This window comes from Cervus elaphus, chromosome 29, assembly GCF_910594005.1.
Source record: "Cervus elaphus chromosome 29, mCerEla1.1, whole genome shotgun sequence".
NCBI lineage: Eukaryota > Metazoa > Chordata > Mammalia > Artiodactyla > Cervidae > Cervus > Cervus elaphus.
In genome coordinates, this window is record NC_057843.1 from 265,928 (window position 1) to 336,602 (window position 70,675).

Below are 70,675 nucleotides of genomic sequence, written 5' to 3' on the forward strand. Positions count from 1 at the left end.
CACTAGAGGCCACAAACTCAGGGTCCCTCTCACATACCTAGAGCTGAGAGAAGCCTCCTCTTGAGGTGCTTGTGGTAAGGTGGTATTCCTCTGGAGTCGAAGCCAGGGACTAACCTCTCATCTCGAGTTGACTTCTGGTCCACGGAGCTCTTTCGTGTTGCTACAGTGACCTCAGGATCCCTCGAGCCTTGAAACAGTGTTCTTGAGCTTTCTCTGGAGTGCCATCAAGGAAATCAAGGCTCCTTTCCTGTGTGATGTGCAACACGGCATTGCTCTGCACGCAGTGCAGGGGAATCGGGCCTCATCTCGCGGCGAGGGGGAAGTCTCATGGTTTTTCTCGAGTTGCAGCGGGAACCTGGGGTATATTCTTGAGTTGCGAAGGGGATGGCCCTTCCACACACCTGTTTGTTCAGCGACGTCAGGACTCCTGCCTAGTTGCGAGGGACAACTCGGGATTCTCCTCGAGGCTTGGCAGGGCAATTGGGACGCCTCTCCAGCTGAGGCGGGAGACCAAGGGTCCCTTTCCACGTGCCACAGGAATCCTGGGACTCCTATCAAGTTTCACGAGGAGTCAGACATCGTCTCTTTTGGAGGCACTGATCTCCGCGTTCCTCTGGAATTTTCCAAGGATGTGAGGCCTCCGGTCGCGTTGAGGTGGGGAACTAGGTCTTTCTCTTTGGTATCCACAGGGGATTCAGACATACTTTCGTCTTGGGAGATGCAAGACGAGCCTGCATTCTAGTCACTGCAGGGATATCCGGCCTTATTTCGAGTCAGGGCATCGCGGTTTCCATTCCACTTGAGGCCGCAAACTCCGGGTCCCTCGCACTTACCTAGAGCTGAGAGAAGCCTCCTCTTGAGGTGCTTGTGGTAAGGTGGTATTGCTCTGGAGTCGAAGCCAGGGAGTAACGTCTCATCTCGAGTTGATTTGTGGTACTCGGAGCTCTTTCGTGTTGCTACAGTGACCTCAGGATCCCTCTAGCCTTGAAACAGTGTTCTTGGGATTTCTCTGGAGTGTCATCAAGGAAATCAAGGCTCCTTTCCTGTGTGTTGTGCAACACGACATTGCTCTACACGCAGTGCAGGGGAATCGGGCCTCTTCTCCCGGCGAGGAGGAAGTCTCATGGTTTTCCTCGAGTTGCGGCGGGAACCTGGGGTATATTCACGAGTTGCGAAGGGGATGGCCCCTCCACACACGTGTTTGTTCAGCGATTTCAGGACTCATGCCTAGATGCGAGGGACAACTCGGGATTCTCCTCGAGGCTTGGCAGGGCAATTGGGACGCCTCTCCAGCTGAGGCGGGAGACCAAGTGTCCCTTTCCACGTGCCACAGGAATCCTGGGACTCCTATCAAGTTTCACGAGGAGTCAGGCATCGTCTCTTTTGGAGGCACTGATCTCCGCGTCCCTCTGGAATTTTCCAAGGATGTGAGGCCTCCGGTCGCGATGAGGTGGGGAACTAGGTCTTTCTCTGTGGTCTCCACAGGGGATTCAGACATACTTTCGTCTTGGGAGATGCAAGACGAGCCTGCATTCAAGTCACTGCAGGTATATCCGGCCTTATTTCGAGTCAGGGCATCGCGGTTTCCATTCCACTTGAGACCGCAAACTCCGGGTCCCTCGCACTTACCTAGAGCTGAGAGAAGCCTCCTCTTGAGGTGCTTGTGGTAAGGTGAAATTGCTCTGGAGTCGAAGCCAGGGAGTAACGTCTCATCTCGAGTTGATTTGTGGTTCTCGGAGCTCTTTCGTGTTGCTACAGTGACCTCAGGATCCCTCTAGCCTTGAAATAGTGTTCTTGGGATTTCTCTGGAGTGTCATCAAGGAAATCAAGGCTCCTTTCCTGTGTGTTGTGCAACACGACATTGCTCTACACGCAGTGCAGGGGAATCGGGCCTCTTCTCCCGGCGAGGAGGAAGTCTCATGGTTTTCCTCGAGTTGCGGCGGGAACCTGGGGTATATTCTCGAGTTACGACGGGGATGGCCCTTCCACACACGTGTTTGTTCAGCGACGTCAGGAGTCGTGCCTAGTTGCGAGGGACAACTCGGGATTCTCCTCGAGGCTTGGCAGGGCAATTGGGACGCCTCTCCAGCTGAGGCTGGAGACCAAGGGTCCCTTTCCACGTGCCACAGGAATCCTGGGACTCCTATCGAGTTTCACGAGGAGTCAGGAATAGTCTCCTTTGGAGGCACTGATCTCCGCGTCCCTCTGGAGTTTTCAAAGGATGTGAGGCCTCCGGTCGCGATGAGGTGGGGAACTAGGTCTTTCTCTGTGGTCTCCACAGGGGATTCAGACATCCTTTCGTCTTGGGAGATGCAAGACGAGCCTGCATTCAAGTCACTGCAGACATATCTGGCCTTATTTCGAGTCAGGGCATCGCGGTGTCCATCCCACTTGAGGCCGCATACTCAGGGTCCCTCTCACATACCTAGAGCTGAGAGAAGCCTCCTCTTGAGGTGCTTGTGGTAAGGTGGTATTCCTCTGGAGTCAAAGCCAGGGACTAACCTCTCATCTCGAGTTGATTTGTGATCCAAGAAGCTCTTTCGTGTTGCAAAAGTGACCTCAGGATGCCTCTAGCCTTGAAACAGTGTTCTAGGGGTTTCTCTGGAGTGCCATCAAGGAAATCAAGGCTCCTTTCCTGTGTGATGTTCAACACGGCATTGCTCTGCACGCAGTGCAGGGGAATCGGGCCTCATCTCGCGGCGAGGGGGAAGTCTCATGGTTTTTCTCGAGTTGCGGCGGAAACCTGGGGTATATTCTCGAGTTCCGACGGGGATGGCCCTTCCACACACGTGTTTGTTCAGCGACGTCAGGACTCCTGCCTAGTTGCGAGGGACAACTCGGGATTCTCCTCGAGGCTTGGCAGGGCAATTGGGACGCCTCTCCAGCTGAGGCGGAAGACCAAGGGTCCCGTTCCACGAGCCACAGGAATCCTGGGACTCCTATCAAGTTTCACGAGGAGTCAGGCATCGTCTCCTTTGGAGGCACTGATCTCCGCGTCCCTCTGGAGTTTTCAAAGGATGTGAGGCCTCCGGTCGCGATGAGGTGGGGAACTAGTTCTTTCTCTGATGTCCCCACAGGGGATTCAGACATTCTTTCGTCTTGGGAGATGCAAGACGAGCATGCATTCAAGTCACTATAGGCATATCCGGCCTTATTTCGAGTCAGGGCATCGCGGTGTCCATTCCGCTTGAGGCCGCAAACTCAGGGTCCCTCTCACATACCTAGAGCTGAGAGAAGCCTCCTCTTGAGGTGCTTGTGGTAAGGTGGTATTCCTCTGGAGTCGAAGCCAGGGACTAACCTCTCATCTCGAGTTGACTTTTGGTCCACGGAGCTCTTTCGTGTTGCTACAGTGACCTCAGGATCCCTCTAGCCTTGAAACAGTGTTCTTGGGGTTTCTCTGGAGTGCCATCAAGGAAATCAAGGCTCCTTTCCTGTGTGATGTGCAACACGGCATTGCTCTGCACGCAGTGCAGGGGAATCCGGCCTCATCTCGCGGCGAGGGGGAAGTCTCTTGGTTTTTCTCGAGTTGCGGCGGGAACCTGGGGTATATACTCGAGTTACGACGGGGATGGCCCTTCCACACACGTGTTGGTTCAGCGACGTCAGGACTCGTGCCTAGTTGCGAGGGAAAACTCGGGATTCTCCTCGAGGCTTGGCAGTGCAATTGGGACGCCTCTCCAGCTGAGGCGGGAGACCAAGGGTCCCTTTCCACATGCCACAGGAATCCTGGGACTCCTATCAAGTTTCACGAGGAGTCAGGCATCGTCTCCTTTGGAGGCACTGATCTCCGCGTCCCTCTGGAGTTTATCAAGGATGTGAGGCCTACGCTCGCGATGAGGAGGGGAACTAGGTCTTTCTCTGTGGTCTCCACAGGGGATTCAGACGTCCTTTCTTCTTGGGAGATGCAAGACGAGCCTGCATTCAAGTCACTGCAGGCATATCCGGCCTTATTTCATGTCAGAGCATCGCGGTGTCCATTCCACTTGAGGCCGTAAACTCAGGGTCCCTCTCACATACCTAGAGCTGAGAGAAGCCTCCTCTTGAGGTGCTTCTGGTAAGGTGGTATCCCTCTGGATTCGAATCCAGGCCCTAACCTCTCATCTCGAGTTGATTTATGGTCCATGGAGCTCTTTCGTGTTGCTACAGTGACCTCAGGATCCCTCTAGCCTTGAAACAGTGTTCTTCGGGTTTCTCTGGAGTGCCATCAAGGAAATCAAGGATCCTTTCCTGTGTGATGTGCAACACGGCATTGCTCTGCACGCAGTGCAGGGGAATCGGGCCTCATCTCGCGGCGAGGGGGAAGTCTCATGGTTTTTCTCGAGTTGCGGCGGGAACCTGGGGTATATTCTCGAGTTACGACGCGGATGGCCCTTCCACACACGTGTTTGTTCAGCGACGTCAGGACTCCTGCCTAGTTGCGAGGGACAACTCGGGATTCTCCTCGAGGCTTGGCAGGGCAATTGGGACGCCTCTCCAGGTGAGGCGGGAGACCAAGGGTCCCTTTCCACGTGCCACAGGAATCCTGGGACTCCTATCAAGTTTCACGAGGAGTCAGGCATCGTCTCCTTTGGAGGCACTGATCTCTGCGTCCCTCTGGAGTTTATCAAGGATGTGAGGTCTCCGGTCGCGATGAGGTGGATAACTAGGTCTTTCTCTGTGGTCTCCACAGGGGATTCAGACATCCTTTCGTCTTGGGAGATGCAAGACGAGCCTGCATTCAATTCACTGTAGGCATATCCGGCCTTATTTCTAGTCAGGGTATCGCGGTGTCCATTCCACTTGAGGCCGCAAACTCAGGGTCCCTCTCACATACCTAGAGGTGAGAGAAGCCTCCTCTTGAGGTGCTTGTGGTAAGGTGGTATTCCTCTGGATTCGAAGCCAGGGACTAACCTCTCATCTCGAGTTGATTTTTGGTCCACGGAGCTCTTTCGTGTTGCTACAGTGACCTCAGGATCCCTCTAGCCTTGAAAGAGTGTCCTTGGGGTTTCTCTGGAGTGCCATCAAGGAAATCAAGGCTCCTTTCCTGTGTGATGTGCAACACGGCATTGCTCTGCACGCAGTGCAGGGGAATCGGGCCTCATCTCGCGTCGAGGGGGAAGTCTCATGGTTTTTCTCGAGTTGCGGCGGGAACCTCGGGTATATTCTCGAGTTACGATGGGGATGGCACTTTCACACACGTGTTTGTTCAGCGACGTCAGGACTCCTGCCTAGTTGCGAGGGACAACTCGGGATTCTCCTCGAGGCTTGGCAGGGCAATTGGGACGCCTCTCCAGCTGAGGCGGGAGACCAAGCGTCCCTTTCCACGTGCCACAGGAATCCTGGGACTCCTATCAAGTTTCACGAGGAGTCAGGCATCGTCTCCTTTGGAGGCACTGATCTCCGCGTCGCTCTGGAGTTTTCAAAGGATGTGAGGCCTCCGGTCGCGATGAGGTGGGGAACTAGGTCTTTCTCTTTGGTCTCCACAGGGGATTCAGACATCCTTTCGTCTTGGGAGATGCAAGACGAGCCTGCATTCAAGTCACTGCAGGCATATCCGGCCTTATTTCGAGTCAGGGCATCGCGGTGTCCATTCCACTTGAGGCTGCAAACTCAGGTTCCCTCTCACATACCTAGAGCTGAGAGAAACCTCCTCTTGAGGTGCTTGTGGTAAGGTGGTATTCCTCTGGAGTCGAATCCAGGGACTAACCTCTCATCTCGATTTGATTTTTGGTCCACGGAGCTCTTTCGTGTTGCTACAGTGACCTCAGGATCCCTCTAGCCTTGAAACAGTGTTCTTGGGATTTCTCTGGAGTGCCATCAAGGAAATCAAGGCTCCTTTCCTGTGTGATGTGCAACACGGCATTGCTCTGCACGCAGTGCAGGGGAATCGGGCCTCATCTCGCGGCGATGCGGAAGTCTCATGGTTTTTCTCGAGTTGCGGCGGGAACCTGGGGTATATTCTCGAGTTACGACGGGGATGGCCCTTCCACACACCTGTTTGTTCAGCAACGTCAGGACTCCTGCCTAGTTGCGAGGGACAACTCGGGATTCTCCTCGAGGCTTGGCAGGGCAATTGGGACGCCTCTCCAGCTGAGGCGGGAGATCAAGGGTCCCTTTCCACCAGCCACAGGAATCCTGGGACTCCTATCAAGTTTCTCGAGGAGTCAGGCATCGTCTCCTTTGGAGGCACTGATCTCCGCGTCCCTCTGGAGTTTTCAAAGGATGTGAGGCCTCCGGTCGCGATGAGGTGGGGAACTAGGTCTTTCTCTGTGGTCTCCACAGGGGATTCAGACATCCTTTCGTCTTGGGAGATGCAAGACGAGCCTGCATTCAAGTCACTGCAGGCATATCCGGCCTTATTTCGAGTCAGGGCATCGCGGTGTCCATTCCACTTGAGGCCGCAAATTCAGGGTCCCTCTCACATACCTAGAGCTGAGGGAAGCCTCCTCTTGAGGTGCTTGTCGTAAGGTGGTATTTCCCTGGAGTCGAAGCAAGGGACTAACCTCTCATCTCGAGTTTTTTTTTGGTCCACGGAGCTCTTTCGTGTTGCAAAAGTGACCTCATGATCCCTCTAGCCTTGAAACAGTGTTCTTGGGGTTTCTCTGGAGTGCCATCAAGGAAATCAAGGCTCCTATCCTGTGTGATGTGCAACACGGCATTGCTCTGCACGCAGTGCAGGGGAATCGGGCCTCATCTCGTGTCGAGGGGGAAGTCTCATAGTTTTTCTCGAATTGCGGCGGGAACCTGGGGTATATTCTCGAGTTACGACGGGGATGGCCCTTCCACACACGTGTTTGTTCAGCGACGTCAGGACTCCTGCCTAGTTGCGAGGGACAACTCGGGATTCTCCTCGAGGCTTGGCAGGGCAATTGGGTCGCCGCTCAAGCTGAGGCGGGAGACCAAGGGTCCCTTTCCACGTGCCACAGGAATCCTGGGACTCCTATCAATTTCACGAGGAGTCAGGCATCGTCTCCTTTGGAGGCACAGATCTCCGCGTCCCTCTGGAGTTTTCAAAGGATGTGAGGCCTCCGGTCGCGATGAGGTGGGGAACTAGGTCTTTTTCTGTGGTCTCCACAGGGGATTCAGACATCCTTTCGTCTTCGAGATGCAAGACGAGCATGCATTCAAGTCACTGCAGGCCTATCCGGCCTTATTTCGAGTCAGGGTCTCGCGGTGTCCATTCCACTTGAGGCCGCAAACTCAGGGTCCCTCTCACATACCTAGAGCTGAGAGAAGCCTCCTCTTGAGGTGCTTGTGGTAAGGTGGTATTCCTCTGGAGTCGAAGCCAGGGACTAACCTCTCATCTTGATTTGATTTTTGGTCCACGGAGCTCTTTCATGATGCTACAGTGACCTGAGGATCCCTCTAGCCTTGAAACAGTGTTCTTGGGGTTTCTCTGGTGTGCCATCAAGGAAATCAAGGCTCCTTTCCTGTGTGATGTGCAACACGGCATTGCTCTGCACACAGTGCAGGGGAATCCGGCCTCATCTCGTGGCGAGGGGGAAGTCTCATGGTTTTTCTCGAATTGCGGCGGAAACCTGGGGTATATTCTCGAGTTACGACGGGGATGGCCCTTCCACACACGTGTTTGTTCAGCGACGTCAGGACTCCTGCCTAGTTGCGAGGGACAACTCGGGATTCTCCTCGAGGCTTGGCAGGGCAATTGGGACGCCTCTCCAGCTGAGGCGGGAGACCAAGGGTCCCTTTCCAAGTGCCACAGGCATCCTGGGACTCCTATCAATTTCACGAGGAGTCAGGCATCGTCTCCTTTGGAGGCACTGATCTCCGCGTCCCTCTGAAGTTTTCAAAGGATGTGAGGCCTCCAGTCGCGATGAGGTGGGGAACTAGGTCTTTGTCTGTGGTCTCCACAGGGTATTCAGAAATCCTTTCGTCTTGGGAGATGCAAGACGAGCCTGCATTCAAGTCACTGCAGGCCTATCCGGCCTTATTTCGAGTCAGGGCATCGCGGTGTCCATTCCACTTGAGGCCGCAAATCAGTGTCCCTCTCACATACCTAGAGCTGAGAGAAGCCTCCTCTTGAGGTGCCTGTGGTAAGGTGGTATTCCTCTGGAGTCGAAGCCAGGGACTAACCTCTCATCTCGAGTTGACTTCTGGTCCACGGAGCGCTTTCGTGTTGCTACAGTGACCTAAGGATCCCTCTAGCCTTGAAACAGTGTTCTTGGGGTTTCTCTGGAGTGCCATCAAGGAAATCAAGGCTCCTTTCCTGTGTGATGTGCAACACGCCATTGCTCTGCACGCAGTGCAGGGGAATCGGGCCTCATCTCGCGGCGAAGGGGATGTCTCATGGTTTTTCTCGAGTTTCGGCGGGAACCTGGGGTATATTCCCGAGTTACGACGGTGATGGCCCTTCCACACACGTGTTTGTTCAGCGACGTCAGGACTCCTGCCTAGTTGCGAGGGACAGCTCGGGATTCTCCTCGAGGCTTGGCAGGGCAATTGGGACGCCTCTCCAGCTGAGGCGGGAGACCAAGAGTCCCTTTCCACGTGCCTTAGGAATCCTGGGACTCCTATCAATTTCACGAGGAGTCAGGCATCGTCTCCTTTGGAGGCACTGATCTCCGCGTCCCTCTGGAGTTTTCAAAGGATGTGAGGCCTCCGGTCGCGATGATGTGGGGAACTAGGTCTTTCTCTGTGGTCTCCACAGGGGATTCAGACATCCTTTCGTCTTGGGAGATGCAAGACGAGCCTGCATTCAAGTCACTACAGGCCTATCCGGCCTTATTTCGAGTTAGGGCATCGCGGTGTCCATTCCACTTGACGCCCCAAAGTCAGGGTCCCTCTCACATACCTAGAGCTGAGAGAAGCCTCCTCTTGAGGTGCTTGTGGTAAGGTGGTATTCCTCTGGAGTCGAAGCCAGGGACTAACCTCTCATCTTGATTTGATTTTTGGTCCACGGAGCTCTTTCATGATGCTACAGTGACCTGAGGATCCCTCTAGCCTTGAAACAGTGTTCTTGGGGTTTCTCTGGTGTGCCATCAAGGAAATCAAGGCTCCTTTCCTGTGTGATGTGCAACACGGCATTGCTCTGCACACAGTGCAGGGGAATCCGGCCTCATCTCGTGGCGAGGGGGAAGTCTCATGGTTTTTCTCGAATTGCGGCGGAAACCTGGGGTATATTCTCGAGTTACGACGGGGATGGCCCTTCCACACACGTGTTTGTTCAGCGACGTCAGGACTCCTGCCTAGTTGCGAGGGACAACTCGGGATTCTCCTCGAGGCTTGGCAGGGCAATTGGGACGCCTCTCCAGCTGAGGCGGGAGACCAAGGGTCCCTTTCCAAGTGCCACAGGCATCCTGGGACTCCTATCAATTTCACGAGGAGTCAGGCATCGTCTCCTTTGGAGGCACTGATCTCCGCGTCCCTCTGAAGTTTTCAAAGGATGTGAGGCCTCCAGTCGCGATGAGGTGGGGAACTAGGTCTTTGTCTGTGGTCTCCACAGGGTATTCAGAAATCCTTTCGTCTTGGGAGATGCAAGACGAGCCTGCATTCAAGTCACTGCAGGCCTATCCGGCCTTATTTCGAGTCAGGGCATCGCGGTGTCCATTCCACTTGAGGCCGCAAATCAGTGTCCCTCTCACATACCTAGAGCTGAGAGAAGCCTCCTCTTGAGGTGCCTGTGGTAAGGTGGTATTCCTCTGGAGTCGAAGCCAGGGACTAACCTCTCATCTCGAGTTGACTTCTGGTCCACGGAGCGCTTTCGTGTTGCTACAGTGACCTAAGGATCCCTCTAGCCTTGAAACAGTGTTCTTGGGGTTTCTCTGGAGTGCCATCAAGGAAATCAAGGCTCCTTTCCTGTGTGATGTGCAACACGCCATTGCTCTGCACGCAGTGCAGGGGAATCGGGCCTCATCTCGCGGCGAAGGGGATGTCTCATGGTTTTTCTCGAGTTTCGGCGGGAACCTGGGGTATATTCCCGAGTTACGACGGTGATGGCCCTTCCACACACGTGTTTGTTCAGCGACGTCAGGACTCCTGCCTAGTTGCGAGGGACAGCTCGGGATTCTCCTCGAGGCTTGGCAGGGCAATTGGGACGCCTCTCCAGCTGAGGCGGGAGACCAAGAGTCCCTTTCCACGTGCCTTAGGAATCCTGGGACTCCTATCAATTTCACGAGGAGTCAGGCATCGTCTCCTTTGGAGGCACTGATCTCCGCGTCCCTCTGGAGTTTTCAAAGGATGTGAGGCCTCCGGTCGCGATGATGTGGGGAACTAGGTCTTTCTCTGTGGTCTCCACAGGGGATTCAGACATCCTTTCGTCTTGGGAGATGCAAGACGAGCCTGCATTCAAGTCACTGCAGGGATATCCGGCCTTATTTCGAGTCAGGGCATCGCGGTGTCCATTCCACTTGAGGCCGCAAACTCTGGGTCCCTCGCACTTACCTAGAGCTGAGAGAAGCCTCCTCTTGAGGTGCTTGTGGTAAGGTGGTATTCCTCTGGAGTCGAAGCCAGGGACTAACGTCTCATCTCGAGTTGATTTGTGGTCCACGGAGCTGTTTCGTGTTGCTACAGTGACCTCAGGATCCCTCTAGCCTTGAAACAGTGTTCTTGGGATTTCTCTGGAGTGTCATCAAGGAAATCAAGGCTCCTTTCCTGTGTGTTGTGCAACACGACATTGCTCTACACGCAGTGCAGGGGAATCGGGCCTCTTCTCCCAGCGAGGGGGAAGTCTCATGGTTTTTCTCGAGTTGCGGCGGGAACCTGGGGTATATTCTCGAGTTACGACGGGGATGGCCCCTCCACACACGTGTTTGTTCAGCGATTTCTGGACTCATGCCTAGATGCGAGGGACAACTCGGGATTCTCCTCGAGGCTTGGCAGGGCAATTGGCACGCCTCTCCAGCTGAGGCGGGAGACCAAGGGTCCCTTTCCACGTGCCACAGGAATCCTGGGACTCCTATCAAGTTTCACGAGGAGTCAGGCATCGTCTCCTTTGGAGGCACTGATCTCCGCGTCCCTCTGGAGTTTTCAAAGGATGTGAGGCCTCCGGTCGTGATAAGGTGGGAACTAGGTCTTTCTCTGTGGTCTCCACAGGGGATTCAGACATCCTTTCGTCTTTGGAGATGCAAGACGAGCCTGCATTCAAGTCACTGCAGGGATATCCGGCCTTATTTCGAGTCAGGGCATCGCGGTGTCCATTCCACTAGAGGCCACAAACTCAGGGTCCCTCTCACATACCTAGAGCTGAGAGAAGCCTCCTCTTGAGGTGCTTGTGGTAAGGTGGTATTCCTCTGGAGTCGAAGCCAGGGACTAACCTCTCATCTCGAGTTGACTTCTGGTCCACGGAGCTCTTTCGTGTTGCTACAGTGACCTCAGGATCCCTCGAGCCTTGAAACAGTGTTCTTGAGCTTTCTCTGGAGTGCCATCAAGGAAATCAAGGCTCCTTTCCTGTGTGATGTGCAACACGGCATTGCTCTGCACGCAGTGCAGGGGAATCGGGCCTCATCTCGCGGCGAGGGGGAAGTCTCATGGTTTTTCTCGAGTTGCAGCGGGAACCTGGGGTATATTCTTGAGTTGCGAAGGGGATGGCCCTTCCACACACCTGTTTGTTCAGCGACGTCAGGACTCCTGCCTAGTTGCGAGGGACAACTCGGGATTCTCCTCGAGGCTTGGCAGGGCAATTGGGACGCCTCTCCAGCTGAGGCGGGAGACCAAGGGTCCCTTTCCACGTGCCACAGGAATCCTGGGACTCCTATCAAGTTTCACGAGGAGTCAGACATCGTCTCTTTTGGAGGCACTGATCTCCGCGTTCCTCTGGAATTTTCCAAGGATGTGAGGCCTCCGGTCGCGTTGAGGTGGGGAACTAGGTCTTTCTCTTTGGTATCCACAGGGGATTCAGACATACTTTCGTCTTGGGAGATGCAAGACGAGCCTGCATTCTAGTCACTGCAGGGATATCCGGCCTTATTTCGAGTCAGGGCATCGCGGTTTCCATTCCACTTGAGGCCGCAAACTCCGGGTCCCTCGCACTTACCTAGAGCTGAGAGAAGCCTCCTCTTGAGGTGCTTGTGGTAAGGTGGTATTGCTCTGGAGTCGAAGCCAGGGAGTAACGTCTCATCTCGAGTTGATTTGTGGTACTCGGAGCTCTTTCGTGTTGCTACAGTGACCTCAGGATCCCTCTAGCCTTGAAACAGTGTTCTTGGGATTTCTCTGGAGTGTCATCAAGGAAATCAAGGCTCCTTTCCTGTGTGTTGTGCAACACGACATTGCTCTACACGCAGTGCAGGGGAATCGGGCCTCTTCTCCCGGCGAGGAGGAAGTCTCATGGTTTTCCTCGAGTTGCGGCGGGAACCTGGGGTATATTCACGAGTTGCGAAGGGGATGGCCCCTCCACACACGTGTTTGTTCAGCGATTTCAGGACTCATGCCTAGATGCGAGGGACAACTCGGGATTCTCCTCGAGGCTTGGCAGGGCAATTGGGACGCCTCTCCAGCTGAGGCGGGAGACCAAGTGTCCCTTTCCACGTGCCACAGGAATCCTGGGACTCCTATCAAGTTTCACGAGGAGTCAGGCATCGTCTCTTTTGGAGGCACTGATCTCCGCGTCCCTCTGGAATTTTCCAAGGATGTCAGGCCTCCGGTCGCGATGAGGTGGGGAACTAGGTCTTTCTCTGTGGTCTCCACAGGGGATTCAGACATACTTTCGTCTTGGGAGATGCAAGACGAGCCTGCATTCAAGTCACTGCAGGTATATCCGGCCTTATTTCGAGTCAGGGCATCGCGGTTTCCATTCCACTTGAGACCGCAAACTCCGGGTCCCTCGCACTTACCTAGAGCTGAGAGAAGCCTCCTCTTGAGGTGCTTGTGGTAAGGTGAAATTGCTCTGGAGTCGAAGCCAGGGAGTAACGTCTCATCTCGAGTTGATTTGTGGTTCTCGGAGCTCTTTCGTGTTGCTACAGTGACCTCAGGATCCCTCTAGCCTTGAAATAGTGTTCTTGGGATTTCTCTGGAGTGTCATCAAGGAAATCAAGGCTCCTTTCCTGTGTGTTGTGCAACACGACATTGCTCTACACGCAGTGCAGGGGAATCGGGCCTCTTCTCCCGGCGAGGAGGAAGTCTCATGGTTTTCCTCGAGTTGCGGCGGGAACCTGGGGTATATTCACGAGTTGCGAAGGGGATGGCCCCTCCACACACGTGTTTTTTCAGCGATTTCAGGACTCATGCCTAGATGCGAGGGACAACTCGGGATTCTCCTCGAGGCTTGGCAGGGCAATTGGGACGCCTCTCCAGCTGAGGCGGGAGACCAAGTGTCCCTTTCCACGTGCCACAGGAATCCTGGGACTCCTATCAAGTTTCACGAGGAGTCAGGCATCGTCTCCTTTGGAGGCACTGATCTCCGCGTCCCTCTGGAATTTTGCAAGGATGTGAGGCCTACGGTCGCGATGAGGTGGGGAACTAGGTCTTTCTCTGTGGTCTCCACAGGGTATTCAGACAATCTTTCGTCTTGGGAGATGAAAGACGAGCCTGCATTCAAGTCACTGCAGGCATATCCGGCCTTATTTCGAGTCAGGGCATCGCGGTGTCCATTCCACTTGAGGCCACAAACTCAGGGTCCCTCTCACATACCTAGAGCTGAGAGAAGCCTCCTCTTGAGGTGCTTGTGGTAAGGTGGTATTCCTCTGGAGTAGAATCCAGGGACTAACCTCTCATCTCGTGTTGACTTTTGGTCCAAGGAGCTCTTTCGTGTTGCTACAGTGACCTCAGGATCCCTCTACCCTTGAAACAGTGTTCTTGGGCTTTCTCTGGAGTGCCATCAAGGAAATCAAGGCTCCTTTCCTGTGTGATTTGCAACACGGCATTGCTCTGCACACAGTGCAGGGGAATCGGTCCTCATCTCGCGGCGAGGGGGAAGTCTCTTGGTTTTTCTCGAGTTGCGGCGGGAACCTGGGGTATATTCTCGAGTTACGACGGGGATGGCCCTTCCACACACGTGTTTGTTCAGCGACGTCAGGAGTCGTGCCTAGTTGCGAGGGACAACTCGGGATTCTCCTCGAGGCTTGGCAGGGCAATTGGGACGCCTCTCCAGCTGAGGCTGGAGACCAAGGGTCCCTTTCCACGTGCCACAGGAATCCTGGGACTCCTATCGAGTTTCACGAGGAGTCAGGAATAGTCTCCTTTGGAGGCACTGATCTCCGCGTCCCTCTGGAGTTTTCAAAGGATGTGAGGCCTCCGGTCGCGATGAGGTGGGGAACTAGGTCTTTCTCTGTGGTCTCCACAGGGGATTCAGACATCCTTTCGTCTTGGGAGATGCAAGACGAGCCTGCATTCAAGTCACTGCAGACATATCTGGCCTTATTTCGAGTCAGGGCATCGCGGTGTCCATCCCACTTGAGGCCGCATACTCAGGGTCCCTCTCACATACCTAGAGCTGAGAGAAGCCTCCTCTTGAGGTGCTTGTGGTAAGGTGGTATTCCTCTGGAGTCAAAGCCAGGGACTAACCTCTCATCTCGAGTTGATTTGTGATCCAAGAAGCTCTTTCGTGTTGCAAAAGTGACCTCAGGATGCCTCTAGCCTTGAAACAGTGTTCTAGGGGTTTCTCTGGAGTGCCATCAAGGAAATCAAGGCTCCTTTCCTGTGTGATGTTCAACACGGCATTGCTCTGCACGCAGTGCAGGGGAATCGGGCCTCATCTCGCGGCGAGGGGGAAGTCTCATGGTTTTTCTCGAGTTGCGGCGGAAACCTGGGGTATATTCTCGAGTTCCGACGGGGATGGCCCTTCCACACACGTGTTTGTTCAGCGACGTCAGGACTCCTGCCTAGTTGCGAGGGACAACTCGGGATTCTCCTCGAGGCTTGGCAGGGCAATTGGGACGCCTCTCCAGCTGAGGCGGAAGACCAAGGGTCCCGTTCCACGAGCCACAGGAATCCTGGGACTCCTATCAAGTTTCACGAGGAGTCAGGCATCGTCTCCTTTGGAGGCACTGATCTCCGCGTCCCTCTGGAGTTTTCAAAGGATGTGAGGCCTCCGGTCGCGATGAGGTGGGGAACTAGGTCTTTCTCTGATGTCCCCACAGGGGATTCAGACATTCTTTCGTCTTGGGAGATGCAAGACGAGCATGCATTCAAGTCACTATAGGCATATCCGGCCTTATTTCGAGTCAGGGCATCGCGGTGTCCATTCCGCTTGAGGCCGCAAACTCAGGGTCCCTCTCACATACCTAGAGCTGAGAGAAGCCTCCTCTTGAGGTGCTTGTGGTAAGGTGGTATTCCTCTGGAGTCGAAGCCAGGGACTAACCTCTCATCTCGAGTTGACTTTTGGTCCACGGAGCTCTTTCGTGTTGCTACAGTGACCTCAGGATCCCTCTAGCCTTGAAACAGTGTTCTTGGGGTTTCTCTGGAGTGCCATCAAGGAAATCAAGGCTCCTTTCCTGTGTGATGTGCAACACGGCATTGCTCTGCACGCAGTGCAGGGGAATCCGGCCTCATCTCGCGGCGAGGGGGAAGTCTCTTGGTTTTTCTCGAGTTGCGGCGGGAACCTGGGGTATATACTCGAGTTACGACGGGGATGGCCCTTCCACACACGTGTTGGTTCAGCGACGTCAGGACTCGTGCCTAGTTGCGAGGGAAAACTCGGGATTCTCCTCGAGGCTTGGCAGTGCAATTGGGACGCCTCTCCAGCTGAGGCGGGAGACCAAGGGTCCCTTTCCACATGCCACAGGAATCCTGGGACTCCTATCAAGTTTCACGAGGAGTCAGGCATCGTCTCCTTTGGAGGCACTGATCTCCGCGTCCCTCTGGAGTTTATCAAGGATGTGAGGCCTACGCTCGCGATGAGGAGGGGAACTAGGTCTTTCTCTGTGGTCTCCACAGGGGATTCAGACGTCCTTTCTTCTTGGGAGATGCAAGACGAGCCTGCATTCAAGTCACTGCAGGCATATCCGGCCTTATTTCATGTCAGAGCATCGCGGTGTCCATTCCACTTGAGGCCGTAAACTCAGGGTCCCTCTCACATACCTAGAGCTGAGAGAAGCCTCCTCTTGAGGTGCTTCTGGTAAGGTGGTATCCCTCTGGATTCGAATCCAGGCCCTAACCTCTCATCTCGAGTTGATTTATGGTCCATGGAGCTCTTTCGTGTTGCTACAGTGACCTCAGGATCCCTCTAGCCTTGAAACAGTGTTCTTCGGGTTTCTCTGGAGTGCCATCAAGGAAATCAAGGATCCTTTCCTGTGTGATGTGCAACACGGCATTGCTCTGCACGCAGTGCAGGGGAATCGGGCCTCATCTCGCGGCGAGGGGGAAGTCTCATGGTTTTTCTCGAGTTGCGGCGGGAACCTGGGGTATATTCTCGAGTTACGACGCGGATGGCCCTTCCACACACGTGTTTGTTCAGCGACGTCAGGACTCCTGCCTAGTTGCGAGGGACAACTCGGGATTCTCCTCGAGGCTTGGCAGGGCAATTGGGACGCCTCTCCAGGTGAGGCGGGAGACCAAGGGTCCCTTTCCACGTGCCACAGGAATCCTGGGACTCCTATCAAGTTTCACGAGGAGTCAGGCATCGTCTCCTTTGGAGGCACTGATCTCTGCGTCCCTCTGGAGTTTATCAAGGATGTGAGGTCTCCGGTCGCGATGAGGTGGATAACTAGGTCTTTCTCTGTGGTCTCCACAGGGGATTCAGACATCCTTTCGTCTTGGGAGATGCAAGACGAGCCTGCATTCAATTCACTGTAGGCATATCCGGCCTTATTTCTAGTCAGGGTATCGCGGTGTCCATTCCACTTGAGGCCGCAAACTCAGGGTCCCTCTCACATACCTAGAGCTGAGAGAAGCCTCCTCTTGAGGTGCTTGTGGTAAGGTGGTATTCCTCTGGATTCGAAGCCAGGGACTAACCTCTCATCTCGAGTTGATTTTTTGGTCCACGGAGCTCTTTCGTGTTGCTACAGTGACCTCAGGATCCCTCTAGCCTTGAAAGAGTGTCCTTGGGGTTTCTCTGGAGTGCCATCAAGGAAATCAAGGCTCCCTTTCCTGTGTGATGCAACACGGCATTGCTCTGCACGCAGTGCAGGGGAATCGGGCCTCATCTCGCGTCGAGGGGGAAGTCTCATGGTTTTTCTCGAGTTGCGGCGGGAACCTCGGGTATATTCTCGAGTTACGATGGGGATGGCACTTTCACACACGTGTTTGTTCAGCGACGTCAGGACTCCTGCCTAGTTGCGAGGGACAACTCGGGATTCTCCTCGAGGCTTGGCAGGGCAATTGGGACGCCTCTCCAGCTGAGGCGGGAGACCAAGCGTCCCTTTCCACGTGCCACAGGAATCCTGGGACTCCTATCAAGTTTCACGAGGAGTCAGGCATCGTCTCCTTTGGAGGCACTGATCTCCGCGTCGCTCTGGAGTTTTCAAAGGATGTGAGGCCTCCGGTCGCGATGAGGTGGGGAACTAGGTCTTTCTCTTTGGTCTCCACAGGGGATTCAGACATCCTTTCGTCTTGGGAGATGCAAGACGAGCCTGCATTCAAGTCACTGCAGGCATATCCGGCCTTATTTCGAGTCAGGGCATCGCGGTGTCCATTCCACTTGAGGCTGCAAACTCAGGTTCCCTCTCACATACCTAGAGCTGAGAGAAACCTCCTCTTGAGGTGCTTGTGGTAAGGTGGTATTCCTCTGGAGTCGAATCCAGGGACTAACCTCTCATCTCGATTTGATTTTTGGTCCACGGAGCTCTTTCGTGTTGCTACAGTGACCTCAGGATCCCTCTAGCCTTGAAACAGTGTTCTTGGGATTTCTCTGGAGTGCCATCAAGGAAATCAAGGCTCCTTTCCTGTGTGATGTGCAACACGGCATTGCTCTGCACGCAGTGCAGGGGAATCGGGCCTCATCTCGCGGCGATGCGGAAGTCTCATGGTTTTTCTCGAGTTGCGGCGGGAACCTGGGGTATATTCTCGAGTTACGACGGGGATGGCCCTTCCACACACCTGTTTGTTCAGCAACGTCAGGACTCCTGCCTAGTTGCGAGGGACAACTCGGGATTCTCCTCGAGGCTTGGCAGGGCAATTGGGACGCCTCTCCAGCTGAGGCGGGAGATCAAGGGTCCCTTTCCACCAGCCACAGGAATCCTGGGACTCCTATCAAGTTTCTCGAGGAGTCAGGCATCGTCTCCTTTGGAGGCACTGATCTCCGCGTCCCTCTGGAGTTTTCAAAGGATGTGAGGCCTCCGGTCGCGATGAGGTGGGGAACTAGGTCTTTCTCTGTGGTCTCCACAGGGGATTCAGACATCCGTTCGTCTTGGGAGATGCAAGACGAGCCTGCATTCAAGTCACTGCAGGCATATCCGGCCTTATTTCGAGTCAGGGCATCGCGGTGTCCATTCCACTTGAGGCCGCAAATTCAGGGTCCCTCTCACATACCTAGAGCTGAGGGAAGCCTCCTCTTGAGGTGCTTGTCGTAAGGTGGTATTTCCCTGGAGTCGAAGCAAGGGACTAACCTCTCATCTCGAGTTTTTTTTTGGTCCACGGAGCTCTTTCGTGTTGCAAAAGTGACCTCATGATCCCTCTAGCCTTGAAACAGTGTTCTTGGGGTTTCTCTGGAGTGCCATCAAGGAAATCAAGGCTCCTTTCCTGTGTGATGTGCAACACGGCATTGCTCTGCACGCAGTGCAGGGGAATCGGGCCTCATCTCGTGTCGAGGGGGAAGTCTCATAGTTTTTCTCGAATTGCGGCGGGAACCTGGGGTATATTCTCGAGTTACGACGGGGATGGCCCTTCCACACACGTGTTTGTTCAGCGACGTCAGGACTCCTGCCTAGTTGCGAGGGACAACTCGGGATTCTCCTCGAGGCTTGGCAGGGCAATTGGGTCGCCGCTCAAGCTGAGGCGGGAGACCAAGGGTCCCTTTCCACGTGCCACAGGAATCCTGGGACTCCTATCAATTTCACGAGGAGTCAGGCATCGTCTCCTTTGGAGGCACAGATCTCCGCGTCCCTCTGGAGTTTTCAAAGGATGTGAGGCCTCCGGTCGCGATGAGGTGGGGAACTAGGTCTTTTTCTGTGGTCTCCACAGGGGATTCAGACATCCTTTCGTCTTCGAGATGCAAGACGAGCATGCATTCAAGTCACTGCAGGCCTATCCGGCCTTATTTCGAGTCAGGGTCTCGCGGTGTCCATTCCACTTGAGGCCGCAAACTCAGGGTCCCTCTCACATACCTAGAGCTGAGAGAAGCCTCCTCTTGAGGTGCTTGTGGTAAGGTGGTATTCCTCTGGAGTCGAAGCCAGGGACTAACCTCTCATCTTGATTTGATTTTTGGTCCACGGAGCTCTTTCATGATGCTACAGTGACCTGAGGATCCCTCTAGCCTTGAAACAGTGTTCTTGGGGTTTCTCTGGTGTGCCATCAAGGAAATCAAGGCTCCTTTCCTGTGTGATGTGCAACACGGCATTGCTCTGCACACAGTGCAGGGGAATCCGGCCTCATCTCGTGGCGAGGGGGAAGTCTCATGGTTTTTCTCGAATTGCGGCGGAAACCTGGGGTATATTCTCGAGTTACGACGGGGATGGCCCTTCCACACACGTGTTTGTTCAGCGACGTCAGGACTCCTGCCTAGTTGCGAGGGACAACTCGGGATTCTCCTCGAGGCTTGGCAGGGCAATTGGGACGCCTCTCCAGCTGAGGCGGGAGACCAAGGGTCCCTTTCCAAGTGCCACAGGCATCCTGGGACTCCTATCAATTTCACGAGGAGTCAGGCATCGTCTCCTTTGGAGGCACTGATCTCCGCGTCCCTCTGAAGTTTTCAAAGGATGTGAGGCCTCCAGTCGCGATGAGGTGGGGAACTAGGTCTTTGTCTGTGGTCTCCACAGGGTATTCAGAAATCCTTTCGTCTTGGGAGATGCAAGACGAGCCTGCATTCAAGTCACTGCAGGCCTATCCGGCCTTATTTCGAGTCAGGGCATCGCGGTGTCCATTCCACTTGAGGCCGCAAATCAGTGTCCCTCTCACATACCTAGAGCTGAGAGAAGCCTCCTCTTGAGGTGCCTGTGGTAAGGTGGTATTCCTCTGGAGTCGAAGCCAGGGACTAACCTCTCATCTCGAGTTGACTTCTGGTCCACGGAGCGCTTTCGTGTTGCTACAGTGACCTAAGGATCCCTCTAGCCTTGAAACAGTGTTCTTGGGGTTTCTCTGGAGTGCCATCAAGGAAATCAAGGCTCCTTTCCTGTGTGATGTGCAACACGCCATTGCTCTGCACGCAGTGCAGGGGAATCGGGCCTCATCTCGCGGCGAAGGGGATGTCTCATGGTTTTTCTCGAGTTTCGGCGGGAACCTGGGGTATATTCCCGAGTTACGACGGTGATGGCCCTTCCACACACGTGTTTGTTCAGCGACGTCAGGACTCCTGCCTAGTTGCGAGGGACAGCTCGGGATTCTCCTCGAGGCTTGGCAGGGCAATTGGGACGCCTCTCCAGCTGAGGCGGGAGACCAAGAGTCCCTTTCCACGTGCCTTAGGAATCCTGGGACTCCTATCAATTTCACGAGGAGTCAGGCATCGTCTCCTTTGGAGGCACTGATCTCCGCGTCCCTCTGGAGTTTTCAAAGGATGTGAGGCCTCCGGTCGCGATGATGTGGGGAACTAGGTCTTTCTCTGTGGTCTCCACAGGGGATTCAGACATCCTTTCGTCTTGGGAGATGCAAGACGAGCCTGCATTCAAGTCACTACAGGCCTATCCGGCCTTATTTCGAGTTAGGGCATCGCGGTGTCCATTCCACTTGACGCCCCAAAGTCAGGGTCCCTCTCACATACCTAGAGCTGAGAGAAGCCTCCTCTTGAGGTGCTTGTGGTAAGGTGGTATTCCTCTGGAGTCGAAGCCAGGGACTAACCTCTCATCTTGATTTGATTTTTGGTCCACGGAGCTCTTTCATGATGCTACAGTGACCTGAGGATCCCTCTAGCCTTGAAACAGTGTTCTTGGGGTTTCTCTGGTGTGCCATCAAGGAAATCAAGGCTCCTTTCCTGTGTGATGTGCAACACGGCATTGCTCTGCACACAGTGCAGGGGAATCCGGCCTCATCTCGTGGCGAGGGGGAAGTCTCATGGTTTTTCTCGAATTGCGGCGGAAACCTGGGGTATATTCTCGAGTTACGACGGGGATGGCCCTTCCACACACGTGTTTGTTCAGCGACGTCAGGACTCCTGCCTAGTTGCGAGGGACAACTCGGGATTCTCCTCGAGGCTTGGCAGGGCAATTGGGACGCCTCTCCAGCTGAGGCGGGAGACCAAGGGTCCCTTTCCAAGTGCCACAGGCATCCTGGGACTCCTATCAATTTCACGAGGAGTCAGGCATCGTCTCCTTTGGAGGCACTGATCTCCGCGTCCCTCTGAAGTTTTCAAAGGATGTGAGGCCTCCAGTCGCGATGAGGTGGGGAACTAGGTCTTTGTCTGTGGTCTCCACAGGGTATTCAGAAATCCTTTCGTCTTGGGAGATGCAAGACGAGCCTGCATTCAAGTCACTGCAGGCCTATCCGGCCTTATTTCGAGTCAGGGCATCGCGGTGTCCATTCCACTTGAGGCCGCAAATCAGTGTCCCTCTCACATACCTAGAGCTGAGAGAAGCCTCCTCTTGAGGTGCCTGTGGTAAGGTGGTATTCCTCTGGAGTCGAAGCCAGGGACTAACCTCTCATCTCGAGTTGACTTCTGGTCCACGGAGCGCTTTCGTGTTGCTACAGTGACCTAAGGATCCCTCTAGCCTTGAAACAGTGTTCTTGGGGTTTCTCTGGAGTGCCATCAAGGAAATCAAGGCTCCTTTCCTGTGTGATGTGCAACACGCCATTGCTCTGCACGCAGTGCAGGGGAATCGGGCCTCATCTCGCGGCGAAGGGGATGTCTCATGGTTTTTCTCGAGTTTCGGCGGGAACCTGGGGTATATTCCCGAGTTACGACGGTGATGGCCCTTCCACACACGTGTTTGTTCAGCGACGTCAGGACTCCTGCCTAGTTGCGAGGGACAGCTCGGGATTCTCCTCGAGGCTTGGCAGGGCAATTGGGACGCCTCTCCAGCTGAGGCGGGAGACCAAGAGTCCCTTTCCACGTGCCTTAGGAATCCTGGGACTCCTATCAATTTCACGAGGAGTCAGGCATCGTCTCCTTTGGAGGCACTGATCTCCGCGTCCCTCTGGAGTTTTCAAAGGATGTGAGGCCTCCGGTCGCGATGATGTGGGGAACTAGGTCTTTCTCTGTGGTCTCCACAGGGGATTCAGACATCCTTTCGTCTTGGGAGATGCAAGACGAGCCTGCATTCAAGTCACTACAGGCCTATCTGGCCTTATTTCGAGTTAGGGCATCGCGGTGTCCATTCCACTTGACGCCCCAAAGTCAGGGTCCCTCTCACATACCTAGAGCTGAGAGAAGCCTCCTCTTGAGGTGCTTGTGGTAAGGTGGTATTTCTCTGGAGTCGAAGCCAGGGACTAACCTCTCATCTTGATTTGATTTTTGGTCCACGGAACTCTTTCATGATGCTACAGTGACCTCAGGATCCCTCTAGCCTTGAAACAGTGTTCTTGGGGTTTCTCTGGTGTGCCATCAAGGAAATCAAGGCTCCTTTCCTGTGCGATGTGCAACACGGCATTGCGCTGCACGCAGTGCAGGGGAATCGGGCCTCTTCTCCCGGCGAGGGGGAAGTCTCATGTTTTTTTTCGAGTTGCGCGCGGGAACCTGGGGTATATTTTCGGGTTAACAAAGGGATGGCCCTTCCACACACATGTTTGTTCAGCGACGTCAGGACTCCTGCCTAGTTGCGAGGGACAACTCGGGATTCTCCTCGAGGCTTGGCATGGCAATTGGGACGCCGCTCCAGCTGAGGCGGGAGACCAAGGGTCACTTTCCCCGAGCCACAGGAATCCTGGGACTCCTATCAAGTTTCACGAGGAGTCAGGCTTCGTCTCCTTTGGAGGCACTGATCTCCGCGTCCCTCTGGAGTTTTCAAAGGATGTGAGGCCTCCGGTCGCGATGAGGTGGGATCTAGGTCTTTCTCTGTGGCCTCCACAGGGGATTCAGACATCCTGTCGTCTTGTTAGATGCAAGACGAGCCTGCATTCAAGTCACTGCAGGCATATCCGGCCTTATTTCGAATCAGGGCATCCCGGTGTCCATTCCACTTGAGGCCGCAAACTCAGGGTCCCTCTCACATACCTAGAGCTGAGAGAAGCCTCTTCTTGAGGTGCTTGTGGTAAGGTGGTATTCCTCTGGAGTCGAAACCAGGGACTAACCTCTCATCTCAAGTTGATTTGTGGTCCACGGAGCTCTTTCGTGTTACAAAAGTGACCTCAGGATCCCTCTAGCCTTGAAACAGTGTTCTTGGGGTTTCTCTGGAGTGCCATCAAGGAAATCAAGGCTCCTTTCCTGTGTGATGTGCAACACGGCATTGCTCTGCACGCAGTGCAGGGGAATCGGGCCTCATCTCGTGGCGAGGGGGAAGTCTCATGGTTTTTCTCGAGTTGCGGCGGGAACCTGGGGAATATTCTCGAGTTACGATGGGGATGGCCCTTCCACACACGTGTTTGTTCAGCGACGTCAGGACTCCTGCCTAGTTGCGAGGGACAACTCGGGATTCTCCTCGAGGCTTGGCAGGGCAATTGGGACGCCTCTCCAGCTGAGGCGGGAGACCAAGGGTCCCTTTCCACGTGCCACAGGAATCCTGGGACTTCTATCAAGTTTCACGAGGAGTCAGGCATCGTCTCCTTTGGAGGCACTGATCTCCGCGTCCCTCTGGAGTTTTCAAAGGATGTGAGGCCTCCGGTCGCGATTTGGTGGGGAACTAGGTCTTTCTCTGTGGTCTCCACAGGGGATTCAGACATGCTTTCGTCTTGGGAAATGCAAGACAAGTCTGCATTCAAGTCACTGCAGGCATATCCGGCCTTATTTCGAGTCAGGGTCTCGCGGTGTCCATTCCACTTGAGGCCGCAAACACAGGGTCCCTCTCACATACCTAGAGCTGAGAGAAGCCTCCTCTTGAGGTGCTTGTGGTAAGGTGGTATTCCTCTGGAGTCGAAGCCAGGGACTAACCTCTCATCTCGAGTTGATTTTTGGTCAAAGCTCTTTCGTGTTGCAAAAGTGACCTCAGGATCCCTCTAGCCTTGAAACAGTGTTCTTGGGATTTCTCTGGAGTGCCATCAAGGAAATCAAGGCTCCTTTCCTGTGTGATGTGCAACACGGCATTGCTCTGCACGCAGTGCAGGGGAATCGGGCCTCATCTCGCGGCGAGGGGGAAGTCTCATGGTTTTTCTCGAGTTGCGGCGGGAACCTGGGGTATATTCTCGAGTTACGACGGAGATGGCCCTTCCACACACGTGTTTATTCAGCGACGTCAGGACTCCTGCCTTGTTGGGAGGGACAACTCGGGATTCTTCTCGAGGCTTGGCAGGGCAATTGGGAAGCCTCTCCAGCTGAGTTGGGAGACCAAGGGTCCCTTTCCACGTGCCACAGGAATCCGGGGACTCCTATCAAGTTTCATGAGGAGTCAGGCATCGTCTCCTTTGCAGGCACTGATCTCCGCGTACCTCTGGAGTTTTCAAAGGGTGTGCGGCCTCCGGTCGCGATGAGGTGGGGAACTATGTCTTTCTCTGTGGTCTCCACAGGGGATTCAGAAATCCTTTCGTCTTGGGAGATGCAAGACGAGCCTGCATTCAAGTCACTGCAGGCATATCCGGCCTTATTTCGAGTCAGGGCATCTCGGTGTCCATTCCACTTGAGGCCGCAAACTCAGGGTCCCTCTCACATACCTAGAGCTGAGAGAAGCCTCCTCTTGAGGTGCTTGTGGTAAGGTGATATTCCTCTGGAGTCAAAGCCAGGGACTAACCTCTCATCTCAAGTTGATTTGTGGTCCACGGAGCTCTTTCGTGTTGCAAAAGTGACCTCAGGATCCCTCTAGCCTTGAAACAGTGTTCCTGGGGTTTCTCTGGAGTGCCATCAAGGAAATCAAGGCTCCTTTCCTGTGTGATGTGCAACACGGTATTGCTCTGCACGCAGTGCAGGGGAATCGGGCCTCATCTGGCGGCGAGGGGGAAGTCTCATGGTTTTTCTCGAGTTGCGGCGGGAACCTGGGGTATATTCTCGAGTTACAACGGGAATGGCCCTTCCACACACGTGTTTGTTCAGTGACGTCAGGACTCCTGCCTAGTTGCTAGGGACAACTCGGGATTCTCCTCGAGTCTTGGCAGGGCAATTGGGACGCCTCTCCAGCTGAGGCGGGAGACCAAGGGTCCCTTTCCACGTGCCAGAGGAATCCTGGGACTCCTATCAAGTTTCACGAGGAGTCAGGCATCGTCTCCTTTGGAGGCACTGATCTCCGCGTCCCTCTGGAGTTTTCAAAGAATGTGAGGCCTCTGGTCGCGATGAGGTGGATAACTAGGTCTTTCTCTGTGGTCTCCACAGGGGATTCAGACATCCTTTCGTCTTGGGAGATGCAAGACGAGCCTGCATTTAAGTCACTGCAGGCATATCTGGCCTTATTTCTAGTCAGGGCATCGCGGTGTCCATTCCACTTGAGGCCGCAAACTCAGGGTCCCTCTCACATACCTAGAGCTGAGAGAAGCCTCCTCTTGAGGTGCTTCTGGTAAGGTGGTATTCCTCTGGAGTCGAAGCCAGGGAATAACCACTCATTTCAAGTTGATTTGTGGTCCACGGAGCTCTTTCGTATTGCTACAGTGACCTCAGGATCCCTCTAGCCTTGAAACAGTGTTCTTGGGGTTTCTCTGGAGTGCCATCAAGGAAATCAAGGCTCCTTTGCTGTGTGATGTGCAACACGGCATTGCTCTGCACGCAGTGCAGGGGAATCCGGCCTCATCTCGTGGCGAGGGGGAAGTCTCATAGTTTTTCTCGAATTGCGGCGGGAACCTGGGGTATATTCTCGAGTTACGACGGGGATGGCCCTTCCACACACGTGTTTGTTCAGCGACGTCAGGACTCCTGCCTAGTTGCGAGGGACAACTCGGGATTCTCCTCGAGGCTTGGCAGGGCAATTGGGACGCCGCTCCAGCTGAGGCGGGAGACCAAGGGTCCCTTTCCACGTGCCACAGGAATCCTGGGACTCCTATCAATTTCACGAGGATTCAGGCATCGTCTCCTTTGGGGGCACAGATCTCCGCGTCCCTCTGGAGTTTTCAAAGGATGTGAGGCCTCCGGTCGCGATGAGGTGGGAAACTAGGTCTTTGTCTGTGGTCTCCACAGGGGATTCAGACATCCTTTCGTCTTCGAGATGCAAGACGAGCATGCATTCAAGTCACTGCAGGCATATCCGGCCTTATTTCGAGTTAGGGTCTCGCGGTGTCCATTCCACTTGAGGCCGCAAACTCAGGGTCCCTCTCACATACCTAGAGCTGAGAGAAGCCTCCTCTTGAGGTGCTTGTGGTAAGGTGGTATTCCTCTGGAGTCGAAGCCAGGGACTAACCTCTCATCTTGATTTGATTTTTGGTCCACGGAGCTCTTTCATGATGCTACAGTGACCTCAGGATCCCTCAGCCTTGAAACAGTGTTCTTGGGGTTTCTCTGGAGTGCCATCAAGGAAATCAAGGCTCCTTTCCTGTGTGATGTGCAACAGGACATTGCTCTGCACGCAGTGCAGGGGAATCGGGCCTCATCTCGCGGCGAGGGGGATGTCTCATGGTTTTTCTCGAGTTGCGGCGGGAACCTGGGGTATATTCCCGAGTTACGACGGTGATGGCCCTTCCACACACGTGTTTGTTCAGCGACGTCAGGACTCCTGCTTAGTTGCGAGGGACAGCTCGGGATTCTCCTCGAGGCTTGGCAGGGCAATTGGGACGCCTCTCCAGCTGAGGCGGGAGACCAAGAGTCCCTTTCCACGTGCCTTAGGAATCCTGGGACTCCTATCAATTTCACGAGGAGTCAGGCATCGTCTCCTTTGGAGGCACTGATCTCCGCGTCCCTCTGGAGTTTTCAAAGGATGTGAGGCATCCGGTCGCGATGAGGTGGGGAACTAGGTCTTTCTCTGTGGTCTCCACAGGGGATTCAGATATCCTTTCGTCTTGGGAGATGCAAGACGAGCCTGCATTCAAGTCACTGCAGGCATATCCGGCCTTATTTCGAGTTAGGGCATCGCGGTGTCCATTCCACTTGAGGCCGCAAACACAGGGTCCCTCTCACATACCTAGAGCTGAGAGAAGCCTCCTCTTGAGGTGCTTGTGGTAAGGTGGTATTCCTCTGGAGTCGAAGCCAGGGACTAACCTCTCATCTCGATTTGATTTTTAGTCCACGGAGCTCTTTCGTGTTGCTACAGTGACCTCAGGATCCCTCTAGCCTTGAAACAGTGTTCTTGGGATTTCTCTGGAGTGCCATCAAGGAAATCAAGGCTCCTTTCCTGTGCGATGTGCAACACGGCATTGCTCTGCACGCAGTGCAGTGGAATCGGGCCTCTTCTCCCGGCGAGGGGGAAGTCTCATGGTTTTTCTCGAGTTGCGCGCGGGAACCTGGGGTATATTTTCGGGTTACCAAAGGGATGGCCCTTCCACACACATGTTTGTTCAGCGACTTTAGGACTCCTGCCTAGTTGCGAGGGACAACTCGGGATTCTCCTCGAGGCTTGGCATGGCAATTGGGACGCCTCTCCAGCTGGGGCGGGAGACCAAGGGTCCCTTTCCCCGAGCCACAGGAATCCTGGGACTCCTATCAAGTTTCACGAGGAGTCAGGCATCGTCTCCTTTGGAGGCACTGATCTCCGCGTCCCTCTGGAGTTTTCAAAGGATGTGAGGCCTCCGGTCGCGATGAGGTGGGGATCTAGGTCTTTCTCTGTGGCCTCCACAGGGGATTCAGACATCCTGTCGTCTTGTTAGATGCTAGACGAGCCTGCATTCAAGTCACTGCAGGCATATCCGGCCTTATTTCGAGTCAGGGCATCGCGGTGTCCATTCCACTTGAGGCCGCAAACTCAGTGTCCCTCTCACTTACCTAGAGCTGAGAGAAGCCTCCTCTTGAGGTGCTTGTGGTAAGGTGATATTCCTCTGGAGTCGACGCCAGGGACTAACCTCTCATCTCGAGTTGATTTGTGGTCCACGGAGCTCTTTCGTGTTACTACAGTGACCTCAGGATCCCTCTAGCCTTGAAACAGTGTTCTTGGGGTTTCTGTGGAGTGCCATCAAGGAAATCAAGGCTCCTTTCCTGTGTGATGTGCAACACGGCATTGCTCTGCACGCAGTGCAGGGAAATCGGGCCTCATCTCGTGGCGAGGGGGAAGTCTCATGGTTTTTCTCGAGTTGCGGCGGGAACCTGGGGTATATTCTCGAGTTACGACGGGGATGGCCCTTCCACACACGTGTTTATTCAGCGACGTCAGGACTCCTGCCTAGTTGCGAGGGACATCTCGGGATTCTCCCCGAGGCTTGGCAGGGCAATTGGGACGCCTCTCCAGCTGAGGCGGGAGCCCAAGGGTCCCTTTCCCCGAGCCACAGGAATCCTGGGACTCCTATCAAGTTTCACGAGGAGTCAGGCTTCGTCTCCTTTGGAGGCACTGATCTCCGCGTCCCTCTGGAGTTTTCAAAGGATGTGAGGCCTCCGGTCGCGATGAGGTGGGGATCTAGGTCTTTCTCTGTGGCCTCCACAGGGGATTCAGACATCCTGTCGTCTTGTTAGATGCAAGACGAGCCTGCATTCAAGTCACTGAAGGCATATCCGGCCTTATTTCGAGTCAGGGCATCGCGGTGTCCATTCCACTTGAGGCCGCAAACTCAGGGTCCCTCTCACATACCTAGAGCTGAGAGAAGCCTCCTCTTGAGGTGCTTGTGGTAAGGTGGTATTTCTCTGGAGTCGAAACCAGGGACTAACCTCTCATCTCGAGTTGATTTGTGGTCCACGGAGCTCTTTCGTGTTGCAAAAGTGACCTCAGGATCCCTCTAGCCTTGAAACAGTGTTCTTGGGGTTTCTCTGCAGTGCCATCAAGGAAAACAAGGCTCCTTTCCTGTTTGATGTGCAACACGGCATTGCTCTGCATGCAGTGCAGGGGAATCGGGCCTCATCTCGCGGCGAGGGGGAAGTCTTATGGTTTTTCTCGAGTTGCGGCGGGAACATGGGGTATATTCTCGAGTTACGACGGGGATGGCCCTTCCACACACGTGTTTATTCAGCGACGTCAGGACTCCTGCCTAGTTGCGAGGGACAACTCGGGATTCTCATCGAGGCTTGGCAGGGCAATTGGGACGCCTATCCAGCTGAGGCGGGAGACCAAGAGTCCCTTTCCACGTGCCACAGGAATCCTGGGACTCCTATCAAGTTTCACGAGGAGTCAGGCATCGTCTCCTTTGGAGGCACTGATCTCCGCGTCCCTCTGGATTTTATCAAGGATGTGAGGCCTCCGGTCACTATGAGGTGGGGAACTAGGTCTTTCTCTGTGGTCTCCACAGGGGATTCAGACATCCTTTCGTCTTGGGAGATGCAAGACAAGCCTGCATTCAAGTCACTGCAGGCATATCCGGCCTTATTTCAAGTCAGGGCATCGCGGTGTCCATTCCACTTGAGGCCGCAAACTCAGGGTCCCTCTCACATACCTAGAGCTGAGAGAAGCCTCCTCTTGAGGTGCTTGTAGTAAGGTGATATTCCTCTGGAGTCGAAGCAAGGGACTAACCTCTCATCTCGAGTTGATTTGTGGTCCACGGAGCTCTTTCGTGTTGCTACAGTGACCTCAGGATCCCTCTAGCCTTGAAACAGTGTTCTTGGGCTTTCTCTGGAGTGCCATCAAGGAAATCAAGGCTCCTTTCCTGTGTGATGTGCAACACGGCATTGCTCTGCATGCAGTGCAGGGGAATCTGGCCTCATCTCGCGGCGAGGGGGACGTCTCATTGTTTTTCTCGAGTTGCGGCGGGAACCTGGGGTATATTCTCGAGTTACGACGGGGATGGCCCTTCCACACACGTGTTTGTTCAGCGACGTCAGGACTCCTGCCTAGTTGCGAGGGACAACTCGGGATTCTCCTCGAGGCTTGGCAGGGCAATTGGGACGCCTCTCCAGCTGGCAGGAGACCAAGGGTCCCTTTCCACGTGCCAGATGAATCCTGGGACTCCTATCAAGTTTCACGAGGAGTCAGGCATCGTCTCCTTTGGAGGCACTGATCTCCACGTCCCTCTGGAGTTTTCAAAGGATGTGAGGCCTCCGGTCGCGATGAGGTGGGGAACTAGGTCTTTCTCTGTGGTCTCCACAGGGGATTCAGACATTCTTTCGTCTTGGGAGATGCAAGACGAGCCTGCATTCAAGTCACTGCAGGCATATCCGGCCTTATTTCGAGTCAGGGCATCGCGGTGTCCATTCCACTTGAGGCCGCAAACTCAGGGTACCTCTCACATACCTAGAGCAGAGAGAAGCCTCCTCTTGAGGTGCTTGTGGTAAGGTGGTATTCCTCTGGAGTCGAAGCCAGGGACTAACCTCTCATCTCGAGTTGATTTGTGGTCCACGGAGCTCTTTCGTGTTGCTACAGTGACCTCAGGATCCCTCTAGCCTTGAAACAGTGTTCTTGGGGTTTCTCTGGAGTGCCATCAAGGAAATCAAGGCTCCTTTCCTGTGTGATGTGCAACACGGCATTGCTCTGCACGCAGTGCAGGGGAATCTGGCCTCATCTCGCGGCGAGGGGGAAGTCTCATGGTTTTTCTCGAGTTGCGGCGGGAACCTGGGGTGTATTCTCGAGTTACGACGGGGATGGCCCTTCCACACACGTGTTTGTTCAGTGACGTCAGGACTCCTGCCTAGTTGCGAGGGAAAACTCGGGATTCTCCTCGAGGCTTGGCAGGGCAATTGGGACGCCTCTCCAGCTGAGGCAGGAGACCAAGGGTCCCTTTCCACGTGCCACAGGAATCCTGGGACTCCTATCAAGTTTCACGAGGAGTCAGGCATCGTCTCCTTTGGAGGCACTGATCTCCGCGTTCCTTTGGAGTTTTCAAAGGATGTGAGGCCTCCGGTCGCGATGAGGTGGGGAACTAGGTCTTTCTCTGTGGTCTCCACAGGGGATTCAGACATCCTTTCGTCTTGGGAGATGCAAGACGAGCCTGCATTCAAGTCACTGCAGGCATATCCGGCCTTATTTCGAGTCAGGGCATCGCGGTGTCCATTCCACTTGAGGCCGTAAACTCAGTGTCCCTCTCACTTACCTAGAGCTGAGAGAAGCCTCCTCTTGAGGTGCTTGTGGTAAGGTGGTATTCCTCTGGAGTCGAAGCCAGGGACTAACCTCTCATCTCGAGTTGATTTGTGGTCCACGGAGCTCTTTCGTGTTACTACAGTGACCTCAGGATCCCTCTAGCCTTGAAACAGTGTTCTTGGGTTTTCTGTGGAGTGCCATCAAGGAAATCAAGGCTCCTTTCCTGTGTGATGTGCAACACGGCATTGCTCTGCACGCAGTGCAGGGAAATCGGGCCTCATCTCGTGGCGAGGGGGAAGTCTCATGGTTTTTCTCGAGTTGCGGCGGGAACCTGGGGTATATTCTCGAGTTACGACGGGGATGGCCCTTCCACACACGTGTTTATTCAGTGACGTCAGGACTCCTGCCTAGTTGCGAGGGACATCTCGGGATTCTCCTCGAGGCTTGGCAGGGCAATTGGGACGCCTCTCCAGCTGAGGCGGGAGCCCAAGGGTCCCTTTCCCCGAGCCACAGGAATCCTGGGACTCCTATCAAGTTTCACGAGGAGTCAGGCTTCGTCTCCTTTGGAGGCACTGATCTCCGCGTCCCTCTGGAGTTTTCAAAGGATGTGAGGCCTCCGGTCGCGATGAGGTGGGGATCTAGGTCTTTCTCTGTGGCCTCCACAGGGGATTCAGACATCCTGTCGTCTTGTTAGATGCAAGACGAGCCTGCATTCAAGTCACTGCAGGCATATCCGGCCTTATTTCGAGTCAGGGCATCGCGGTGTCCATTCCACTTGAGGCCGCAAACTCAGGGTCCCTCTAACATACCTAGAGCTGAGAGAAGCCTCCACTTGAGGTGCTTGTGGTAAGGTGGTATTTCTCTGGAGTCGAAACCAGGGACTAACCTCTCATCTCAAGTTGATTTGTGGTCCACGGAGCTCTTTCGTGTTGCAAAAGTGACCTCAGGATCCCTCTAGCCTTGAAACAGTGTTCTTGGGGTTTCTCTGGAGTGCCATCAAGGAAAACAAGGCTCCTTTCCTGTGTGATGTGCAACACGGCATTGCTCTGCATGCAGTGCAGGGGAATTGGGCCTCATCTGGGGGCGATGGAGAAGTCTCATGGTTTTTCTCGAGTTGCGGCGGGAACCTGGGGTATATTCTCGAGTTACGACGGGGATGGCCCTTCCACACACGTGTTTATTCAGCGACGTCAGGACTCCTACCTAGTTGCGAGGGACAACTCGGGATTCTCCTCGAGGCTTGGCAGGGCAATTGGGACGCCTATCCAGCTGAGGCGGGAGACCAAGAGTCCCTTTCCACGTGCCACAGGAATCCTGGGACTCCTATCAAGTTTCACGAGGAGTCAGGCATCGTCTCCTTTGGAGGCACTGATCTCCGCGTCCCTCTGGAGTTTATCAAGGATGTGAGGCCTCCGGTCACTATGAGGTGGGGAACTAGGTCTTTCTCTGTGGTCTCCACAGGGGATTCAGACATCCTTTCGTCTTGGGAGATGCAAGACAAGCCTGCATTCAAGTCACTGCAGGCATATCCGGCCTTATTTCAAGTCAGGGCATCGCGGTGTCCATTCCACTTGAGGCCGCAAACTCAGGGTCCCTCTCACATACCTAGAGCTGAGAGAAGCCTCCTCTTGAGGTGCTTGTAGTAAGGTGATATTCCTCTGGAGTCGAAGCAAGGGACTAATCTCTCATCTCGAGTTGATTTGTGGTCCACGGAGCTCTTTCGTGTTGCTACAGTGACCTCAGGATCCCTCTAGCCTTGAAACAGTGTTCTTGGGCTTTCTCTGGAGTGCCATCAAGGAAATCAAGGCTCCTTTCCTGTGTGATGTGCAACACGGCATTGCTCTGCATGCAGTGCAGGGGAATCTGGCTTCATCTCGCGGCGAGGGGGAAGTCTCATTGTTTTTCTCGAGTTGCGGCGGGAACCTGGGGTATATTCTCGAGTTACGACGGGGATGGCCCTTCCACACACGTGTTTGTTCAGCGACGTCAGGACTCCTGCCTAGTTGCGAGGGACAACTCGGGATTCTCCTCGAGGCTTGGCAGGGCAATTGGGACGCCTCTCCAGCTGGCAGGAGACCAAGGGTCCCTTTCCACGTGCCAGATGAATCCTGGGACTCCTATCAAGTTTCACGAGGAGTCAGGCATCGTCTCCTTTGGAGGCACTGATCTCCGCGTCCCTCTGGAGTTTTCAAAGGATGTGAGGCCTCCGGTCGCGATGAGGTGGGGAACTAGGTCTTTCTCTGTGGTCTCCACAGGGGATTCAGACATTCTTTCGTCTTGGGAGATGCAAGACGAGCCTGCATTCAAGTCACTGCAGGCATATCCGGCCTTATTTCGAGTCAGGGCATCGCGGTGTCCATTCCACTTGAGGCCGCAAACTCAGGGTCCCTCTCACATACCTAGAGCAGAGAGAAGCCTCCTCTTGAGGTGCTTGTGGTAAGGTGGTATTCCTCTGGAGTCGAAGCAAGGGACTAACCTCTCATCTCGAGTTGATTTTTGGTCCACGGAGCTCTTTCGTGTTGCTACAGTGACCTCAGGATCCCTCTAGCATTGAAACAGTGTTCTTGGGGTTTCTCTGGAGTGCCATCAAGGAAATCAAGGCTCCTCTCCTGTGTGATGTGCAACACGGCATTGCTCTGCACGCAATGCAGGGGAAACGGGCCTCATCTCGCGGCGAGGGGGAAGTCTCATGGTTTTTCTCGAGTTGCGGCGGGAACCTGGGGTATATTCTCGAGTTACGACGGGGATGGCCCTCCCACACACGTGTTTGTTCAGCGACGTCAGGACTCCTGCCTAGTTGCGATGGACAACTCGGGATTCTCCTCGAGGCTTGGCAGGGCAATTGGGACGCCTCTCCAGCTGAGGCGGGAGACCAAGGATCCCTTTCCATGTGCCACAGGAATCCTGGGACTCCTATCAAGTTTCACGAGGAGTCAGGCATCGTCTCCTTTGGAGGCACTGTTCTCCGCATCCCTCTGGAGTTTTCAAAGGATGTGAGGCCTCCGGTCGCGATGAGGTGGGGAACTAGGTCTTTCTCTGTGGTCTCCCAGGGAATTCAGACATCCTTTCGTCTTGGGAGATGCAAGACGAGCCTGCATTCAAGTCACTGCAGGCATATCCGGCCTTATTTCGAGTCAGGGCATCGCGGTGTCCATTCCACTTGAGGCCGCAAACTCAGTGTCCCTCTCACTTACCTAGAGCTGAGAGAAGCCTCCTCTTGAGGTGCTTGTGGTAAGGTGGTATTCCTCTGGAGTCGACGCCAGGGACTATCCTCTCATCTCGAGTTGATTTGTGGTCCACGGAGCTCTTTCGTGTTGCTACAGTGACCTCAGGATCCCTCTAGCCTTGAAACAGTGTTCTTGGGGTTTCTCTGGAGTGCCATCAAGGAAATCAAGGCTCCTTTCCTGTGTGATGTGCAACACGGCATTGCTCTGCACGCAGTGCAGGGGAATCGGGCCTCATCTCGCGGCGAGGGGGAAGTCTCATGGTTTTTCTCGAGTTGCGGCGGGAACCTGGGGTATATTCTCGAGTTACGACGGGGATGGCACTTCCACACACGTGTTTGTTCAGCTACATCAGGACTCCTGCCTAGTTGCGAGGGACAACTCGGGATTCTCCTCGAGGCTTGGCAGGGCAATTGGGACGCCTCTCCAGCTGAGGCGGGAGACCAAGGGTCCCTTTCCACGTGCCACAGGAATGCGGGGACTCTTATCAAGTTTCACGAGGAGTCAGGCATCGTCTCCTTTGGAGACACTGATCTCCGCGTCCCTCTGGAGTTTTCCAAGGATGTGAGGCCTCCGGTCGCCATGAGGTTGGGAACTTGGTCTTTATCTGTGGTCTCCACAGGGGATTCAGACATCCTTTCGTCTTGGGAGATGCAAGACGAGCCTGCATTCAAGTCACTGCAGGGATATCCGGCCTTATTTCGAGTCAGGGCATCGCGGTGTCCATTCCACTTGAGGCCGCAAACTCAGGGTCCCTCTCCCATACCTAGAGTTGAGAGAAGCCTCCTCTTGAGGTGCTTGTGGAAAGGTGGTATTCCTCTGGAGTCGAATCCAGGCACTAACCTCTCATCTCGAGTTGATTTTTGGTCCTCGGAGCTGTTTCGTGTTGCTACAGTGACCTCAGGATCCCTGTAGCCTTGAAACAGTGCTCTTGGGGTTTCTCTGCAGTGCCATCAAGGAAATCAAGGCTCCTTTCCTGTGTGATGTGCAACACGGCATTGCTCTGCAAGCAGTGCAGGGGAATCGGGCCTCATCTGGAGGCGATGGAGAAGTCTCATGGTTTTTCTCGAGTTGCGGCGGGAACCTGGGGTATATTCTCGAGTTACCATGGGGATGGCCCTTCCACACACGTGTTTGTTCAGCGACGTCAGGACTCCTGCCTAGTTGCGAGGGACAACTCAGGATTCTCCTCGAGGCTTGGCAGGGCAATTGGGACGCCTCTCCAGCTGAGGCGGGAGACCAAGGGTCCCTTTCCACGTGCCACAGGAATCCTGGGACTCCTATCAAGTTTCACGAGGAGTCAGGCATCGTCTCCTTTGGAGGCACTGATCTCCGCGTCCCTCTGGAGTTTTCAAAGGATGTGAGGCCTCCGGTCGCGATGAGGTGGGGAACTAGGTCTTTCTCTGTGGTCTCCACAGGGGATTCAGACATCCTTTCGTCTTGGGAGATGCAAGACGAGCCTGCATTCAAGTCACTGCAGGCATATGCGGCCTTATTTCCAGTCAGGGCATCGCGGTGTCCATTCCACTTGAGGCCGCAAACTCAGGGTCCCTCTCACATACCTAGAGCTGAAAGAAGCCTCCTCTTGAGGTGCTTGTGGTAAGGTGGTATTCCTCTGGAGTCGAAGCCAGGGACTAACCTCTCATCTCGAGTTGATTTTTGGTCCACGGAGCTCTTTCGTGTTGCTACAGTGACCTCAGGATCCCTCTAGCCTTGAAACAGTGTTCTTGGGGTTTCTCTGGAGTGCCATCAAGGAAATCAAGGCTCCTTTTCTGTGTGATGTGCAACACGGCATTGCTCTGCATGCAGTGCAGGGGAATTGGGCCTCATCTGGGGGCGATGGAGAAGTCTGATGGTTTTTCTCGAGTTGCGGCGGGAACCTGGGGTATATTCTCGAGTTACGACGGGGATGGCCCTTCCACACACGTGTTTATTCAGCGACGTCAGGACTCCTGCCTAGTTGCGAGGGACAACTCGGGATTCTCATCGAGGCTTGGCAGGGCAATTGGGACGCCTATCCAGCTGAGGCGGGAGACCAAGAGTCCCTTTCCACGTGCCACAGGAATCCTGGGACTCCTATCAAGTTTCACGAGGAGTCAGGCATCGTCTCCTTTGGAGGCACTGATCTCCGCGTCCCTCTGGAGTTTATCAAGGATGTGAGGCCTCCGGTCACTATGAGGTGGGGAACTAGGTCTTTCTCTGTGGTCTCCACAGGGGATTCAGACATCCTTTCGTCTTGGGAGATGCAAGACAAGCCTGCATTCAAGTCACTGCAGGCATATCCGGCCTTATTTCAAGTCAGGGCATCGCGGTGTCCATTCCACTTGAGGCCGCAAACTCAGGGTCCCTCTCACATACCTAGAGCTGAGAGAAGCATCCTCTTGAGGTGCTTGTAGTAAGGTGATATTCCTCTGGAGTCGAAGCAAGGGACTAACCTCTCATCTCGAGTTGATTTGTGGTCCACGGAGCTCTTTCGTGTTGCTACAGTGACCTCAGGATCCCTCTAGCCTTGAAACAGTGTTCTTGGGCTTTCTCTGGAGTGCCATCAAGGAAATCAAGGCTCCTTTCCTGTGTGATGTGCAACACGGCATTGCTCTGCATGCAGTGCAGGGGAATCTGGCCTCATCTCGCGGCGAGGGGGACGTCTCATTGTTTTTCTCGAGTTGCGGCGGGAACCTGGGGTATATTCTCGAGTTACGACGGGGATGGCCCTTCCACACACGTGTTTGTTCAGCGACGTCAGGACTCCTGCCTAGTTGCGAGGGACAACTCGGGATTCTCCTCGAGGCTTGGCAGGGCAATTGGGACGCCTCTCCAGCTGGCAGGAGACCAAGGGTCCCTTTCCACGTGCCAGATGAATCCTGGGACTCCTATCAAGTTTCACGAGGAGTCAGGCATCGTCTCCTTTGGAGGCACTGATCTCCGCGTCCCTCTGGAGTTTTCAAAGGATGTGAGGCCTCCGGTCGCGATGAGGTGGGGAACTAGGTCTTTCTCTGTGGTCTCCACAGGGGATTCAGACATTCTTTCGTCTTGGGAGATGCAAGACGAGCCTGCATTCAAGTCACTGCAGGCATATCCGGCCTTATTTCGAGTCAGGGCATCGCGGTGTCCATTCCACTTGAGGCCGCAAACTCAGGGTCCCTCTCACATACCTAGAGCAGAGAGAAGCCTCCTCTTGAGGTGCTTGTGGTAAGGTGGTATTCCTCTGGAGTCGAAGCCAGGGACTAACCTCTCATCTCGAGTTGATTTGTGGTCCACGGAGCTCTTTCGTGTTGCTACAGTGACCTCAGGATCCCTCTAGCCTTGAAACAGTGTTCTTGGGGTTTCTCTGGAGTGCCATCAAGGAAATCAAGGCTCCTTTCCTGTGTGATGTGCAACACGGCATTGCTCTGCACGCAGTGCAGGGGAATCTGGCCTCATCTCGCGGCGAGGGGGAAGTCTCATGGTTTTTCTCGAGTTGCGGCGGGAACCTGGGGTGTATTCTCGAGTTACGACGGGGATGGCCCTTCCACACACGTGTTTGTTCAGTGACGTCAGGACTCCTGCCTAGTTGCGAGGGAAAACTCGGGATTCTCCTCGAGGCTTGGCAGGGCAATTGGGACGCCTCTCCAGCTGAGGCAGGAGACCAAGGGTCCCTTTCCACGTGCCACAGGAATCCTGGGACTCCTATCAAGTTTCACGAGGAGTCAGGCATCGTCTCCTTTGGAGGCACTGATCTCCGCGTTCCTTTGGAGTTTTCAAAGGATGTGAGGCCTCCGGTCGCGATGAGGTGGGGAACTAGGTCTTTCTCTGTGGTCTCCACAGGGGATTCAGACATCCTTTCGTCTTGGGAGATGCAAGACGAGCCTGCATTCAAGTCACTGCAGGCATATCCGGCCTTATTTCGAGTCAGGGCATCGCGGTGTCCATTCCACTTGAGGCCGCAAACTCAGTGTCCCTCTCACTTACCTAGAGCTGAGAGAAGCCTCCTCTTGAGGTGCTTGTGGTAAGGTGGTATTCCTCTGGAGTCGAAGCCAGGGACTAACCTCTCATCTCGAGTTGATTTGTGGTCCACGGAGCTCTTTCGTGTTACTACAGTGACCTCAGGATCCCTCTAGCCTTGAAACAGTGTTCTTGGGTTTTCTGTGGAGTGCCATCAAGGAAATCAAGGCTCCTTTCCTGTGTGATGTGCAACACGGCATTGCTCTGCACGCAGTGCAGGGAAATCGGGCCTCATCTCGTGGCGAGGGGGAAGTCTCATGGTTTTTCTCGAGTTGCGGCGGGAACCTGGGGTATATTCTCGAGTTACGACGGGGATGGCCCTTCCACACACGTGTTTATTCAGCGACGTCAGGACTCCTGCCTAGTTGCGAGGGACATCTCGGGATTCTCCTCGAGGCTTGGCAGGGCAATTGGGACGCCTCTCCAGCTGAGGCGGGAGCCCAAGGGTCCCTTTCCCCGAGCCACAGGAATCCTGGGACTCCTATCAAGTTTCACGAGGAGTCAGGCTTCGTCTCCTTTGGAGGCACTGATCTCCGCGTCCCTCTGGAGTTTTCAAAGGATGTGAGGCCTCCGGTCGCGATGAGGTGGGGATCTAGGTCTTTCTCTGTGGCCTCCACAGGGGATTCAGACATCCTGTCGTCTTGTTAGATGCAAGACGAGCCTGCATTCAAGTCACTGCAGGCATATCCGGCCTTATTTCGAGTCAGGGCATCGCGGTGTCCATTCCACTTGAGGCCGCAAACTCAGGGTCCCTCTAACATACCTAGAGCTGAGAGAAGCCTCCACTTGAGGTGCTTGTGGTAAGGTGGTATTTCTCTGGAGTCGAAACCAGGGACTAACCTCTCATCTCAAGTTGATTTGTGGTCCACGGAGCTCTTTCGTGTTGCAAAAGTGACCTCAGGATCCCTCTAGCCTTGAAACAGTGTTCTTGGGGTTTCTCTGGAGTGCCATCAAGGAAAACAAGGCTCCTTTCCTGTGTGATGTGCAACACGGCATTGCTCTGCATGCAGTGCAGGGGAATTGGGCCTCATCTGGGGGCGATGGAGAAGTCTCATGGTTTTTCTCGAGTTGCGGCGGGAACCTGGGGTATATTCTCGAGTTACGACGGGGATGGCCCTTCCACACACGTGTTTATTCAGCGACGTCAGGACTCCTACCTAGTTGCGAGGGACAACTCGGGATTCTCCTCGAGGCTTGGCAGGGCAATTGGGACGCCTATCCAGCTGAGGCGGGAGACCAAGAGTCCCTTTCCACGTGCCACAGGAATCCTGGGACTCCTATCAAGTTTCACGAGGAGTCAGGCATCGTCTCCTTTGGAGGCACTGATCTCCGCGTCCCTCTGGAGTTTATCAAGGATGTGAGGCCTCCGGTCACTATGAGGTGGGGAACTAGGTCTTTCTCTGTGGTCTCCACAGGGGATTCAGACATCCTTTCGTCTTGGGAGATGCAAGACAAGCCTGCATTCAAGTCACTGCAGGCATATCCGGCCTTATTTCAAGTCAGGGCATCGCGGTGTCCATTCCACTTGAGGCCGCAAACTCAGGGTCCCTCTCACATACCTAGAGCTGAGAGAAGCCTCCTCTTGAGGTGCTTGTAGTAAGGTGATATTCCTCTGGAGTCGAAGCAAGGGACTAATCTCTCATCTCGAGTTGATTTGTGGTCCACGGAGCTCTTTCGTGTTGCTACAGTGACCTCAGGATCCCTCTAGCCTTGAAACAGTGTTCTTGGGCTTTCTCTGGAGTGCCATCAAGGAAATCAAGGCTCCTTTCCTGTGTGATGTGCAACACGGCATTGCTCTGCATGCAGTGCAGGGGAATCTGGCCTCATCTCGCGGCGAGGGGGAAGTCTCATTGTTTTTCTCGAGTTGCGGCGGGAACCTGGGGTATATTCTCGAGTTACGACGGGGATGGCCCTTCCACACACGTGTTTGTTCAGCGACGTCAGGACTCCTGCCTAGTTGCGAGGGACAACTCGGGATTCTCCTCGAGGCTTGGCAGGGCAATTGGGACGCCTCTCCAGCTGGCAGGAGACCAAGGGTCCCTTTCCACGTGCCAGATGAATCCTGGGACTCCTATCAAGTTTCACGAGGAGTCAGGCATCGTCTCCTTTGGAGGCACTGATCTCCGCGTCCCTCTGGAGTTTTCAAAGGATGTGAGGCCTCCGGTCGCGATGAGGTGGGGAACTAGGTCTTTCTCTGTGGTCTCCACAGGGGATTCAGACATTCTTTCGTCTTGGGAGATGCAAGACGAGCCTGCATTCAAGTCACTGCAGGCATATCCGGCCTTATTTCGAGTCAGGGCATCGCGGTGTCCATTCCACTTGAGGCCGCAAACTCAGGGTCCCTCTCACATACCTAGAGCAGAGAGAAGCCTCCTCTTGAGGTGCTTGTGGTAAGGTGGTATTCCTCTGGAGTCGAAGCAAGGGACTAACCTCTCATCTCGAGTTGATTTTTGGTCCACGGAGCTCTTTCGTGTTGCTACAGTGACCTCAGGATCCCTCTAGCATTGAAACAGTGTTCTTGGGGTTTCTCTGGAGTGCCATCAAGGAAATCAAGGCTCCTCTCCTGTGTGATGTGCAACACGGCATTGCTCTGCACGCAATGCAGGGGAAACGGGCCTCATCTCGCGGCGAGGGGGAAGTCTCATGGTTTTTCTCGAGTTGCGGCGGGAACCTGGGGTATATTCTCGAGTTACGACGGGGATGGCCCTCCCACACACGTGTTTGTTCAGCGACGTCAGGACTCCTGCCTAGTTGCGATGGACAACTCGGGATTCTCCTCGAGGCTTGGCAGGGCAATTGGGACGCCTCTCCAGCTGAGGCGGGAGACCAAGGGTCCCTTTCCATGTGCCACAGGAATCCTGGGACTCCTATCAAGTTTCACGAGGAGTCAGGCATCGTCTCCTTTGGAGGCACTGTTCTCCGCATCCCTCTGGAGTTTTCAAAGGATGTGAGGCCTCCGGTCGCGATGAGGTGGGGAACTAGGTCTTTCTCTGTGGTCTCCCAGGGAATTCAGACATCCTTTCGTCTTGGGAGATGCAAGACGAGCCTGCATTCAAGTCACTGCAGGCATATCGGCCTTATTTCGAGTCAGGGCATCGCGGTGTCCATTCCACTTGAGGCCGCAAACTCAGTGTCCCTCTCACTTACCTAGAGCTGAGAGAAGCCTCCTCTTGAGGTGCTTGTGGTAAGGTGGTATTCCTCTGGAGTCGACGCCAGGGACTATCCTCTCATCTCGAGTTGATTTGTGGTCCACGGAGCTCTTTCGTGTTGCTACAGTGACCTCAGGATCCCTCTAGCCTTGAAACAGTGTTCTTGGGGTTTCTCTGGAGTGCCATCAAGGAAATCAAGGCTCCTTTCCTGTGTGATGTGCAACACGGCATTGCTCTGCACGCAGTGCAGGGGAATCGGGCCTCATCTCGCGGCGAGGGGGAAGTCTCATGGTTTTTCTCGAGTTGCGGCGGGAACCTGGGGTATATTCTCGAGTTACGACGGGGATGGCACTTCCACACACGTGTTTGTTCAGCTACATCAGGACTCCTGCCTAGTTGCGAGGGACAACTCGGGATTCTCCTCGAGGCTTGGCAGGGCAATTGGGACGCCTCTCCAGCTGAGGCGGGAGACCAAGGGTCCCTTTCCACGTGCCACAGGAATGCGGGGACTCTTATCAAGTTTCACGAGGAGTCAGGCATCGTCTCCTTTGGAGACACTGATCTCCGCGTCCCTCTGGAGTTTTCCAAGGATGTGAGGCCTCCGGTCGCCATGAGGTTGGGAACTTGGTCTTTATCTGTGGTCTCCACAGGGGATTCAGACATCCTTTCGTCTTGGGAGATGCAAGACGAGCCTGCATTCAAGTCACTGCAGGGATATCCGGCCTTATTTCGAGTCAGGGCATCGCGGTGTCCATTCCACTTGAGGCCGCAAACTCAGGGTCCCTCTCCCATACCTAGAGTTGAGAGAAGCCTCCTCTTGAGGTGCTTGTGGAAAGGTGGTATTCCTCTGGAGTCGAATCCAGGCACTAACCTCTCATCTCGAGTTGATTTTTGGTCCTCGGAGCTGTTTCGTGTTGCTACAGTGACCTCAGGATCCCTGTAGCCTTGAAACAGTGCTCTTGGGGTTTCTCTGCAGTGCCATCAAGGAAATCAAGGCTCCTTTCCTGTGTGATGTGCAACACGGCATTGCTCTGCAAGCAGTGCAGGGGAATCGGGCCTCATCTGGAGGCGATGGAGAAGTCTCATGGTTTTTCTCGAGTTGCGGCGGGAACCTGGGGTATATTCTCGAGTTACCATGGGGATGGCCCTTCCACACACGTGTTTGTTCAGCGACGTCAGGACTCCTGCCTAGTTGCGAGGGACAACTCAGGATTCTCCTCGAGGCTTGGCAGGGCAATTGGGACGCCTCTCCAGCTGAGGCGGGAGACCAAGGGTCCCTTTCCACGTGCCACAGGAATCCTGGGACTCCTATCAAGTTTCACGAGGAGTCAGGCATCGTCTCCTTTGGAGGCACTGATCTCCGCGTCCCTCTGGAGTTTTCAAAGGATGTGAGGCCTCCGGTCGCGATGAGGTGGGGAACTAGGTCTTTCTCTGTGGTCTCCACAGGGGATTCAGACATCCTTTCGTCTTGGGAGATGCAAGACGAGCCTGCATTCAAGTCACTGCAGGCATATGCGGCCTTATTTCCAGTCAGGGCATCGCGGTGTCCATTCCACTTGAGGCCGCAAACTCAGGTTCCCTCTCACATACCTACAGCTGAAAGAAGCCTCCTCTTGAGGTGCTTGTGGTAAGGTGGTATTCAGCTGGAGTCGAAGCCAGGGACTAACCTCTCATCTCAAATTGATTTTTGGTCCACGGAGCTCTTTCGTGTTGCAAAAGTGACCTCAGGATCCCTCTAGCCTTGAAACAGTGTTCTTGGGATTTCTCTGGAGTGCGATCAAGGAAATCAAGGCTCCTCTCCTGTGTGATGTGCAACACGACATTGCTCTGCACGCAGTGCAGGGGAATCGGGCCTCATCTCGCGGCGAGGGGGAAGTCTCATGGTTTTTCTCGAGTTGCGGCGGGAACCTGGGGTATATTCTCGAGTTACCACGGGGATGGCCCTTCCACACACGTGTTTGTTCAGCGACGTCAGGACTCCTGCCTAGTTGCGAGGGAAAACTCGGGATTCTCCTCGAGGCTTGGCAGGGCAATTGGGACGCCTCTCCAGCTGAGGCGGGAGACCAAGTGTCCCTTTCCACGTGCCACAGGAATCCTGGGTCTCCTATCAAGTTTCACGAGGAGTCAGGCATCGTCTCCTTTGGAGGCACTGATCTCCGCGTCCCTCTGGAGTTTTTCAAGGATGTGAGGCCTCCGGCATCCATGAGGTGGGGAACTTGGTCTTTATCTGTGGTCTATACAGGGGATTCGGACATACTTTCGTCTTGGGAGATGCAAGACGAGCATGCATTCAAGTCACTGCAGTCATATCCGGCCTTATTTCGAGTCAGGGCATCGCGGTGTCCATTCCACTTCATGCCGCAAACTCAGGGTCCCTCTCACATACCTAGAGCTGAGAGAAGCCTCCTCTTGAGGTGCTTGTGGTAAGGTGGTATTCCTCTGGAGTTGAAGCCAGGGACTATCCTCTCATCTCGAGTTGATTTTTCGTCCACGGAGCTCTTTCGTGTTGCTACAGTGACCTCAGGATCCCTCTAGCCTTGAAACAGTGTTCTTGGGGTTTCTCTGGAGTGCCATCAAGGAAATCAAGGCTCCTTTCCTGTGTGATGTGCAACACGGCATTGCTCTGCACGCAGTGCAGGGGAGTCGGGCCTCATCTCGCGGCGAGGGGGAAGTCTCATGGTTTTTCTCGAGTTGCGGCGGGAACCTGGGGTATATTCTCGAGTTACGACGGGGATGGCACTTCCACACACCTGTTTGTTCAGCGACGTCAGGACTCCTGCCTAGTTGCGAGGGACAACTCGGGATTCTCCTTGAGGCTTGGCAGGGCAATGGGGACGCCTCTCCAGCTGAGGCGGGAGACCAAGGGTCCCTTTCCACGTGCCACAGGAATCCGGGGACTCTTATCAAGTTTCACGAGGAGTCAGGCATCGTCTCCTTTGGAGGCACTGATCTCCGCGTCCCTCTGGAGTTTTCCAAGGATGTGAGGCCTCCGGTCGCCATGAGGTTGGGAACTAGGTCTTTATCTGTGGTCTCCACAGGGGATTCAGACATCCTTTCGTCTTGGGAGATGCAAGACGAGCCTGCATTCAAGTCACTGCAGGGATATCAGGCCTTATTTCGAGTCAGGGCATCGCGGTGTCCATTCCACTTGAGGCCGCAAACTCAGGGTCCCTCTCACATACCTAGAGCTGAGAGAAGCCTCCTCTTGAGGTGCTTGTGGTAAGGTGGTATTCCTCTGGAGTCGAATCCAGGCACTAACCTCTCATCTCGAGTTGATTTGTGGTCCACGGAGCTCTTTCGTTTTCCTACAGTGACCTCAGGATCCCTCTAGCCTTGAAATAGTGTTCTTGGGGTCTCTCTGCAATGCCATCAAGGAAATCAAGGCTCCTTTCCTGTGTGATGTGCAACACGGCATTGCTCTGCATGCAGTGCAGGGGAATCGGGCCTCATCTCGCGGCGAGGGGGAAGTCTTATGGTTTTTCTCGAGTTGCGACGGGAACATGGGGTATATTCTCGAGTTACGTCGGGGATGGCCCTTCCACACACATGTTTGTTCAGCGACGTCAGGACTCCTGCTTAGTTGCGAGGGACAACTCGGGATTCTCCTCGAGGCTTGGCAGGGCAATTGGGACGACTCTCCAGCTGAGGCGGGAGACCAAGGGTCCCTTTCCACGTGCCACAGGAATCCTGGGACTCCTATCAAGTTTCACGAGGAGTCAGGATTGGTTTCCTTTGGAGGCACTGATCTCCGCATCCCTCTGGAGTTTTCAATGGATGTGAGGCCTCCGGTCGCGATGAGGTGGGGAACTAGGTCTTTCTCTGTGGTCTCCACAGGGGATTCAGACATCCTTTCGTCTTGGGAGATGCAAGACGAGCCTGTATTCAAGTCACTGCAGCCATATCCAGCCTTATTTCGAGTCAGGGCATCGCGGTGTCCATTCCACTTGAGGCCGCAAACTCAGGGTCCCTCTCACATACCTAGAGCTGAGAGAAGCCTCCTCTTGAGGTGCTTGTGGTAAGGTGGTATTCCTCTGGAGTCGAAGCCAGGGACTAACCTCTCATCTCGAGTTGATTTTTGGTCCACGGAGCTCTTTCGTGTTGCTACAGTGACCTCAGGATCCCTCTAGCCTTGAAACAGTGTTCTTGGGGTTTCTCTGGAGTGCCATCAAGGAAATCAAGGCTCCTTTCCTGTGTGATGTGCAACACGGCATTGATCTGCATGCAGTGCAGGGGAATTGGGCCTCATCTGGGGGCGATGGAGAAGTCTCATGGTTTTTCTCGAGTTGCGGCGGGAACCTGGGGTATATTCTCGAGTTACGACCGGGATGGCCCTTCCACACACGTGTTTGTTCAGCGACGTCAGGACTCCTGCCTAGTTGCGAGGGACAACTCGGGATTCTCCTCGAGGCTTGGCAGGGCAATTGGGACGCCTCTCCAGCTGAGGCGGGAGACCACGAGTCCCTTTCCACGTGCCACAGGAATCCTGGGACTCCTATCAAGTTTCACGAGGAGTCAGGCATCGTCTCCTTTGGAGGCACTGATCTCCGCGTCCCTCTGGAGTTTATCAAGGATGTGAGGCCTCCGGTCGCTATGAGGTGGGGAACTAGGTCTTTCTCTGTGGTCTCCACAGGGGATTCAGACATCCTTTCGTCTTGGGAGATGCAAGACAAGACTGCATTCAAGTCACTGCAGGCATATCCGGCCTTATTTCAAGTCAGGGCATCGCGGTGTCCATTCCACTTGAGGCCGCAAACTCAGGGTCCCTCTCACATACCTAGAGCTGAGAGAAGCCTCCTCTTGAGGTGCTTGTAGTAAGGTGATATTCCTCTGGAGTCGAAGCCAGGGACTAACCTCTCATCTCGAGTTGATTTGTGGTCCACGGAGCTCTTTCGTGTTGCTACAGTGACCTCAGGATCCCTCTAGCCTTGAAACAGTGTTCTTGGGCTTTCTCTGGAGTGCCATCAAGGAAATCAAGGCTCCTTTCCTGTGTGATGTGCAACACGGCATTGCTCTGCATGCAGTGCAGGGGAATCTGGCCTCATCTCGCGGCGAGGGGGAAGTCTCATTGTTTTTCTCGAGTTGCGGCGGGAACCTGGGGTATATTCTCGAGTTACGACGGGGATGGCCCTTCCACACACGTGTTTGTTCAGCGACGTCAGGACTCCTGCCTAGTTGCGAGGGACAACTCGGGATTCTCCTCGAGGCTTGGCAGGGCAATTGGGACGCCTCTCCAGCTGGCAGGAGACCAAGGGTCCCTTTCCACGTGCCAGATGAATCCTGGGACTCCTATCAAGTTTCACGAGGAGTCAGGCATCTTCTCCTTTGGAGGCACTGATCTCCGCGTCCCTCTGGAATTTTCAAAGGATGTGAGGCCTCCGGTCGCGATGAGGTGGGGAACTAGGTCTTTCTCTGTGGTCTCCACAGGGGATTCAGACATCCTTTCTTCTTGGGAGATGCAAGACGAGCCACCATTCAAGTCACTGCAGGCATATGCGGCCTTATTTCCAGTCAGGGCATCGCGGTGTCCATTCCACTTGAGGCCGCAAACTCAGGGTCCCTCTCACATACCTAGAGTTGATAGAAGCCTCCTCTTGAGGTGCTTGTGGTAAGGTGGTATTCCTCTGGAGTCGAAGGCAGGGACTAACTTCTCATCTCGAGTTGATTTGTGGTCCACGGAGCTCTTTCGTGTTGCTACAGTGACCTCAGGATCCCTCTAGCCTTGAAACAGTGTTCTTGGGGTTTCTCTGCAGTGCCATCAAGGAAATCAAGGCTCCTTTCCTGTGTGATGTGCAACACGGCATTGCTCTGCACGCAGTGCAGGGGAATCGGGCCTCATCTCGCGACGAGGGGGAAGTCTCATGGTTTTTCTCGAGTTGCGGCGGGAACCTGGGGTATATTCTCGAGTTACGACAGGGATGGCCCTTCCACACACGTGTTTGTTCAGCGACGTCAGGACTCCTGCCTAGTTGCGAGGGACAACTCGGGATTCTCCTCGAGGCTTGGCAGGGCAATTGGGACGCCTCTCCAGCTGAGGCGGGAGACCAAGGGTCCCTTTCCACGTGCCACAGGAATCCGGGGACTCTTATCAAGTTTCACGAGGAGTCAGGCATCGTCTCCTTTGGAGGCACTGATCTCCGCGTCCCTCTGGAGTTTTCCAAGGATGTGAAGCCTCCGGTCGCCATGAGGTTGGGAACTTGGTCTTTATCTGTGGTCTCCACAGGGGATTCAGACATCCTTTCGTCTTGGGAGATGCAAGACGAGCCTGCATTCAAGTCACTGCAGGCATATCCGGCCTTATTTCGAGTCAGGGCATCGCGGTGTCCATTCCACTTGAGGCCGCACACTCAGGGTCCCTCTCACATACCTAGAGCTCAGAGAAGCCTCCTCTTGAGGTGCTTGTGGTAAGGTGGTATTCCTCTGGAGTCGAAGCCAGGGACTAACCTCTCATCTCGAGTTGATTTGTGGTCCACGGAGCTCTTTGATGTTGCTACAGTGACCTCAGGATCCCTGTAGCCTTGAAACAGTGTTCTTGGGGTTTCTCTGCAGTGCCATCAAGGAAATCAAGGCTCCTTTCCTGTGTGATGTGCAACACGGCATTGCTCTGCACGCAGTGCAGGGGAATCGAGGCTCATCTCGCGGCGAGGGGGAAGTCTCATGGTTTTTCTCGAGTTGCGGCGGGAACCTGGGGTATATTCTCGAGTTACGTCGGGGATGGCCCTTCCACACACATGTTTGTTCAGCGACGTCAGGACTCCTGCCTAGTTGCGAGGGACAACTCGGGATTCTCCTCGAGGCTTGGCAGGGCAATTGGGACGCCTCTCCAGCTGAGGCGGGAGACCAAGGGTCCCTTTCCACGTGCCACAGGAATCCTGGGACTCCTATCAAGTTTCACGAGGAGTCAGGATTGGTTTCCTTTGGAGGCACTGATCTCCGCATCCCTCTGGAGTTTTCAAAGGATGTGACGCCTCTGGTCGCGATGAGGTGGGGAACTAGGTCTTTCTCTGTGGTCTCCACAGGGGATTCAGACATCCTTTCGTCTTGGGAGATGCAAGACGAGCCTGCATTCAAGTCACTGCAGCCATATCCAGCCTTATTTCGAGTCAGGGCATCGCGGTGTCCATTCCACTTGAGGCCGCAAACTCAGGGTCCCTTTCACATACCTAGAGCTGAGAGAAGCCTCCTCTTGAGGTGCTTGTGGTAAGGTGGTATTCCTCTGGAGTCGAAGCCAGGGACTAACCTCTCATCTCGAGTTGATTTTTGGTCCATGGAGCTCTTTCGTGTTGCAAAAGTGACCTCAGGATCCCTCTAGCCTTGAAACAGTGTTCTTGGGGTTTCTCTGGAGTGCCATCAAGGAAATCAAGGCTCCTTTCCTGTGTGATGTGAAACACGGCATTGCTCTGCATGCAGTGCAGGGGAATCGGGCCTCATCGGGAGGCGATGGAGAAGTCTCATGGTTTTTCTCGAGTTGCGGCGGGAACCTGGGGTATATTCTCGAGTTACGACGGGGATGGCCCTTCCACACACGTGTTTGTTCAGCGACTTCAGGACTCCTGCCTAGTTGCGAGGGACAACTCAGGATTCTCCTCGAGGCTTGGCAGGGCAATTGGGACGCCTCTCCACCTGAGGCGGGAGAACAAGGGTCACTTTCCCCGAGCCACAGGAATCCTGGGACTCCTATCAAGTTTCACGAGGAGTCAGGCTTCGTCTCCTTTGGAGACACTGATCTCTGCGTTCCTCTGGAGTTTATCAAGGATGTGAGGCCTCCGGTCCCGATGAGGTGGGGAACTAGGTCTTTCTCTGTGTTCTCCACAGGGGATTCAGACATCCTTTCGTATTGGGAGATGCAAGACGAGCCTGCATTCAAGTCACTGCAGGCATATCCGGCCTTATTTCGAGTCAGGGCATCGCGGTGTCCATTCCACTTGAGGCCGCAAACTCAGGGTCCCTCTCCCATACCTAGAGCTGAGAGAAGCCTCCTCTTGAGGTGCTTGTGGTAAGGTGGTATTCCTCTGGAGTCGAAGCCAGGCACTAACCTCTCATCTCGAGTTGATTTTTGGTCCTCGGAGCTGTTTCGTGTTGCTACAGTGACCTCAGGATCCCTGTAGCCTTGAAACAGTGTTCTTGGGGTTTCTCTGCAGTGCCATCAAGGAAATCAAGGCTCCTTTCCTGTGTGATGTGCAACACGGCATTGCTCTGCATGCAGTGCAGGGGAATCGGGCCTCATCTGGAGGCGATGGAGAAGTCTCATGGTTTTTCTCGAGTTGCGGCGGGAACCTGGGGTATATTCTCGAGTTACGATGGGGATGGCCCTTCCACACACGTGTTTGTTCAGCGACGTCAGGACTCCTGCCTAGTTGCGAGGGACAACTCGGGATTCTCCTCGAGGCTTGGCAGGGCAATTGGGACGCCTCTCCAGCTGAGGCGGGAGACCAAGGGTCCCTTTCCACGTGCCACAGGAATCCTGGGACTCGTATCAAGTTTCACGAGGAGTCAGGCATCGTCTCCTTTGGAGGCACTGATCTCCACATCCCTCTGGAGTTTTCAAAGGATGTGAGGCCTCCGGTCGCGATGAGGTGGGGAACTAGGTCTTTCTCTGTGGTCTCCACAGGGGATTCAGACATCCTTTCTTCTTGGGAGATGCAAGACGAGCCTCCATTCAAGTCACTGCAGGGATATCCGGCCTTATTTCCAGTCAGGGCATCGCGGTGTCCATTCCACTTGAGGCCGCAAACTCAGGGTCCCTCTCACATACCTAGAGCTGAGAGAAGCCTCCTCTTGAGGTGCTTGTGGTAAGGTGGTATTCCTCTGGAGTCGAAGCCAGGGACTAACTTCTCATCTCGAGTTGATTTGTGGTCCACGGAGCTCTTTCGTGTTGTTACAGTGACTTCAGGATCCCTCTAGACTTGAAACAGTGTTCTTGGGCTTTCTCTGGAGTGCCATCAAGGAAATCAAGGCTCCTTTCCTGTGTGATGTGCAACACGGTATTGCTCTGCACACAGTGCTGGGGATCGGGCCTCATCTCGCGGCGAGGGTCAAGTCTCATGGTTTTTCTCGAGTTTCGGCGGGAACCTGGGGTATATTCTCGAGTTAAGATGGGGATGGCCCTTCCACACACGTGTTTGTTCAGCGACGTCAGGACTCCTGCCTAGTTGCGAGGGACAACTCAGGATTCTCCTCGAGGCTTGGCAGGGCAATTGGGACGCCTCTCCAGCTGAGGCGGGAGACCAAGGGTCCCTTTCCACGTGCCACAGGAATCCTGGGACTCGTATCAAGTTTCACGAGGAGTCAGGCATCGTCTCCTTTGGAGGCACAGATCTCCGCGTCCCTCTGGAGTTTTCAAAGGATGTGAGGCCTCCGGTCGCCATGAGGTGGGGAACTAGGTCATTCTCTGTGGTCTCCACAGGGGATTCAGACATCCTTTCGTCTTGGGAGATGCAAGACGAGCCTGCATTCAAGTCACTGCAGGCATATCCGCCCTTATTTCGAGTCAGGGCATCGCGGTGTCCATTCCACTTGAGGCCGCAAACTCAGGGTCCCTCTCACATACCTAGAGCTGAGAGAAGCCTCCTCTTGAGGTGCTTGTGGTAAGGTGGTATTCCTCTGGAGTCGAAGCCAGGGACTAACCTCTCATCTCGAGTTGATTTTTGATCCTCGAAGCTCTTTCATGTTGCTACAGTGACCTCAGGATGCCTGTAGCCTTGAAACAGTGTTCTTGGGGTTTCTCTGCAGTGTCATCAAGGAAATCAAGGCTCCTTTCCTGTGTGATGTGCAACACGGCATTGCTCTGCACGCAGTGCAGGGGAATTGTGCCTCATCTCGCGGCGAGGGGGAAGTCTCATGGTTTTTCTCGAGTTGCGGCGGGAACCTGGGGTATATTCTCGAGTTACGACGGGGATGGCCCTTCCACACACGTGTTTGTTCAGCGACGTCAGGACTCCTGCCTAGTTGCGAGGGACAACTCTGGATTCTCCTCGAGGCTTGGCAGGTCAATTGGGACACCTCTCCAGCTGAGGCGGGAGACCAAGGGTCCCTTTCCACGTGCCACAGGAATCCTGGGACTCCTATCAAGTTTCACGAGGAGTCAGGCATCGTCTCCTTTGGAGGCACTGATCTCCGCGTCCCTCTGGAGTTTTCCAAGGATGTGAGGCCTCCGGTCGCGATGAGGTGGGGAACTAGGTCTTTCTCTGTGGTCTCCACAGGGGATTCAGACATCCTTTCGTCTTGGGAGATGCAAGACGAGCCTGCATTCAAGTCACTGCAGGCATATCCGGCCTTATTTCGAGTCAGGGCATCGCGGTGTCCATTCCACTTGTGGCCGCAAACTCAGGGTCCCTCTCACATACCTAGAGCTGAGAGAAGCCTCCTCTTGAGGTGCTTGTGGTAAGGTGGTATTCCTCTGGAGTCGAAGCCAGGGACTAACCTCTCATCTCAAATTGATTTTTGGTCCACGGAGCTCTTTTGTGTTGCAAAAGTGACCTCAGGATCCCTCTAGCCTTGAAACAGTGTTCTTGGGATTTCTCTGGAGTGCCATCAAGGAAATCAACGCTCCTCTCCTGTGTGATGTGCAACAGACATTGCTCTGCACGCAGTGCAGGGGAATCGGGCCTCATCTCGCGGCGAGGGGGAAGTCTCATGGTTTTTCTCGAGTTGCGGCGGGAACCTGGGGTATATTCTCGAGTTACCACGGGGATGGCCCTCCACACACGTGTTTGTTCAGCGACGTCAGGACTCCTGCCTAGTTGCGAGGGAAAACTCGGGATTCTCCTCGAGGCTTGGCAGGGCAATTGGGACGCCTCTCCAGCTGAGGCGGGAGACCAAGGGTCCCTTTCCACCAGCCACAGGAATCCTGGGTCTCCTATCAAGTTTCACGAGGAGTCAGGCATCGTCTCCTTTGGAGGCACTGATCTCCGCGTCCCTCTGGAGTTTTCCAAGGATATGAGGCCTCCGGCATCCATGAGGTGGGGAACTTGGTCTTTATCTGTGGTCTATACAGGGGATTCAGTCATACTTTCGTCTTGGGAGATGCAAGACGAGCATGCATTCAAGTCACTGCAGGCATATCCGGCCTTATTTCGAGTCAGGGCATCGCGGTGTCCATTCCACTTCAGGCCGCAAACTCAGGGTCCCTCTCACATACCTAGAGCTGAGAGAAGCCTCCTCTTGAGGTGCTTGTGGTAAGGTGGTATTCCTCTGAAGTTGAAGCCAGGGACTATCCTCTCATCTCGAGTTGATTTTTGGTCCACGGAGCTCTTTCGTGTTGCTACAGTGACCTCAGGATCCCTCTAGCCTTGAAACAGTGTCTTGGGGTTTCTCTGGAGTGCCATCAAGGAAATCAAGGCTCCTTTCCTGTGTGATGTGCAACACGGCATTGCTCTGCACGCAGTGCAGGGGAATCGGGCCCCATCTCGCGGCGAGGGCGAAGTCTCATGGTTTTTCTCGAGTTGCGGCGGAAACCTGGGGTATATTCTCGAATTACGACGGGGATGGCCCTTCCACACACGTGTTTGTTCAGCGACGTCAGGACTCCTGCCTAGTTGCGAGGGACAACTCGGGATTCTCCTCGAGGCTTGGCAGGGCAATTGGGACGCCTCTCCAGCTGAGGGGGAGACCACGGGTCCCTTTACACGTGCCACAGGAATCCTGGGACTCCTATCAAGTTTCACGAGGAGTCAGGCATCGTCTCCTTTGGAGCCACTGATCTCCGCGTCCCTCTGGAGTTTTCCAAGGATATGAGGCCTCCGGTCGCGATGAGGTGGGGAACTAGGTTTTTCTCTGTGGTCTCCACAGGGGATTCAGACATCCTTTCTTCTTGGGAGATGCAAGACGAGCCTGCATTCAAGTCACTGCAGGCATATGCGGCCTTATTTCCAGTCAGGGCATCGCGGTGTCCATTCCACTTGAGGCCGCAAACTCAGGGTCCCTCTCACATACCTAGAGTTGATAGAAGCCTCCTCTTGAGGTGCTTGAGTTAAGGTGGTATTCCTCTGGAGTCGAAGCCAGGGACTAACTTCTCATCTCGAGTTGATTTGTGGTCCACGGAGCTCTTTCCTGTTGTTACAGTGACTTCAGGATCCCTCTAGACTTGAAACAGTGTTCTTGGGCTTTCTCTGGAGTGCCATCAAGGAAATCAAGGCTCCTTTCCTGTGTGATGTGCAACACGGCATTGCTCTGCACGCAGTGCAGGGGAATCGGGCCTCATCTCGCGGCGAGGGGGAAGTCTCATGGTTTTTCTCGAGTTTCGGCGGGAACCTGGGGTATATTCTCGAGTTACGACGGGGAAGGCCCTTTCACACACGTGTTTGTTCAGCGATGTCAGGACTCCTGCCTAGTTGCGAGGGACAACTCGGGATTCTCCTCGAGGCTTGGCAGGGCAATTGGGACGCCTCTCCAGCTGAGGCGGGAGACCAAGGGTCCCTTTCCACATGCCACAGGAATCCTGGGACTCCTATCAAGTTTCACGAGGAGTCAGGCATCTTCTCCTTTGGAGGCACTGATCTCCGCGTCCCTCTGGAATTTTCAAAGGATGTGCGGCCTCCGGTCGCGATGAGGTGGGGAACTAGGTCTTTCTCTGTGGTCTCCACAGGGGATTCAGACATCCTTTCGTCTTGGGAGATGCAAGACGAGCCTGCATTCAAGTCACTGCAGGCATATCCGGCCTTATTTCGAGTCAGGGCATCGCGGTGTCCATTCCACTTGAGGCCGCAAACTCAGGGTCCCTCTCACATACATAGAGCTGAGAGAAGCCTCCTCTTGAGGTGCTTGTGGTAAGGTGGTATTTCTCTGGAGTCGAAGCCAGGGACTAACCTCTCATCTCGAGTTGATTTGTCGTCCACGGAGCTCTTTCGTGTTGCTACAGTGACCTAAGGATCCCTCTAGCCTTGAAACAGTGTTCTTGGGTTTTCTCTGGAGTGCCATCAAGGAAATCAAGGCTCTTTTCCTGTGTGATGTGCAACAGGACATTGCTCTGCACGCAGTGCAGGGGAATCGGGCCTCATCTCGCGGCGAGGGGGAAGTCTCATGGTTTTCTCGAGTAGCGCACGGGAACCTGGGGTATATTCTCGAGTTACCACGGGGATGGCCCTTCCACACACGTGTTTGTTCAGCGACGTCAGGACTCCTGCCTAGTTGCGAGGGACAACTCGGGATTCTCCTCGAGGCTTGGCAGGGCAATTGGGACGCCTCTCCAGCTGAGGCTGGAGACCAACGGTCCCTTTCCACGTGCCACAGGAATCCTGGGACTCCTATCAAGTTTCACGAGGAGTCAGGCATCGTCTCCTTTGGAGGCACTGATCTCCGCTTCCCTCTGTAGTTTTCCAAGGATGTGAGGCCTCCGGTCGCCATGAGGTGGGGAACTAGGTCTTTATCTGTGGTCTCCACAGAGCATTCAGACATACTTTCGTCTTGGGAGATGCAAGACGAGCCTGCATTCAAGTCACTGCAGGCATATCCGGCCTTATTTCGAGTCAGGGCATCGCGGTGTTCATTCCACTTGAGGCCGCAAACTCAGGGTCCCTCTCACATACCTAGAGCTGAGAGAAGCCTCCTCTTGAGGTGCTTGTAGTAAGGTGATATTCCTCTGGAGTCGAAGCCAGGGACTAACCTCTCATCTCGAGTTGATTTTTGGACCACGGAGCTCTTTCGTGTTGCTACAGTGACCTCAGGATCCCTCTAGCCTTGAAACAGTGTTCTTTTGGCTTCTCTGGAGTGCCATCAAGGAAATCAAGGCTCCTTTCCTGTGTGATGTGCAACACGGCATTGCTCTGCACACAGTGCAGGGGAATCTGGCCTCATCTCGCAGCGAGGGGGAAGTCTCATGGTTTTTCTCGAGTTGCGGCGGGGACCTGGGGTATATTCTCGAGTTACGACGGGGATGGCCCTTCCACACACGTGTTTGTTCAGCGAAGTCAGGACTCCTGCCTACTTGCGAGGGACAACTCGGGATTCTCCTCGAGGCTTGGCAGGGCAATTGGGACGCCTCTCCAGCTGAGCCGGGAGACCAAGGGTCCCTTTCCACGTGCCACAGGAATCCTGGGACTCCTATTAAGTTTCTCGAGGAGTCAGGCATCGTCTACTTTGGAGGCACTGATCTCCGCGAACATCTGGAGTTTTCAAAGGATGTGAGGCCTCCGGTCGCGATGAGATGGGGAACTAGGTCTTTCTCTGTGGTCTCCACGGGGGATTCAGACATCCTTTCGTCTTGGGAGATGCAAGACGAGCATGCATTCAAGTCACTGCAGGCATATCCGGCCTTATTTCGAGTCAGGGCATCGCGGTGTCCATTCCACTTGAGGCCGCAAACTCAGGGTCCCTCTCACATACCTAGAGCTGAGAGAAGCCTCCTCTTGAGGTGCTTGTGGTAAAGTGGTATTCCTCTGGAGTCGAAACCAGGCACTAACCTCTCATCTCGAGTTGATTTGTGGTCCACGGAGTCTTTCTTGTTGCTACAGTGACCGCAGGATCCCTCTAGCCTTGAAACAGTGTTCTTGGGCTTTCTCTGGAGTGCCATCAAGGAAATCAAGGCTCCTTTCCTGTGTGATGTGTAACCAGGCATTGCTCTGCACGCAGTGCAGGGGAATCGGGGCTCATCTCGCGGCGAGGGGGAAGTCTCATGGTTTTTCTAGAGTTGCGGCGGGAACCTGGGGTATATTCTCGAGTTACGATGGGGATGGCCCTTCCACACACGTGTTTGTTCAGCGACGTCAGGACTCCTGCCTAGTTGCGAGGGACAACTCTGGATTCTCCTCGAGGCTTGGCACGGCAATTGGGACGCCTCTCCAGCTGAGGCGGGAGACCAAGGGTCCCTTTCCACGTGCCACAGGAATCCTGGGACTCCTATCAAGTTTCACGAGGAGTCAGGCATCGTCTCCTTTGGAGGCACTGATCTCCGCGTCCCTCTGGAGTTTTCAAAGGATGTGAGGCCTCCGGTCGCGATGAGGTGGGGAACTAGGTCTTTCTCTGTGGTCTCCACAGGGAATTCTGACATCCTTTCGTCTTGGGCGATGCAAGACGAGCATGCATTCAAGTCACTGCAGGCATATCCGGCCTTATTTCGAGTCAGGGCATCGCAGTGTCCATTCCACTTGAGGCCGCAAACTCAGTGTCCCTCTCACTTACCTAGAGCTGAGAGAAGCCTCCTCTTGAGGTGCTTGTGGTAAGGTGGTATTCCTCTGGAGTCGAATCCAGGGACTAACCTCTCATCTCGAGTTGATTTTTGGTCCACGGAGCTCTTTGGTGTTGCTACAGTGACCTCAGGATCCCTGTAGCCTTGAAACAGTGTTCTTGGGGTTTCTCTGGAGTGCCATCAAGGAAATCAAGGCTCCTTTCCTGTGTGATGTGCAACACGGCATTGCTCTGCACGCAGTGCAGGGGAATCGGGCCTCATCTCGCGGCGAGGGGGAAGTCTCATGGTTTTCTCGAGTAGCGCACGGGAACCTGGGGTATATTCTCGAGTTACCACGGGGATGGCCCTTCCACACACGTGTTTGTTCAGCGACGTCAGGACTCCTGCCTAGTTGCGAGGGACAACTCGGGATTCTCCTCGAGGCTTGGCAGGGCAATTGGGACGCCTCTCCAGCTGAGGCTGGAGACCAACGGTCCCTTTCCACGTGCCACAGGAATCCTGGGACTCCTATCAAGTTTCACGAGGAGTCAGGCATCGTCTCCTTTGGAGGCACTGATCTCCGCTTCCCTCTGTAGTTTTCCAAGGATGTGAGGCCTCCGGTCGCCATGAGGTGGGGAACTAGGTCTTTATCTGTGGTCTCCACAGAGCATTCAGACATACTTTCGTCTTGGGAGATGCAAGACGAGCCTGCATTCAAGTCACTGCAGGCATATCCGGCCTTATTTCGAGTCAGGGCATCGCGGTGTTCATTCCACTTGAGGCCGCAAACTCAGGGTCCCTCTCACATACCTAGAGCTGAGAGAAGCCTCCTCTTGAGGTGCTTGTAGTAAGGTGATATTCCTCTGGAGTCGAAGCCAGGGACTAACCTCTCATCTCGAGTTGATTTTTGGACCACGGAGCTCTTTCGTGTTGCTACAGTGACCTCAGGATCCCTCTAGCCTTGAAACAGTGTTCTTTTGGCTTCTCTGGAGTGCCATCAAGGAAATCAAGGCTCCTTTCCTGTGTGATGTGCAACACGGCATTGCTCTGCACACAGTGCAGGGGAATCTGGCCTCATCTCGCAGCGAGGGGGAAGTCTCATGGTTTTTCTCGAGTTGCGGCGGGGACCTGGGGTATATTCTCGAGTTACGACGGGGATGGCCCTTCCACACACGTGTTTGTTCAGCGAAGTCAGGACTCCTGCCTACTTGCGAGGGACAACTCGGGATTCTCCTCGAGGCTTGGCAGGGCAATTGGGACGCCTCTCCAGCTGAGGCGGGAGACCAAGGGTCCCTTTCCACGTGCCACAGGAATCCTGGGACTCCTATTAAGTTTCTCGAGGAGTCAGGCATCGTCTACTTTGGAGGCACTGATCTCCGCGAACATCTGGAGTTTTCAAAGGATGTGAGGCCTCCGGTCGCGATGAGATGGGGAACTAGGTCTTTCTCTGTGGTCTCCACGGGGGATTCAGACATCCTTTCGTCTTGGGAGATGCAAGACGAGCATGCATTCAAGTCACTGCAGGCATATCCGGCCTTATTTCGAGTCAGGGCATCGCGGTGTCCATTCCACTTGAGGCCGCAAACTCAGGGTCCCTCTCACATACCTAGAGCTGAGAGAAGCCTCCTCTTGAGGTGCTTGTGGTAAAGTGGTATTCCTCTGGAGTCGAAACCAGGGACTAACCTCTCATCTCGAGTTGATTTGTGGTCCACGGAGTCTTTCTTGTTGCTACAGTGACCGCAGGATCCCTCTAGCCTTGAAACAGTGTTCTTGGGCTTTCTCTGGAGTGCCATCAAGGAAATCAAGGCTCCTTTCCTGTGTGATGTGTAACCAGGCATTGCTCTGCACGCAGTGCAGGGGAATCGAGGCTCATCTCGCGGCGAGGGGGAAGTCTCATGGTTTTTCTAGAGTTGCGGCGGGAACCTGGGGTATATTCTCGAGTTACGATGGGGATGGCCCTTCCACACACGTGTTTGTTCAGCGACGTCAGGACTCCTGCCTAGTTGCGAGGGACAACTCTGGATTCTCCTCGAGGCTTGGCACGGCAATTGGGACGCCTCTCCAGCTGAGGCGGGAGACCAAGGGTCCCTTTCCACGTGCCACAGGAATCCTGGGACTCCTATCAAGTTTCACGAGGAGTCAGGCATCGTCTCCTTTGGAGGCACTGATCTCCGCGTCCCTCTGGAGTTTTCAAAGGATGTGAGGCCTCCGGTCGCGATGAGGTGGGGAACTAGGTCTTTCTCTGTGGTCTCCACAGGGAATTCTGACATCCTTTCGTCTTGGGCGATGCAAGACGAGCATGCATTCAAGTCACTGCAGGCATATCCGGCCTTATTTCGAGTCAGGGCATCGCAGTGTCCATTCCACTTGAGGCCGCAAACTCAGTGTCCCTCTCACTTACCTAGAGCTGAGAGAAGCCTCCTCTTGAGGTGCTTGTGGTAAGGTGGTATTCCTCTGGAGTCGAAGCCAGGGACTAACCTCTCATCTCGAGTTGATTTGTGGTCCACGGAGCTCTTTGGTGTTGCTACAGTGACCTCAGGATCCCTGTAGCCTTGAAACAGTGTTCTTGTGGTTTCTCTGGAGTGCCATCAAGGAAATCAAGGCTCCTTTCCTGTGTGATGTGCAACACGGCATTGCTCTGCACGCAGTGCAGGGGAATCGGGCCTCATCTCGCGGCGAGGGGGAAGTCTCATGGTTTTTCTCGAGTTGCGGCGGGAACCTGGGGTATATTCTCGAGTTACCACGGGGATGGCCCTTCCACACACGTGTTTGTTCAGCGACGTCAGGACTCCTGCCTAGTTGCGAGGGACAACTCGGGATTCTCCTCGAGGCTTGGCAGGGCAATTGGGACGCCTCTCCAGCTGAGGCGGGAGACAAAGTGTTCCTTTCCACGTGCCACAGTAATCCTGGGACTCCTATCAAGTTTCACGAGGAGTCAGGCATCGTTACCTTTGGAGGCACTGATCTCCGCGTACCTCTGGAGTTTTCAAAGGATGTGAGGCCTCAGGTCGCGATGAGATGGGGAACTAGGTCTTTCTCTGTGGTCTCCACGGGGGATTCAGACATCCTTTCGTCTTGGGAGATGCAAGACGAGCATGCATTCAAGTCACTGCAGGCATATCCGGCCTTATTTCGAGTCAGTGCATCGCGGTGTGCATTCCACTTGAGGCCGCAAACTCACGGTCCCTCTCACATACCTAGAGTTGAAAGAAGCCTCCTCTTGAGGTGCTTGTGGTAAAGTGGTATTCCTCTGGAATCGAAGCCAGGGACTAACCTCTCATCTCGAGTTGATTTTTGGTCCATGGAGCTCTTAAGTGTTGCAAAAGTGACCTAAGGATCCCTCTAGCCTTGAAACAGTGTTCTTGGGGTTTCTCTGGAGTGCCATCAAGGAAATCAAGGCTCCTTTCCTGTGTGATGTGCAACACGGCATTACTCTGCACGCAGTGCAGGGAAATCGGGCCTCATCTCGCGGCGAGGGGAAAGTCTCATGGTTTTTCTCGAGTTGCGGCGGGAACCTGGGGTATATTCTCGAGTTCCGACGGGGATGGCCCTTCCACACCCGTGTTTGTTCAGCGACGTCAGGACTCCTGCCTAGTTGCGAGGGACAACTCGGGATTCTCCTCGAGGCTTGGCAGGGCAATTGGGACGCCTCTCCAGCTGAGGCGGGAGACCAAGGGTCCCTTTCCACGTGCCACAGGAATCCTGGGACTCCTATCAAGTTTCACGAGGAGTCAGGCATCGTCTCCTTTGGAGGCACTGATCTCCGCGTCCCTCTGGAGTTTTTCATGGATGTGAGGCCTCCGGCATCCATGAGGTGGGGAACTTGGTCTTTATCTGTGGTCTATACAGGGGATTCAGACATACTTTCGTCTTGGGAGATGCAAGACGAGCATGCATTCAAGTCACTGCAGGCATATCCGGCCTTATTTCGATTCAGGGCATCGCGGTGTCCATTCCACTTGAGGCCGCAAACTCAGGGTCCCTCTCACATACCTAGAGCTGAGAGAAGCCTCCTCTTGAGGTGCTTGTGGTAAGGTGGTATTCCTCTGGAGTCGAAGCCAGGGACTAACCTCTCATCTCGAGTTGAATTGTTGTCCACGGAGTCTTTCTTGTTGCTACAGTGACCGCAGGATCCCTCTAGCCTTGAAACAGTGTTCTTTTGGTTTCTCTGGAGTGCCATCAAGGAAATCAAGGCTCCTTTCCTGTGTGATGTGCAACCAGGCATTGCTCTGCACGCAGTGCAGGGGAATCGGGCCTCATCTCGCGGCGAGGGGGAAGTCTCATGGTTTTTATCGAGTTGCGGCGGGAACCTGGGGTATATTCTCGAGTTACCACGGGGATGGCCCTTCCACACACGTGTTTGTTCAGCGACGTCAGGACTCCTGCCTAGTTGCGAGGGACAACTCGGGATTCTCCTCGAGTCTTGGCACGGCAATTGGGATGCCTCTCCAGCTGAGGCGGGAGACCAAGTGTCCCTTTCCACGTGCCACAGGAATCCTGGGACTACTATCAAGTTTCACGAGGAGTCAGGCATCGTCTCCTTTGGAGGCACTGATCTCCGCGTCCCTCTGGAGTTTTCAAAGGATGTGAGGCCTCCGGTCGCGATGAGGTGGGGAACTATGTCTTTCTCTGTGGTCTCCACAGGGGATTCAGACATCCTTTCGTCTTGGGAAATGCAAGACGAGCCTGCATTCAAGTCACTGCAGAGATATCCGGCCTTATTTCGAGTCAGGGCATCGCGGTGTCCATTCCACTTGAGGCCGCAAACTCAGTGTCCCTCTCACTTACCTAGAGCTGAGAGAAGCCTCCTCTTGAGGTGCTTGTGGTAAGGTGGTATTCCTCTGGAGTCGAAGCCAGGGACTAACCTCTCATCTCGAGTTGATTTGTGGTCCACGGAGCTCTTTCGTGTTGCTACAGTGACCTCAGGATCCCTCTAGCCTTGAAACAGTGTTCTTGTGGTTTCTCTGGAGTGCCATCAAGGAAATCAAGGCTCCTTTCCTGTGTGATGTGCAACACGGCATTGCTCTGCACGCAGTGCAGGGGAATCGGGCCTCATCTCGCGGCGAGGGGGAAGTCTCATGGTTTTTCTCGAGTTGCGGCGGGAACCTGGGGTATATTCTCGAGTTACCACGGGGATGGCCCTTCCACACACGTGTTTGTTCAGCGACGTCAGGACTCCTGCCTAGTTGCGAGGGACAACTCGGGATTCTCCTCGAGGCTTGGCAGGGCAATTGGGACGCCTCTCCAGCTGAGGCGGGAGACCAAGTGTTCCTTTCCACGTGCCACAGGAATCCTGGGACTCGTATCAAGTTTCACGAGGAGTCAGGCATCGTCTCCTTTGGAGGCACTGATCTCCGCGAACCTCTGGAGTTTTCAAAGGATGTTAGGCCTCCGGTCGCGATGAGATGGGGAACTAGGTCTTTCTCTGTGGTCTCCACGGGGGATTCAGACATCCTTTCGTCTTGGGAGATGCAAGACGAGCATGCATTCAAGTCACTGCAGGCATATCCGGCCTTATTTCGAGTCAGGGCATCACGGTGTCCCTTCCACTTGAGGCCGCAAACTCAGGGTCCCTCTCACATACCTAGAGCTGAGAGAAGCCTCCTCTTGAGGTGCTTGTAGTAAGGTGATATTCCTCTGGAGTCAAAGCCAGGGACTAACCTCTCATCTCGAGTTGATTTGTGGTCCACGGAGCTCTTTCGTGTTGCTACAGTGACCTCAGGATCCCTCTAGCCTTGAAACAGTGTTCTTGGGGTTTCTCTGCAGTGCCATCAAGGAAATCAAGGCTTCTTTCCTGTGTGATGTGCAACACGGCATTGCTCTGCATGCAGTGCAGGGGAATCGGGCCTCATCTCGCGGCGAGGGGGAAGTCTTATGGTTTTTCTCGAGTTGCGGCGGGAACATGGGGTATATTCTCGAGTTACGTCGGGGATGGCCCTTCCACACACATGTTTGTTCAGCGACGTCAGGACTCCTGCCTAGTTGCGAGGGACAACTCGGGATTCTCCTCGAGGCTTGGCAGGGCAATTGGGACGACTCTCCAGCTGAGGCGGAAGACCAAGGGTCCCTTTCCACGTGCCACAGGAATCCTGGGACTCCTATCAAGTTTCACGAGGAGTCAGGATTGGTTTCCTTTGGAGGCACTGATCTCCGCATCCCTCTGGAGTTTTCAATGGATGTGAGGCCTCCGGTCGCGATGAGGTGGGGAACTAGGTCTTTCTCTGTGGTCTCCACAGGGGATTCAGACATCCTTTCGTCTTGGGAGATGCAAGACGAGCCTGTATTCAAGTCACTGCAGCCATATCCAGCCTTATTTCGAGTCAGGGCATCGCGGTGTCCATTCCACTTGAGGCCGCAAACTCAGGGTCCCTCTCACATACCTAGAGCTGAGAGAAGCCTCCTCTTGAGGTGCTTGTGGTAAGGTGGTATTCCTCTGGAGTCGAAGCCAGGGACTAACCTCTCATCTCGAGTTGATTTTTGGTCCACGGAGCTCTTTCGTGTTGCTACAGTGACCTCAGGATCCCTCTAGCCTTGAAACAGTGTTTTTGGGGTTTCTCTGGAGTGCCATCAAGGAAATCAAGGCTCCTTTTCTGTGTGATGTGCAACACGGCATTGCTCTGCATGCAGTGCAGGGGAATTGGGCCTCATCTGGGGGCGATGGAGAAGTCTCATGGTTTTTCTCGAGTTGCGGCGGGAACCTGGGGTATATTCTCGAGTTACGACGGGGATGGCCCTTCCACACACGTGTTTGTTCAGCGACGTCAGGACTCCTGCCTAGTTGCGAGGGACAACTCGGGATTCTCCTCGAGGCTTGGCAGGGCAATTGGGACGCCTATCCAGCTGAGGCGGGAGACCAAGAGTCCCTTCCCACGTGCCACAGGAATCCTGGGACTCCTATCAAGTTTCACGAGGAGTCAGGCATCGTCTCCTTTGGAGGCACTGATCTCCGCGTCCCTCTGGAGTTTATCAAGGATGTGAGGCCTCCGGTCGCTATGAGGTGGGGAACTAGGTCTTTCTCTGTGGTCTCCACAGGGGATTCAGACATCCTTTCGTTTTGGGAGATGCAAGACAAGCCTGCATTCAAGTCACTGCAGGCATATCCGGCCTTATTTCAAGTCAGGGCATCGCGGTGTCCATTCCACTTGAGGCCGCAAACTCAGGGTCCCTCTCACATACCTAGAGCTGAGAGAAGCCTCCTCTTGAGGTGCTTGTAGTAAGGTGATATTCCTCTGGAGTCGAAGCCAGGGACTAACGTCTCATCTCGAGTTGATTTGTGGTCCACGGAGCTCTTTCGTGTTGCTACAGTGACCTCAGGATCCCTCTAGCCTTGAAACAGTGTTCTTGGGCTTTCTCTGGAGTGCCATCAAGGAAATCAAGGCTCCTTTCCTGTGTGATGTGCAACACGGCATTGCTCTGCACGCAGTGCAGGGGAATCGGGCCTCATCTCGCGGCGAGGGGGAAGTCTCATGGTTTTTCTCGAGTTGCGGCGGGAACCTGGGGTATATTCTCGAGTTCCGACGGGGATGGCCCTTCCACACACGTGTTTGTTCAGCGACATCAGGACTCCTGCCTAGTTGCGAGGGACAACTCGGGATTCTCCTCGAGGCTTGACAGGGCAATTGGGACGCCTCTCCAGCTGAGGCGGGAGACCAAGTGTCCCTTTCCACGTGCCACAGGAATGCGGGGACTCTTATCAAGTTTCACGAGGAGTCAGGCATCGTCTCCTTTGGAGGCACTGATCTCCGCGTCCCTCTGGAGTTTTCCAAGGATGTGAGGCCTCCGGTCGCCATGAGGTTGGGAACTTGGTCTTTATCTGTGGTCTCCACAGGGGATTCAGACATCCTTTCGTCTTGGGAGATGCAAGACGAGCCTGCATTCAAGTCACTGCAGGCATATCCGGCCTTATTTCGAGTCAGGGCATCGCGGTGTCCATTCCACTTGAGGCCGCAAACTCAGGGTCCCTCTCACATACCTAGAGCTGAGAGAAGCCTCCTCTTGAGGTGCTTGTGGTAAGGTGGTATTCCTCTGGAGTCGAAGCCAGGCACTAACCTCTCATCTCGAGTTGATTTTTGGTCCATGGAGCTCTTTGGTGTTGCTACAGTGACCTCAGGATCCCTCTAGCCTTGAAACAGTGTTCTTGGGGTTTCTCTGCAGTGCCATCAAGGAAATCAAGGCTCCTTTCCTGTGTGATGTGCAACACGGCATTGCTCTGCATGCAGTGCAGGGGAATCGGGCCTCATCGGGAGGCGATGGAGAAGTCTCATGGTTTTTCTCGAGTTGCGGCGGGAACCTGGGGTATATTCTCGAGTTATGACGGGGATGGCCCTTCCACACACGTGTTTGTTCAGCGACTTCAGGACTCCTGCCTAGTTGCGAGGGACAACTCAGGATTCTCCTCGAGGCTTGGCAGGGCAATTGGGACGCCTCTCCAGCTGAGGCGGGAGACCAAGGGTCCCTTTCCACGTGCCACAGGAATCCTTTGACTCCTATCAAGATTCACGAGGAATCTGGCTTCGTCTCCTTTGGAGGCACTGATCACCGCGTCCCTCTGGAGTTTATCAAGGATGTGAGGCCTCCGGTCCCGATGAGGTGGGGAACTAGGTCTTTCTCTGTGTGCTCCACAGGGGATTCAGACATCCTTTCGTCTTGGGAGATGCAAGACGAGCCTGCATTCAAGTCACTGCAGGGATATCCGGCCTTATTTCGAGTCAGGGCATCGCGGTGTCCATTCCACTTGAGGCCGCAAACTCAGGGTCCCTCTCCCATACCTAGAGCTGAGAAAAGCCTCCTCTTGAGGTGCTTGTGGTAAGGTGGTATTACTCTGGAGTCGAATCCAGGCACTAACCTCTCATCTCGAGTTGATTTTTGGTCCTCGGAGCTGTTTCGTGTTGCTACAGTGACCTCAGGATCCCTGTAGCCTTGAAACAGTGCTCTTGGGGTTTCTCTGCAGTGCCATCAAGGAAATCAAGGCTCCTTTCCTGTGTGATGTGCAACACGGCATTGCTCTGCAAGCAGTGCAGGGGAATCGGGCCTCATCTGGAGGCGATGGAGAAGTCTCATGGTTTTTCTCGAGTTGCAGCGGGAACCTGGGGTATATTCTCGAGTTACCATGGGGATGGCCCTTCCACACACGTGTTTGTTCATCGACGTCAGGACTCCTGCCTTGTTGCGAGGGACAACTCAGGATTCTCCTCGAGGCTTGGCAGGGCAATTGGGACGCCTCTCCAGCTGAGGCGGGAGACCAAGGGTCCCTTTCCACGTGCCACAGGAATCCTGGGACTCGTATCAAGTTTCACGAGGAGTCAGGCATCGTCTCCTTTGGAGGCACTGATCTCCGCGTCCCTCTGGAGTTTTCAAAGGATGTGAGGCCTCCGGTCGCGATGAGGTGGGGAACTAGGTCTTTCTCTGTGGTCTCCACAGGGGATTCAGACATCCTTTCTTCTTGGGAGATGCAAGACGAGCCTGCATTCAAGTCACTGCAGGCATATGCGGCCTTATTTCCAGTCAGGGCATCGCGGTGTCCATTCCACTTGAGGCCGCAAACTCAGGGTCCCTCTCACATACCTAGAGCTGAAAGAAGCCTCCTCTTGAGGTGCTTGTGGTAAGGTGGTATTCCTCTGGAGTCGAAGCCAGGGACTAACCTCTCATCTCAAATTGATTTTTGGTCCACGGAGCTCTTTCGTGTTGCAAAAGTGACCTCAGGATCCCTCTAGCCTTGAAACAGTGTTCTTGGGATTTCTCTGGAGTGCCATGAAGGAAATCAAGGCTCCTCTCCTGTGTGATGTGCAACACGACATTGCTCTGCACGCAGTGCAGGGGAATCGGGCCTCATCTCGCGGCGAGGGGGAAGTCTCATGGTTTTTCTCGAGTTGCGGCGGGAACCTGGGGTATATTCCCGAGTTACGACGGGGTGGCCCTTCCAGACACGTGTTTGTTCAGCGACGTCAGGACTCCTGCCTAGTTGCGAGGGACAACTCGGGATTCCCCTCGAGGCTTGGCAGGGCATTGGGACGCCTCTCCAGCTGGCAGGAGACCAAGGGTCCCTTTCCACGTGCCACAGGAATCCTGGGTCTCCTATCAAGTTTCACGAGGAGTCAGGCATCGTCTCCTTTGGAGGCACTGATCTCCGCGTCCCTCTGGAGTTTTTCAAGGATGTGAGGCCTCCGGCATCCATGAGGTGGGGAACTTGGTCTTTATCTGTGGTCTATACAGGGGATTCAGACATCCTTTCGTCTTGGGAGATGCAAGACGAGCCTGCATTCAAGTCACTGCAGGCATATCTGGCCTTATTTCGAGTCAGGGCATCGCGGTGTCCATTCCACTTGAGGCCGCAAACTCAGGGTCCCTCTCACATACCTAGAGCTGAGAGAAGCCTCCTCTTGAGGTGCTTGTGGTAAGGTGGTATTCCTCTGGAGTCGAATCCAGGCACTAACCTCTCATCTCGAGTTGATTTGTGGTCCACGGAGCTCTTTCGTTTTCCTACAGTGACCTCAGGATCCCTCTAGCCTTGAAACAGTGTTCTTGGGGTTTCTCTGCAGTGCCATCAAGGAAATCAAGGCTCCTTTCCTGTGTGATGTGCAACACGGCATTGCTCTGCATGCAGTGCAGGGGAATCGGGCCTCATCTCGCGGCGAGGGGGAAGTCTTATGGTTTTTCTCGAGTTGCGTCGGGAACATGGGGTATATTCTCGAGTTACGTCGGGGATGGCCCTTCCACACACATGTTTGTTCAGCGACGTTAGGACTCCTGCCTAGTTGCGAGGGACAACTCGGGATTCTCCTCGAGGCTTGGCAGGGCAATTGGGACGCCTCTCCAGCTGAGGCGGGAGACCAAGGGTCCCTTTCCACGTGCCACAGGAATCCTGGGACTCCTATCAAGTTTCACGAGGAGTCAGGATTGGTTTCCTTTGGAGGCACTGATCCCCGCATCCCTCTGGAGTTTTCAATGGATGTGAGGCCTCCGGTCGCGATGAGGTGGGGAACTAGGTCTTTCTCTGTGGTCTCCACAGGGGATTCAGACATCCTTTCGTCTTGGGAGATGCAAGACGAGCCTGTATTCAAGTCACTGCAGCCATATCCAGCCTTATTTCGAGTCAGGGCATCGCGGTGTCCATTCCACTTGAGGCCGCAAACTCAGGGTCCCTCTCACATACCTAGAGCTGAGAGAAGCCTCCTCTTGAGGTGCTTGTGGTAAGGTGGTATTCCTCTGGAGTCGAAGCCAGGGACTAACCTCTCATCTCGAGTTGATTTTTGGTCCACGGAGCTCTTTCGTGTTGCTACAGTGACCTCAGGATCCCTCTAGCCTTGAAACAGTGTTCTTGGGGTTTCTCTGGAGTGCCATCAAGGAAATCAAGGCTCCTTTCCTGTGTGATGTGCAACACGGCATTGCTCTGCACGCAGTGCAGGGGAATCGGGCCTCATCTCGCGGCGAGGGGGAAGTCTCATGGTTTTTCTCGAGTTGCGGCGGGAACCTGGGGTATATTCTCGAGTTACGACAGGGATGGCCCTTCCACACACGTGTTTGTTCAGCGACGTCAGGACTCCTGCCTAGTTGCGAGGGACAACTCGGGATTCTCCTCGAGGCTTGGCAGGGCAATTGGGACGCCTCTCCAGCTGAGGCGGGAGACCAAGGGTCCCTTTCCACGTGCCACAGGAATCCGGGGACTCTTATCAAGTTTCACGAGGAGTCAGGCATCGTCTCCTTTGGAGGCACTGATCTCCGCGTCCCTCTGGAGTTTTCCAAGGATGTGAAGCCTCCGGTCGCCATGAGGTTGGGAACTTGGTCTTTATCTGTGGTCTCCACAGGGGATTCAGACATCCTTTCGTCTTGGGAGATGCAAGACGAGCCTGCATTCAAGTCACTGCAGGCATATCCGGCCTTATTTCGAGTCAGGGCATCGCGGTGTCCATTCCACTGGAGGCCGCAAACTCAGGGTCCCTCTCACATACCTAGAGCTGAGAGAAGCCTCCTCTTGAGGTGCTTGTGGTAAGGTGGTATTCCTCTGGAGTCGAAGCCAGGGACTAACCTCTCATCTCGAGTTGATTTGTGGTCCACGGAGCTCTTTGGTGTTGCTACAGTGACCTCAGGATCCCTGTAGCCTTAAAACAGTGTTCTTGGGGTTTCTCTGCAGTGCCATCAAGGAAATCAAGGCTCCTTTCCTGTGTGATGTGCAACACGGCATTGCTCTGCATGCAGTGCAGGGGAATCGGGCCTCATCTCGCGGCGAGGGGGAAGTCTCATGGTTTTTCTCGAGTTGCGGCGGGAACCTGGGGTATATTCTCGAGTTACGTCGGGGAGGGCCCTTCCACACACATGTTTGTTCAGCGACGTCAGGACTTCTGCCTAGTTGCGAGGGACAACTCGGGATTCTCCTCGAGGCTTGGCAGGGCAATTGGGACGACTCTCCAGCTGAGGCGGGAGACCAAGGGTCCCTTTCCACGTGCCACAGGAATCCTGGGACTCCTATCAAGTTTCACGAGGAGTCAGGATTGGTTTCCTTTGGAGGCACTGATCTCCGCATCCCTCTGGAATTTTCAATGGATGTGAGGCCTCCGGTCGCGATGAGGTGGGGAACTAGGTCTTTCTCTGTGGTCTCCACAGGGGATTCAGACATCCTTTCGTCTTGGGAGATGCAAGACGAGCCTGTATTCAAGTCACTGCAGGCATATGCAGCCTTATTACGAGTCAGGGCATCGCGGTGTCCATTCCACTTGAGGCCGCAAACTCAGGGTCCCTCTCACATACCTAGAGCTGAGAGAAGCCTCCTCTTGAGGTGCTTGTGGTAAGGTGGTATTCCTCTGGAGTCGAAGCCAGGGACTAACCTCTCATCTCGAGTTGATTTTTGGTCCATGGAGCTCTTTCGTGTTGCAAAAGTGACCTCAGGATCCCTCTAGCCTTGAAACAGTGTTCTTGGGGTTTCTCTGGAGTGCCATCAAGGAAATCAAGGCTCCTTTCCTGTGTGATGTGCAACACGGCATTGCTCTGCATGCAGTGCAGGGGAATCGGGCCTCATCGGGAGGCGATGGTGAAGTCTCATGGTTTTTCTCGAGTTGCGGCGGGAACCTGGGGTATATTCTCGAGTTATGACGGGGATGGCCCTTCCACACACGTGTTTGTTCAGCGACTTCAGGACTCCTGCCTAGTTGCGAGGGACAACTCAGGATTCTCCTCGAAGCTTGGCAGGGCAATTGGGACGCCTCTCCAGCTGAGGCGGGAGACCAAGGGTCACTTTCCCCGAGCCACAGGAATCCTGGGACTCCTATCAAGTTTCACGAGGAGTCAGGCTTCGTCTCCTTTGGAGGCACTGATCTCCGCGTCCCTCTGGAGTTTATCAAGGATGTGAGGCCTCCGGTCCCGATGAGGTGGGGAACTAGGTCTTTCTCTGTGTTCTCCACAGGGGATTCAGACATCCTTTCGTATTGGGAGATGCAAGACGAGCCTGCATTCAAGTCACTGCAGGCATATCCGGCCTTATTTCGAGTCAGGGCATCGCGGTGTCCATTCCACTTGAGGCCGCAAACTCAGGGTCCCTCTCCCATACCTAGAGCTGAGAGAAGCCTCCTCTTGAGGTGCTTGTGGTAAGGTGGTATTCCTCTGGAGTCGAATCCAGGCACTAACCTCTCATCTCGAGTTGATTTTTGGTCCTCGGAGCTGTTTCGTGTTGCTACAGTGACCTCAGGATCCCTGTAGCCTTGAAACAGTGTTCTTGGGGTTTCTCTGCAGTGCCATCAAGGAAATCAAGGCTCCTTTCCTGTGTGATGTGCAACACGGCATTGCTCTGCATGCAGTGCAGGGGAATCGGGCCTCATCTGGAGGCGATGGAGAAGTCTCATGGTTTTTCTCGAGTTGCGGCGGGAACCTGGGGTATATTCTCGAGTTACCATGGGGATGGCCCTTCCACACACGTGTTTGGTCAGCGACGTCAGGACTCCTGCCTAGTTGCGAGGGACAACTCAGGATTCTCCTCGAGGCTTGGCAGGGCAATTGGGACGCCTCTCCAGCTGAGGCGGGAGACCAAGGGTCCCTTTCCACGTGCCACAGGAATCCTGGGACTCGTATCAAGTTTCACGAGGAGTCAGGCATCGTCTCCTTTGGAGGCACTGATCTCCGCGTCCCTCTGGAGTTTTCAAATGATGTGAGGCCTCCGGTCGCGATGAGGTGGGGAACTAGGTCTTTCTC